This window comes from Lycium barbarum, chromosome 10 (genome assembly GCF_019175385.1).
Source record: "Lycium barbarum isolate Lr01 chromosome 10, ASM1917538v2, whole genome shotgun sequence".
NCBI classification, from domain to species: domain Eukaryota; kingdom Viridiplantae; phylum Streptophyta; class Magnoliopsida; order Solanales; family Solanaceae; genus Lycium; species Lycium barbarum.
The window spans coordinates 92,292,244-92,364,332 of NC_083346.1; the positions used below are offsets into that span (position 1 = coordinate 92,292,244).

Consider the following 72,089-nt stretch of genomic DNA (forward strand, 5'->3'; position numbering starts at 1 on the left):
TTTCATATTAAGAAATTTTTAAACGATTATTTTTACTACTGTACTATTAGTCGAAATGAATGTTTTCTTTTGCTTAGTTTGAGATGCTTCTACCACCTCTAATATTCTAGTGATATCTTGATTTCACTGAAGCACTAGACTATGCTAGAGGAGTACTGGGTCCAAACTACTATATTTCTCCAGCTCTCAGACAAAACTCAGACAAAATCCCTCAGTACAATGTACAAAAAGACACAGACAAAATAATTTTTTGTGATCACTGCTCTACTATGACTGACGTGGTCAAACGATTAAACCAGCAGAAAGAGACATTGGTTAAAAAAAAAATGAAACTCTTGGATCAAGTGAAGACATTAGAACAAAGACTACAAGCTGTTAAGTTCGAATTGATGCAATCTCAGAGTTCTCCATCTCAGAGAAAAATGGATGAGACGGGTGTGCATTCCCCAATGAATGCAGTCAGACCCACTGTATCAGGTAAGGATACAGCTAGTCTGGTTCAAACGGTAGCCGGTAAAGATTTATCAAATCCGTTGATGGTTGTCACTTTGCCAAAAAGTGAAGATGAGGGATGTTCAAGACGGAGATTACCAAAGACACTTACGCAAGGAGCAACTTCTACAAAGAAAAGCACACTTGCAAAAAAAAAAAAAAAAATATATATATATTATATCATCATCATCATCATGGTGTTGGTTTATTTTTATGCTTAATTTTTGGTTAAGCTCTAGCCTGAATGATATTTTTATTTTGGTTAAGTTTGTTTCCAGTGGCTAAGATCTCTAGGATTAACAATATGTGAATAATAATGCTTAACTCAATATGTGACTTGACTGTATTTTTAAGGTCACTTGTCGTTTTATAAGGTTTTAGTATTAAAATTTAGTCATACCTAACCTTCAGGACTAGCTATAATACGCGTTTGGTGTTTCTTAGAAATGTTTTGGAAATCAAATGTTCCTATTGTCAATGGTATTATGCTACAGAAAGCATTCAAGTTCATCAAATCATAAGTTCAATCAGTAGTAGAGGCTCAAAATAAAAATGAAAAAAGAAGAAGTTGATTGTGCACTTTCTGGGAATCGTACTGCTGAAAGGCTAGGCTTCAAGCCTATCAATGCTGGTGGCGGCAGGTGGTTTATGATAGTTTACGTCGTAAAATGTAGAGATTTGATTTTATGAATATACCAATCAAGGAAAATGACTTTTGTAACAATCCTTTCTTTTATTGACATAACAAAGTATGATATTATTAAACAAGATATCCGCACTATGTCCCTCACTTGATCTGGATTGGACTACCTAGGTGAAGAGGCCTCCTCAAATGTACCCTTGTTTGTCGAATTAGGTTTGCAAATCAGATGATGTAGACGTTGGAGTAAGAGTTGACATTAGATAGGAAAGGTTAACAATGCCACAGTGTTTAGATGAATTTGCAGAAACGTAAGATAAAAGTTAACAAGCATATACGAATTGAATTTTGGCGTTCGCAGTTCTTTGGTGAGCGCAATGATGGACTTGATTTTTTTTTTTTAATTATTTATGCAGTAGTGGTTATTGAAGAGGAAAACAACTTGTTCTTTCCATTCAGTGTGTCTTTGGCAACATCAAGTTATTGCTGCTTGATTTATTTGAAGTTTCTTGATATGGACCAGCTTTCTTTTAGCTATGGTTTTCTCAAGTACATGTGTCAATATGTCGATAATTATAACTGAATTGTTGCAATCCATTTTGGTTATTGAGAGGTTGCTGGAAAATACTGTATGGTTTTTGAAGAGATATAAGGAAAACTACTTGGATTAGTTGTAACTTTCTGTTTAAAAGAATTAGTTACAATTTCTTGATGTGAAGTGTTTTTTTTTTCCGCTCTCGTTAATCTTTGTGCATCTTTTTCTCCTGCAAGGATATAATATATGTATTTTGTCTACTAAGTTTTCTTTTTGGTTTGGTTTACAGATGATAAAGAAACTGATTGTTTTGTTTTAATAGGATTGCCAATATATTCAAAGCCGGCAGGATTAGTTTGTGGACCTTGTATCATTGCACTGTTAGCTGCGTTTTTCCACATATTAAGGTATTTGTTTTATTGAATTACATTCTACCCATGCCTTTGTAGTTGCTTCTATTTTAATAGATTAAATTATGCATTATGCTATAACAATTTCAATTTTTTTTCATCTTTTTAAATAAGTTGCTGATTTTAAAGTGAGAAGTCATAAAAATTTCATTCTGTGATAAAGTTTGTTATATTGTATAACTGATGAGATATATCAGTATCCTTGGAGAAAATATAGTGGTTTAGAGAAAAGATTTAAGAATCAAAGAATGAAATGAATAGCAAAATATAGAGAATATAGTGCATACTGCTTCTGTTCTATCGAAGCGATTACTGGTTCTGCTTGAGATTGAGCTGCTACTGTTGTAATTCTTTTGTTTTTCCCCCAGAATTTGACTTTTGCAAGGAATGCTTCTATTTCTGCCTTCCCCAACCCCCACCCCCCCCCCCCCCCCCCCCCACATCCATATTTGGATACTTACAGTTTTCGTAGTTTGAGTGTGTGTCATAGTTAATATTCTGAATATTTGTTTTCTATCTAATCAGGGGAACTAATATTTTTTTCTCTTCATATTCTGAAAGGTTTATCGTCACACTTAAAAGTTAATACTTTCCGATGGATAAATCCTGGATTGAAAAGCCAAGGAATTCCGCTGAATACATGCTTGGTTTAAATCGATTTTTGGATTTTGCATTTACGAATGCTGTTATTGGAAATAGAATAAAATGTCCTTGTCCTATATGTGGATATGCAAAATGGTAGACTAGAGAAATAGTGTTTAATCATTTGATCATTGACAAACCATTCCCTCAAAATTATGACACTTGGGCTATTCACGGTGAATGCAATGTACTGCATAGTTCTAGAAACTTTGAGGTTACACAAGATACACCGCCTGTAGAACTTTTGATCAATGAAGCATATGGGGGATTAAGGAACGAGGGCATTGATGAAGGTTCGTCACAACAAGTGGAGGGAGAAGAAATATTAAATGATGAGCCATCTACAAATAACAAAGATTTTTTTTTGAGTTGCTTAGAGATGGAAATCAAGAATTATATGAAGGGTCCAAGTACTCAAAGCTAGAATTTTTATTAAAATTGTATCACATAAAGTTTTTGTCTGGGCTAAGTAACAAGGGAATGACCATGATACTAGATTTGTTAAGGGATGCATTTAAATTTTCCCGGATCCCTGATTCTTTTTATGAGGCCAAAAAACCATTAGTAAGCTTTGTCTTGATTATCAAAAGATAGATGCTTGTCCAAAAGATTGTATGTTATATTGGAGGGATGATGATAACGAGCAAACATGCAAGTATTGTCACATTTCTAGATGGAATCCTAATAAGAAGAGAAATGAACATCTTGTGACTGCTACGGGCAAGAAGAAAACCAAGAAGCCCGCAAAAAATTTGCGTTACTTTCCATTAAAACCAAGGTTGCAGAGATTGTTCATGTGCTCTAAGACAGCTGGATATATGAGATGGCATGTTGAGAACAATAACAAGGATAGGATTATGAGGCATCCTAGAGATGGTGAGGCATAGAAGAGGTTTGATATAACTTTTCCTGAATTTGCATCTGATCCCTGAAATGTTCGATTAGGCTTAGCTAGTGATGGCTTCAACCCTTTTGGCAAGATGAGTACTACTCATAGCATTTGGCCAGTTGTTTTGGTTCCATATAACCTTCCTCCTTGGTTGTGCATTAAACAAGCTAATTTCATCCTATCAATGATCATTCCAGGTCCACATACGGCAGGAAATAACATAGATGTTTACCTACAGCCCCTTATTAATGAGTTGTGGACTGAGGATGTTGAAACTTTTGATTCATCAAAAAGTATGGTGTTTAGAATGAGAGCAGTTCTTATGAGGACAATTAGTGACCTTCCCGAACTCGATGTCTTATCTGGTTGGAATTCACATACTGGTTTAGCATGTCCCAGTTGTAATTTTGATGCAGAACCTTGTCGACTTCGTCACAGTAGAAAGTGGTGCTTTATTGGTCATCATCGATTTTTAGCAAAAACTCATATATTTAGATTGATGAGAATGTGGAGGAAAGAAACCCGCCAAGAAAGTTATCCGGGACTGATATTTTACAGCAAGTCAAAGATATTGATATTACATTTGGAAAACCGGCAGAGTTGAACGAAAGAAGGAAACGACCTAGACAAAGAAATGTTGGGGAAAGTGCAACACAACAATGGAGGGAAAAAAAGAGCATATTCTTTAATCTTCCATATTGGGAATTCAACTCGTTGAGCCATAATTTAGATGTCATGCACATTGTAAAGAATGTATTTGACAATGTAATATATTCTTTGCTTAATGATAAAGACAAGTCAAAGGATAACATTAAGGCACGAAGAGATCTACAAGATATGGGTTGAAGGCGTGAATTTTGGCCTAATGAGAATGAAAATTATCAGCTTGGTGTGTTTACAATTCCAAAAAACAAGAAAGAGGCATTCCTCAGAACTTTAAAAAATGTCTCAGTGTCGGATGGTTACTCAAGTAATATTTCTCATTGTATTGATCTTGATCACAAGAAGAATTTTGGATTAAAAAGTCATGATTGTCACACCATTATGCAACAATGGCTACCAATAGCAATTCGCAATGTGCTACCAAATGAGGTTGTTGCAGTCTTAGTAGAGCTTTCTTCTTTTTTCAGACAACTTTGTCTTAAAAGTTTGAGTCTTGCCGACCTGGAAAAGCTACAAGATCGTATTGTGCTTACACTTTGCCACATGGAGATTTTATTCCCTCCATCTTTCTTTACTGTAATGGTTCATTTAATTGTCCATCTAGTGGATGAAGCAATGCAAGGTGGTCCGGTACATACAGGTGGATGTATTTTGTTGGAAGGTAAAATATTTCTTATTTAGACTTACTTGTGAATTAATTTGTGATACTACTACAAGTGGTTGTTCTAAAACTTCTTCATTTTTGTCATAGGTTGTTAGGCCATTTTAAGTCCCTTGTAGGCAATAAGGGACAACCAGAAGGTTCCATAGCTGAAAGTTACATTGTTGAAGAAGCTCTAACCTTTTGTTCTCGTTACTTTGAGGGGATTGAGTCAAGGGTGAATAGGCCTAGACGTGTAAATGATGAACCTAATTTGAATGAGGCTTCTGAAATATCCTCTATGTTCCCTCCACAAGGTAAATCAGTCGGAGGCTCCTCTACGTTCCCCTTGAAACCTTTGGAGAAGACTCAAGCTCATCGATATGTGCTATTTAATTGTGAAGCAGTGAAGCCATTTATTGAGTAAGTAAATAAAATTAATATGATTTTTGGCAAAAAAGTGTAGAGTTAAAGTGATTAAAATTAATACAGTTAGCTTTTTTGAAGTGAATTTAGGGATTACATAAGAAAAAGTGCAAGAGGATGAACACCTTCACCAATAGTTATTTATTGATTGGTTACCAAAGCGGGTGAGTGAATGATATAATAGTGTTTGCTTCGTATAGTTTTTTATTCCTTTTTAATATACTTAACTAAAATAATTTTATTATTTTTAGATTATGAATCCAGAAATTGTACACACAATCTCCACCGATATGAAGTTCCTAGCACGAGGTCCAGGGCCAGAAGCTAGAAGGTTCACGGCTTATAACATTAATGGATACAAATTTCGGGTTTTGTCAAGAGAACAAGGATCGCAAACTCAAAATAGTGGAATTTTTCTTACCTCTAACACCTCTTGTGTTGCATCTAGTTCTGATAGAAATGCAAGGCAAGCAAACTTGCCATATTATGGGAAGTTAGAAGACATTATTGAGCTTAATTATTATGGGCGATTCACAGTTGTGCTCTTTAAATGTCAGTGGGCTGAAACAACTCGGGATAGAGGCTTCAAAAGAGATGTTTAGAATTTCAATCGTGTCAATTTTTGTAGATTGATTCACACCAGAGATCGTGAGGATGATGATCCTTACATTGAAGCATCTAGAGGCTTCAAAAGAGATGTTTAGAATTTCAATTGTGTCAATTTTTCTAGATTGATTCACACCAGAGATCGTGAGGATGATGATCCTTACATTGAAGCATCTCAAGCAACTATGGTTTACTATGTTGATGATGAAACTGATGAAGGGTGGAGTGTGGCTATACATGTAAAGCCGAGAGATTTGTTTGATATGGGAGAAGTCGATGAAGAAGAAATATATGAGAATCAACCTTACCAACAACAAGAACTTGAACAATTTTTTGATGTTGAATATCAAAATATCCAAATTGCAATAGACGAGCATGTGTCTGAATAGGCTTCCTGTTACTTCTTTATTATTAGCTTCCTTTTCTTTTTGTCATTTTCTGTTTTTGTTCAAAATTTATTGCCAAGCTTGATTGATTTTGCTATGTTGATGGTTGAATTGGTATGTATATGGAATGAAGTATGTGAATCTTAGTGTATTTCACTGGAGATTACGTAGTGGAAGTTGATTTCTGGTTTTTATTGTTTCCTATAACTCTACATATGTGCCATAATGACAAGCTTTTCGATCTGTAATGTACTAGACTACTAGTTCATACCATCATTTAGTGTGTGTGTGTGTGTGTGTGTGAGAAAAGATAGAGATAGAAATCTTGTAATTATTGTAACTTGAATGTACTGTCTATCCATTTAGGTAATTTTGCAAGATAATGTTCATAAATCTTGTCCTTTTTTGTTGGCTACTGTTCGTAAAGTTTAGTTCTGGTTGCAAAATGTAATACTGAATTTTAGAAATTAGTGCATTCTCTTGACGTTTGTATATTGTCATAACACGTGGAGCTATGCCGAAAAGCGTTTCAAGAACTTGCAAAAGTCTATTCAGTCATTGCCTCCTTCACAACATGTAGTGCAACCTGTACCAACAACCGGATCATCTTCACCTCCTGATACTACACCGGAAGTGACGTCACGACTAGCTCCTTCATGTCAGGGTACAAGATATCAAGCTCCTTCATTTCAGGCCATATCACAGTCAACTCCTTCATTTTCGGCCACAAGACAGCGAACTCCTTCATTTCAGTTCACAAGGCAGCAAGTTCCTTCATTTCAAGCTCCATCAGTTCCAACTCCTTCATTTCAAGCCACATCACTGCCAACTCCTTTATTTCAGAGTACAAGATGTCAGGCTCCTTCATTTCAGGCCACATCACAGCCATCTGCTTCACAGGCAACTTCTGTTAGTCTCGCACCACCACAAGAGACATTCAATAAGCGCAAACGCGAGTCTACACATCATTGGACTGTGGATGCAGTAGGTAATGGTTTTCTTCTCGCTTACAATTATTTTTATTCTCTATCCCTCGGTCTCCTCTTTATATGTGTATTGTGTTTTATCTGATTAATCATTAAAAGAGTAGAATTGTTCTTTTGCACTATAGTTCTAAGAGTTGTTTATCGTGCCATTTTCTATCCAAAGCAGTTGGCTGGACAACAAGAGAGGTGTATCCCATGATATTACTAACAGGAACTTGCTCGTGGTCCTTGATGAAAACTCTGAACAAGTTGTGCATGTTCAGTTCTTTTAATGCAAGCACTCTGCCATCACATTTCCTTATTCTCTCTGCTTCAGCTGCATGCATCAAACAGTTATTAGCAAGTGAATTTGGAACTGAATTGTGCCAAGTATAATGTACTAATGTCAATTTTGGTCATAGCTTCAGTTTCCTGTTTTTAATGTAAACTTTTTTTTCTTTTTAATTAAAGATTCACAAGAAAATACCAAAAAGCTCAAAGTGAAGAAAACATAAGTGTTAAATTTACCTCGGGGGGAACATATTGTGGTTCCATTTGATTTCCTGGATCCAATAGACGAAGCACAAGGCGTTCTCGCAGGCTTTTGTGGTATTTTAGCAGCTGATTGTTCCCTATTTCCAATTAGCTTTGATAAATGGCCGGATATGCCTGAATCATATTTCAATGACTGCTTTGATAACATTATAAAGGTATAAGCTCTATAATTTTACAACCATATCTTTATTTTATATCTTTCGACTTTATATTTGCATGTAAAAGATAAACTAACCAATTTATTTATTTTTGAAGCCCCATTTTCATTTTATGACAACTGAGGATGTTGCATGGTTATCGGTTTATCGCTCTATTGAAAAGAAATGGGCTGGAAATAGGCAGGCCTTGTGGAACGAGTTCAATGACCCACTTAACACCAAAGATGAGATTATGAATAATGTTCCAGAAGGTATAGTGAAAGTGCAAGAGGGGGGGGGGGGGGGGGGGTGAATTGTTAAAATTTTCGATCTGTTAGTCGACTGGGTTAAACCAGTAGTCGACTACCTACTCAGTGAATACTAAAGTAATGCAGAAAATAAATGACACACGTATTTTATACTGGTTCAGATTCAATGTGAATCCTAGTCCAGTCCCCTTGGGTTGCAAGGGTGATCTCTGCAGCTCTTTAATAAGGTTTGGTACAATGAATATTTTGAATGGAGCTCCTACGTCTACACTCAAAACACTCTTATTCTTTTGATACAAAGCCTCACAAACTATAACTCTCCTTTCTCTCTTATTACACTATGAATCACTCAGACTAACAATGTTTATTTGAAAGTAAAGCAAAGCAATGGAGGTAATGAGACAGTTGCATAAATCTTGTGTTTGTCAAGCAGCCCTTTTTTATAGTGTTTTAGGCTCTTCACGCAGAGAGATCAACCCAAGGGATTTGATCCTTGGAAATAAAATCAGAGATCCTATTTCCAAGAATAAGACTGAGCTTTTTACTACTTTCCTTGTGCGTTGAGGCAACAGCAGATTTATTAACCTTCATGAGATATGCCTTTGATGCTTTTCCTTCTTGAAACGATTTGATGCTGCTGGCAGATATTCTTTTCCTTTCTTGAAGGATTTTATACAGCTGAAGATTACAGCTGTTTGCACGTTAGGGCTGGGAAACAATTTGTCGAGTGAGCCCTAGCTCGTTGGGGTTGTTCTGTGGGCTTCCAATTTGTTGGGCTGTTTTGTGGGCTCACATATATTCCTTGTGTGATTTAATTACTATACCTGCACAAATAAAATTGTCATCATAAAAACTTGACACTAACAATCTCCCCCTTTTTGAGGATGACAATTTTAGACAAAGTGTAGTCAACTTCCCTGTAACGGATGCTCCCCCTAAATAGGTGGATGCTCCCCCTGAATAGGTGGAGGCTCCCCCTGACTAGTTGACTAGTCCTTGTAGGCTCCCCCTGAGCAGTTGACTGTCCTTCTCCCCCTTTGGCATCACTCAAAAAAAAACAACACAACAATACAACACAACAAAAGAAAAATAGCAAAGTATTCACAATAGCATCAAACAACAAATAGCATCAACACAACAAAACTGGCTAAACCAAGGAACACATAGCAAAGAACAAAAGGCAACTAGCAGCACAACCAAGCACAAGTCTCACAAAAACATTGTTTAAACAGTTCAAAAAAAAACTAAAAACTATTCTTGACGGCGGAAGACTGGATGATGAAGAAAGTAGGCTAATGTATTCACAATAGCATTCTTCATTTCCGTCAACGGGGTAGTAAGACGTTCAGGCATGGCGGCAACACTGGCTTGAAGCTTGGTGGACAGTTTGACCGCTTCCTTAATAACAGCATCCAGTTTCAGCCTCAGCTTAGAGACATCAGCACCTGTTTCCTTAGTCACATCACGAATCTTCTCTACTTGAAACAATGTGGATGCCATTAAGTCCTTGATGGACTCAATTTTTTCATCCATAGAAGAAAGTTTGGCGAGAAGTTCTTCATAGCATTCAGTGGAAACAGCAGACGGATCTGATTTTTTCCCTTTGGTGGAGGGACCAGGCTGAGATGCCTCATAGACGTCCTTTAACAACCAGGAATCATTGCTCAAAACATATCCCATGCTACCAAACGCCCTAGAGTTGTAGCATTGCTTAACAGGAGTGACGGGATAGTCGACTAAGTCGATTTTGTGGACTTCTAGGATGTGGGAGATAAGCATACCATAGGGAAGACTAGAAGGATTAGAAGCACACTCAATCATGTAATTAATGATGATGGAGGACAAATTTATTTTTTTCTTGGACAGAAGGCAAAATGCAAAAATAGCATCACGCTGGGAGATAGTAGAGTAAGACCCAGCACGAGGAACAATGGTAGTTGCAACCATATGAGCAAGCACACGAGCCTCAAATGAGATATTGGTCGGACCAATTTGAGCAGGAACAGAGGTGGAATTTGAAAGAGTTTTCTTAACATCGTCAAAAGACACTTCAAGAGATTCAGGCCAAAAGTTTTTTGGTAATTCCGAAAAACCAGAGCAGGTGCAACTAAAAATAGAGTCAAGAACAGAACAATTTAGCACAATGTGAGTACCAAGAACCAATGTTTCAAGCTCATTAGCTTTAGAAGACCTAAGATTGGCATAGAACATACGAACAGGAATTTCATAGACATGAGGAGGGGTTTTAAAAAAGTTTTCCCATCCTTGATAGACAAATAATTGTTTGACTTTAAAACTTAGAGAGAGCATAAGATCAAGATCGACATTCCTACCAGAAACGATGGTTTTATCCTCAAGAGACGAGAACAGTGCTTGATGATGGTCATCCCAAAATTTCTTCCGAAGATCAAGAGGTTTATCACAAATTGTTTTGAGTTTCTTGGAGGAGGTGGAGCATGCAGCCTCAGAAAGGGCTCGCTTTCCAAGATTACAAATGGGAACACAGTCGGAGTCGTCGGATGAAGCAGGGTCATCGGAGATGACGGGGTCATTAGGAATAGAGGGGAGATTCTTACTCATTTCCTGAAGCCGTGAGCTTTGACGAGTGGAGGGAATAGGGGTTTTCGCGTTTTTCGCCATTGAAGAGATGAGAGGATGGGCAGAAGGTTTGGAAGGGAAAGGTGAAGATGAAGATGAAAAGGGTTTATGGGGATACGGAAAAACAAAAGGTTTTATGGAAAGGGTAAAAAGTAAATATGGGAAGATGGGAATGTCATAAATATGATGGGAAAACAATTATGGCAAAGATTTAAGTAGCCGAAAATCTGGGCACGGATTGTTAGGAATTTAGACAGATTTATCAATAATTCCCAAAGAGCTTCTTAGCATGCAGAAACGTTCCTCAAGAAGGGGTTTAGTAAAAATATCAGCCAACTGGTTTTCACTGTTAACAAAAATTATTTCAAAATCTCCCTGAGCAACATGATTTCTGATAAAATGATGCTTAATATCTATATGCTTGGCCCTAGAATGATGCACAGGATTTTTGGATAGACAGATAGCACTCGAATTATCACAGAAAATTTTCACAGGTTTAAAAACAAGTCATAATCACTTAGTTGATAAGACATCCAAATTAGCTGTGTGCAGCATTGACCAACGGCTATATATTCAGCCTCAGTAGTAGATAGAGAGACTGATCCCTATTTTTTGCTATTCTAGGAAATAAGAGATTTTCCTAGAAGCTGGCAAGTACCACTGGTACTTTTTCTATCATCCTTATCACCTGCAAAGTTTGCATCTGAAAAACCTTCAAGCGTAAAATCAGTGGTGTTAGGATACCATAAACCATAGTTAGTTGTTCCATGAAGATATCTAATGATACGTTTAACAGCAGTAAGATGAGATTCCTTTGGAGCAGCTTGGAATCTAGCACACCTGCACACACTAAACATAATATCTGGTCGACTAGCAGTTAGATAAAGTAGTGATCCAATCATACCGCGATACTTGGTTTCATCTACAGGTTTTCCTTTTTCATCCTTATCAAGAGAGCAAGTAGGACTCATGGGAGTTCCCATAGCTTTAGAGTCAGACATTCCAAATTTTTGGACGAGTTCTTTAGCATACTTAGCTTGACATATAAATATTCCAGTGTCAGTTTGATGGATTTGTAGTCCCAAGAAGAATTTTAATTCTCCCATCATACTCATTTCGAACTCGCTTTGCATAAGATCAAAAAACTCCTTGCACATAGAGGGGTTAGAGCTTCCAAAAATAATATCATCAACATATATTTGTATAATAAGATTTCCTAAAGAGGATCGTTTAATAAAAAGAGTTGTATCGATCTTTCCTCGAAAAAATCCATGACTTACCAAGAAGGAGTTTAAGCGATCATACCATGCCCTAGATGCTTGTTTAAGACCATATAAGGCTTTACTTAATTTAAAAACGTGATAGGGAAATTTTAAGTTTTCAAAACCTGGCGGCTGTTTGACGTACACTTCTTCTTCAATGAACCCATTTAAGAAGGCGCTTTTGACATCCATTTGAAAAAGTTTGAATTTTTTAAAAGAAGAATATGCAAGCAAAATTCTAATGGGTTCCAACCTGGCAACAGGAGCAAAAGTTTCATCATAGTCAACACCTTCCTGTTGTGAATATCCTTGAGCAACGAGTCGGGCTTTGTTTCTAACTACTTCTCCAGCCTCATTTAGCTTGTTTCTATATACCCATTTTGTGCCAATGATTGAAGCATTCTAAGGTTTGGGAACTAGATTCCAAACTTTGTTCTTTTCAAATTGATCAAGTTCCTCTTCCATAGCCTTGACCCAGTATTCATCTTTTAAGGCATCACCAACTTTCTTTGGTTCGTATTGAGAAATAAGAGCAAGATTTACATTATTTTTAGTAGATGCTCTAGTTTTCCTTCCTTCATGGATGTATCCAATAACAAATTTCTTTGGATAGTCAGGTTCACTTCTCCATTCGTTTGGAACTGTTCCAATAGTAGCATCAGTCGACTGAGGTTCATCAGAAGTCGACTCACAGGATGCCTTTTCTTCAGTGGTTTTTGTAACCACTGTAGTAAGTATTTGACTGTCTTCTTCATCTGCAATTTTCCTTTTCTCGGCCAGGTGATTAGTATCATCAAAAACAACATGAATAGACTCTTCAATAGATAAAGTGCGTTTGTTATAAATTCTATAAGATCTACTAGTAGGAGAGTAACCAAGAAATATACCTTCATCACTTCGAGGATCAAACTTACCAAGATTTTCTTTCCCATTATTGTGAACAAAACACTTACATCCAAACGGATGAAAGTAGCTAATATTCGGTTTCTTACCCGTCCATAGCTCATACGGAGTTTTCTTAAGAATTGGTCTAATTAGGCATCTATTCAAAATATGACAAGTTGTACTTACCGCTTCTGCCCAAAAGTGATGTGGTAGGCTTGTTTCTACGATCATTGTTCTTGCCATATCTTGAAGGGTTCTGTTCTTTCGTTCAACTACACCATTTTGTTGCGGAGATCGAGGTGAGGAGAAGTTGTGTGTGTATCCTTGATCATTACAGAATTCCTCAAAAGCTTTATTTTCAAATTCTCCTCCATGATCACTTCTAATGGAAGTGATGTCATATCCTTTCTCACATTGAATTTTCTCACAAAAAAACTTAAAATTCTTTAAAGTATCATCTTAATGAGCAAGAAATATTACCCAAGTAAAACGAGAGAAGTCATCAATTATAACAAATGCGTACCTTTTTCCTCCAATGCTAGCAGTTCTAGTAGGACCGACTAAATCCATATGAAGTAATTGCAAGGGCTTTGATGTAGATACAATATCTTTAGAACTAAAGGAGTTTCTAGTTTGTTTACCTTTTTGACACGAATCGCATAAGTGGTCTTTTGTGTAGTTGAGTTTTGGCAATCCTATTACAAGATCAAGTCTTGCTAGTTTTTCAATTAATCGCATACTAGCATGCCCAAGCTTCTTGTGCCACATCCACGGATCTTCTCCCATTGAAGCCAGGCATATATGACCTTTAGAATTTCTGACAGAGTCCAGAGTGTACACATTTTTATTTCTGCTTCCAGGAAGAATCTTTGTTCCAGAGGAGTCTTCTATGACACAACCTGATTTACTAAACCTTATCTCAAGATCTGAATCACACAGCTGACTTACACTTAACAAGTTATACTTAAGTCCCTTCACCAACCAAACATTTGAAATGTCACAGGAATTATTAAAAGCAATAGTACCAATACCAATTACCGTTCCAGTTGAATTTTCTCCAAAAGTTACCAATCCTCCATCAAAGTCAGCGACTGATTTGAATAGATTTTTGTCACCTGTCATATGTCTTGAACACGCACTGTCTAGATACCATTTTCCCTTTTTCTTTTTCTTGTGGTGTTCCTGCAAGACAAAAAATTTATTCTTGTTTAGGTACCCAAGAGTTCTTGGGTCCTTGATGGTTAGTTTCAAAATACTTAATTTTCTTGGGTTTCCATATCCAACCAGGTGCAGTTGAAAAACGAAATCTACAGTTATAATAGTTATGCCCGAGTTTTCCACAGCAAAAACATGTTTGAAAAGGTTTTCTTTCCACAATATAGGAATCGGCTGAACTGTGCATTCCAGATTTCCTTTCAGTTCTTTTAGGAGTTCTAGTCGACTTATCAGTGTTCAAAGAACCAGTTTTCTTTCCTTCAAAATTTCTAGTTATTTGCACAACCTTTTTTCCAGTGAACTTATGTGTACAAGTTGATTGGTTTGACTTGACATGGTTATGGTTGGAAGGTTTCAATAAAATATCTAATCTAGATTGTAGATTGTAAACTTCATTTTGAATAGAATTTTTTTCTTTTTCACAAATTTATAATCTTGATTCCCATTCTTTTTTCTCTCTCTTCAGTTTTCTATATTCATCAAAGACGTTATTTAGATCTATAAGAGTTTGATCTAGTAATTCTTGAGTTTCTTCACATTTAGCACAGGAATGAGAACTTACCTTACTGCCTTCTTCGAGAGCCATGAAACACATATTTTCACCTTCTTCAGATTCTTCATCTGAGATCTCATCTTCACTCCAACTGCTGAAGGCTCTTTGTTTTTGATATCCTCTGGTTGGTTTTTTTCTTATCTCAGGACATTCAGACGCAATATGGCCATATTTTCCACATTCATAACATTTTCCGTCATTCTTTTGCTGTCCAGTGGGGGTCTTGCCTTTTCTAAAGTTTGAGCTTCCTTTTCTGTTACTCCTTGATCTTCTCATGGCTTCTATCACATGCCTTGAAATCATAGCTACTTCTTCTTCTTTAAAATCATCATCAGATTCTTCAACTTGAGCCTTGAAAGCGACCACTTTCTTCTTCTCGTCCTTCTGGTATCTTTGAATATGATTCTTTTCAAAAGCTATAAGATTTCCTCTTAATTCATCATAGGTGAACTTATCCATATTTCCATCTTCAAGAACAATGGCTTTGGTTTCCCAAGTCTTTGGCAGACTTCTAACAAGCTTTCTAACTTGTTGTGAGTTGGTATAGGTTACTCCAAGCGATTTAAGTTCTCCTATAATCTTGCTGAATCTTGTGAACATTGATTCGATGTTCTCATCGTCTTTCATCATGAAAGCTTCATAATCGTGTCTTAGAGCATCAATCTTTGTTTCTCTAACTTTTGATGTTCCTTCATAAGTGACCTCAAGTTTATCCCACATTTCTTTGGCAGTATCATAATTTGAAATTTTTGCATACTCTTCCCCACTCACTGCACAGTAGAGCAAAGCTATTGCCCTTGCATTTATTTGCAGTGTCTCTTGTTGTTCTTTAGTAATGTCGTGTGACTCTAGATCAATTGTTGAAGTTTCTGCATCTTCTTTGTTTTCAGTGTCCACTCTGGGAATGGGTTTAGGTCCTTTTTTAATCACGACCCAGGCTTGATAATCAGTTGATTGCACGAATATTTTAAACCTTTCCTTCCAGTGGCCATAGTGTTCACCATTAAAGTATGGTGGTCTTGTTGTGGAGTGCCCATCTTGCAATATTGCTCCAGGAATTTGATATCCAGCCATTTGATCTTTTCTCACGTGCGGTTAAGCACTGAAGGTGAGACCTTTCACTGATACCAATTGAAAGTGCAAGAGGGGGTGTGAATTGTTAAAATTTTCGATCTGTTAGTCCACTACCTACTCAGTGAATACTAAAGTAATGCAGAAAATAAATGACACACGTATTTTATACTGGTTCAGATTCAATGTGAATCCTAGTCTAGTCCCCTTAGGTTGCAAGGGTGATCTCTGCAGCTCTTTAATAAGGTTTGGTACAATGAATATTTTGAATGGAGCTCCTACGTCTACACTCAAAACACTCTTATTCTTTTGATACAAAGCCTCACAAACTATAACTCTCCTTTCTCTCTTATTACACTATGAATCACTCAGACTAACAATGTTTATTTGAAAGTAAAGCAAAGCAATGGAGGTAATGAGACAGTTGCATATATCTTGTGTTTGTCAAGCAGCCCTTTTTTATAGTGTTTTAGGCTCTTCACGCAGAGAGATCAACCCAAGGGATTTGATCCTTGGAAATAAAATCAGAGATCCTATTTCCAAGAATAAGACTGAGCTTTTTACTACTTTCCTTGTGCGTTGAGGCAGCAGCAGATTGCGTTGAGGCAACAGCAGATTTATTAACCTTCATGAGATATGCCTTTGATGCTTTTCCTTCTTGAAACGATTTGATGCTGCTGGCAGATATTCTTTTCCTTTCTTGAAGGATTTTATACAGCTGAAGATTACAGCTGTTTGCACGTTAGGGCTGGGAAACAATTTGTCGAGTGAGCCCTAGCTCGTTGGGGTTGTTCTGTGGGCTTCCAATTTGTTGGGCTGTTTTGTGGGCTCACATATATTCCTTGTGTGATTTAATTACTATACCTGCACAAGTAAAATTGTCATCATAAAAACTTGACACTAACATATAGCTCGGGATCAGTGGGCTTCTTTTGTGAACTACCGTTTGAGAGACGAAACTCAGGTATTTTTCTGACAACTCACATTGAAGTGAATAATATATGATTATTCCTCTTCTAATTTACTTTAATGCATCTTGTTGTTAGAAAATGTGTAAAACAAATGCCGAAAATCAATAAAAGCAAACAATTCCCCACACTGGTGGCTCAAAGCCGAACTCTAGAAGAAGGGCTGAAATGGTAAAAAATGTCACCTTGTTTATCTTACTTCACTAATTGAACTTGTTATTTATCTGTTCGTTCTATATTAATTAAGTTACTCCTATTTATCTTTTTTCATATATAGTTTGCTGAGACGGGGAGAAGGCCCGGACGAGCACAACTCCATCCTGCTACACACACAAAAAAAAAAGATGGATCATATATAAACGAGGAGGCAAAATAAATATGTGTAAGTTGCACTCATGATTAAAATCAGGACGTTCCACTTAGAACAAATCTATTTTAACTAAGTGCTTTCCTTTTTGAGTTGATGTGGTTTGAGGAAGTCCAGTTTATTGAGAAACGAGTTGTTCTCCTAGCTTGTTGTGTTTCTCTGGTTGGATACATTTTATATTTCATTATCACAAGTTGTTAAAGAGTTGTATGTCAAACCTAAAATGGTAAAGTTTAACTGGAGTTGAATAATAGTTACAAATTCTCTCTTGTTTGGGGTCTGATTGAAGGTCTCGGGAATTCTAGCTGCACTATCTGTATATGGTTGTGATGGTTAATCACCCTAATGTTCTTTGCAGGTGTAATTAGTTTAAGATCTTTAATGCATTTGATGGATATTTTCTTGTTGGTATACTGTTGACCCAAATTTTTTCGATTATGTACGTTTTATTTATTTATTTAGGAAAAAATTCAGCTAGCAGTGAGTCAAAGTACTGTGGATGAGTCTGAAATTTCTCCCAACGATGTTGTGGGTAAGGTGCTAGGAAAAGAGCATTCTGGGAGGGTAAGATGTTTGGGATTAGGAGCTACTCCAAGCATTCATTTTAAACAAACAAAACCCCGTGTTGGTGGTATTAGAATTCCAAGTAATGATGTTGGATGTTCTTCTTTCTGATGTCAAGACAAGTACAATAAATTGTTGAATACTCTCAAAGCCTACATGATAATGAAGGAAGGGTCAATACCGGAACAATTTGCTGGGATATTTGGTTCACCTCCTACAATGGTAAAACAATTTGCTCATTTTAATTTTCTGCTTGATTTACTGGGCTCTTCACTTCCCTACAATTTGCTTGATTGCCCACTTACGAGATTTTAGTTTTCTACTTGATTTTAGGAAGGGTTTTTAAATGTGCATAACTTTTTGTTCCTGCTATTAATTACTTTTGCTGTGTCCTGAGGGTTGACCAGAAATTTAACATCTGTTTAGCAAAAACAACAATTGTTTCTTTATCTTCTGTTTTGACATAAAAGAGATGCATTTAAATCATCTGTTTCTTTTAGTGCATAAATAGTATATTTGAGTATGAAAATATGAGTTTTGTCCAGTGTTTAAGAATCTGAATTCATTTTAATCTTGCTATATTAGGGCATACTGCTATTCCTTCTTATTTTTATTCCTCGTAAGACAGTAGCACGTACTATCATTCATGGTATTGCTAAAAATTTCAGGAAGTAGGAATTATGAAACCATTAGTGATTCCATCAAAGTGGCAGAATTTCAGAACATGTGTGTTGATAATTGCATGTTTGGTTTGTATTGCCATGAAGAGTTTTTTAGAAACTAATTTACGTAAACGACAATGTTGTAGCATGATCTTAACGTATTATACTATAATTATTATACTAATTAACAACTAACTGATGTTTTATTTTGAATCTTCTTAATGGAGACCAAGCAGAAAAAGCCTTCAGGTCTTTAAAGTCTTGAATTATGATAGCTTTTGGATAAGTGTATAGCAATATAGTAACATATATAGTTGAGCCTGAGATCATGAAAGAGAGGAATTAGAAATCAATGAAACAATTTGTGCTAATATTTTGTATTTGTGTTTTTCAGTTTATATAGATACAATGTTGACCTCTAATCAAGTTCATATGGATTCTTCATAAGAAATGAAGCTGGTGATTTGATAGTTGATATAATTCAAACCTAGGGAGATTCACATAGCTCTACTAATATAATGGCATTGCTTATTTGCTTGTGGGCTACTGGAAAAGGAGTTTGTTGCTTAAAAATGTGGTGACTGATTATTTGTACTGTCCTTAGTTGTGTCCTTTACTGTGGATTAGTTTCTTGTTTCCATATTCTCTGTATTTGTGGTACTGTTATATACCAAAATTCATATTTTGGTTTGAATTTGCATGATTTAATTAAGTTGGCAGCTACTTCATTTCAGCTACAATAATCCAATTGTATACCAAGCTCTGAATTTTGTTGAATCGGTGAAAAAAGTTTTATCATCCTTGTTTTTCTTAATTATCCATTCTAGCTACTTCACAAATCTCTCTTTCTTTGTAGTCGAGTGACGCAGGTAGCAGCTAGCGGATCCATGGATTCAAGATTTTCTAGCTCTAGTAATCATGTAATATGATTAGTTGACTAAAGTGGATTTGTGACGATTTCAGTTGATGACATTTACTTGTCTTAGTATTTTGTATGCTTTAATGGAATGTTGATATTTCTCAATTTTGATATTCTGGTTTTATTGTGAAAATATTCAGATTTGTATTAAAAAAAAAGTTTGAAATTTTGTTTTTTGTAATAAATATATCTATTCTAGAATATATATAAACATGTGGGGGTTTAAACCCAAATAGTTATAGTAAATTCCGGGGGTTTGTAACCTCCCTTGTACCCAAAATGTACCATAGGAAGAAAGTGCAATTTGCGGATGTTTATAACCTCCGCTATTTGCTGTCACAGAGGTTGGGCAAACCCCCGCAGTAAGCTGCCGCAAATTGTTTGTGGCGGCGTTAATTGTAGGGGTTTGGTGAACCTCCGTGACAGCAAATAGTGGATGTTATAAACCTCCGCAAATTGCATTTTTGACCTCCGCTAATTGCACCTTTTTTTGTAGTATATACCAAACTATTATTTTCTATTGAAATCTAATTTCTTCTTCATGGGTATAAAACAAAATCTATGTCTTCTGAATAACTGAATTCAGTCATATGGAGTTCTCATTGTTGTATTTTGAAGTTTGAACTGGCCGTGGGTGATGATGTGAACTGAGAGAAAGAGCATAAATCACATAATGGGGAGGTGCGTATGAAGTTACTGGGCTCGATGGAATTCGAAACTGACTGACGCTCCTCCCCCTGCTTGGAACGTAACGTATGGTATAATTTTGCATGTGTTTATTCTGGTACTTGTCTGAATACAGCTACCTAGGATGTACGTAATTGGTACGTGGAAATGGTCTATTTCTTGAAATTGCAGCAATATTGGTGCATGTGCAATTGTTCATATCATCTACGTATGCAATTGACATCATCTTGGAAGGGAAAAATTCTAGTTCATATCTCATGCAAGCATGATCCATAAAGGTCGGTAAAGAAAAAAAAGTATTGTGTATGTGAACCGAGTATTGCACCGACAGTATATCAAATTTCCAGCATGCCCACAGGTAGGTAGCTTAAGTTTCACTTACAACAATAACAACGGTAAATATAATTTGCAATTGAAATATGACTTATTTTCTAGAAAATATCTTCCTGAAGAAATATTTTCCAGTGTTTGGTAGAAGAATGAAAAATACTTTTCGGAGAAACGTTTGTTAAAGACTGATAGCAAATAGGACTGTGTTTTAAGGAATTTTTTAGTATATATGTCGATGATAATGTTTTAGAATTGGTTAAAGCATCGACATTAGAAGTTGAGATATATAGAGAGGAAAATGACTTTCGTCAAAAAGTTAGGGAAGTTACTTCCCTTTGGTAGAAAATGCACTCCTCGGAAAATATATTCTGACGACCAAACACCTGAAGATAACTTATTTTTTGGAAAACATTTTAAAAAATTATTTTCTTCATTTCAAACACCCCAATATGACATAATAACTTTAGTATGAAATGATTAATTTACTGAAGCTATCCATTGATAGATTGATAGGTTGTAATCAGTGTTTTAAGAGGCAGTTTTGGGACTCGTTTTGGGACTCGTTCCGAGGCAGAGCACTAGCAAAAAGCCTCGACGCTAACGTGTGGGCTTAGTTTTGTGAGGCTTATGCCCTAAGCGTCTGACTGACGCCCTAAACACGCCTAACGCCAACACTCGGGGCTCACCCAGTTCTTACACAAATTATGTGTCAAATTCCTTAATTAACATTGTTGACCCTTATAATTCTTTAATAAATAAATGATGCTCAATACTTTTTAATATACAGAAATAAGAAGATTGAGAATAACTCAATTACAAGCCGTAGTATTACATATTTGCTATTTGAGAACACCGTGAGGGTGAGTATCGCTTAACATTTCTTTTAAAAATACATAGCCGAATTTTACATCTTAAGTCATTGGTCTTCATGTTTTTGTTCTATGTCTCAAAGTTATCATATTCTATTATTTCACTATTTGAAAGTAATTTTGTTTTTTACTTATGAAGGAGTGACTTTTAAATTATAATATTGATAAGGTTTATTGATTATTTTCTTTTAGGGAGGAAATTGCATAGCATGATTATATTTTTAGAGATTGTGATTCTTTTATTGTTTGAAAGTTAAAATGTTAGAGTTGATTTGAAGCTTTTATATCATAGCATTATTTATACTTGTAAAATCATGTTTAGTTTAATTTTTTATGAGTTTTTCTATTCATGTTTTTTTATTTTTGTAAAGTATTAATTATTTTTTTTGGTTATAATTTTTATGCTATTATACTATTTTACTACATCATAAATTAAAGGCAGAACTCGGGGAGCCCCCTGAGGTGGACACGATCTTTCATAACGGAATAACCGAATCAGAAGCAGACGTAATCAAAAGAAAGCTTGGGTCGAATGGAAGGGACTTGCAACGATGGAAGGCTCACGTGATAGGGGCATACTCATATAAAAAATTTCCTAACAAAAGTAATTGGGGTGATAGACCCGCCAAGCAAAAGCTTTTTTCGTAGCATTGAACTTTACTTCAAAGACTGGAAAGCTTACAACACAGGTAACAGAGCGAAGCCTTAGGAACTAAACCTTGTTCCATTTAGACACCTGAGGTGGGCCCCGACCGTGTCATTTAGATAGTTTTCGCTCAATCAGCCAAATATGTAATGTGTGTGTAACACACTCATCGATGACGTGGCAAAATGACAAATTAAATTAGGACATGTGTCATTTGATTCCACAATAATATATAAAAAAAAAATTAGTAAAAACTAATGTTTCAAAAAAAGAAATGGAAAGTCTATTTTCTGAACCCTTCACATTATTAACACACTAAAAAAAAGCATTTACTAACAAAAGAAAAATCTGAAAATCATGGACTTGATGTTCTTTATTATCTTCATGTGTGTTTTTGTTCCAACCACGAATTTAATCCAAAATTTCAAGAAAAACTCCACCAAATTTGTTATAACTTCAGCTAAAGATTCCCCACGAAGTCCCGAAGAAAACCCCAACATTAATTTTTCAAAATTTTCATCAAATAAAGTAACCAATTTTAAAACTTCAAGCTTTCTAAAGAAGTGTTTCGATGAGCTCTTTTGATTTTCTTTTCTTTATTACTAGGAGTGAGAGCAAGAAATTGAGTTGATTAAAAATGTAATTGACGTTTTTTTTTTCCGATAATGATACCGGCGGCAATGATATTGGTGTGGTAGGAAGATGGTAGAAACAAGAGAATGAAGAAGAAGAAATAAAAAATAAAAAAATAAAAATGAAGAAGGAAATAAAGAAAAAAAAAATGATTTTTAGGCTATCAACGCGCCTGTTTGGTGTGAAATCCACACAACTTGCCAAGTCAGTGAAAAGTGTATAAATGACACAGTCGGGGCCCACCTTACGTGTCTAAATAGAACAAGGTTTAGTCGGATTGTTTAAGTGAAAGATCGTGTCCAACTCAGGGAGCTCCCGATGGGTTCTACCTAAATTAAAATTGTAAGGATCTATGGGGCTTAAGCCCCATGTCCATGCTAAGTAAAACGCTCCGCTTCACGCCCCCACCTTTTAAAACACCGGTTGTAACAACACATCGGATTCTGCACTACGACTGACCAACTTGTAGTTCAAAGGCAGTAGCAATTTAAAACCTAAGGGGTCGTTTGGTAGCTGGTTAAGAGCTAAATTATTCATGTATTAAATCATGCATAACTAATGCATACCATGTTATGTGACATTCTTTTGCTATGTATAAAATTCAACACACCTACTACGATGTTTGATTTGTAATTTAGAAATCAGCATAACGAACACATATAAGTTACGATGGAATCTACATATTATTTTATGCAGGATAGAAAATTGAATAACTAATTATATAAATAATTAAACCCTACGTAACTAACCCCTGCATAAAATAACACATAGATTCTCTCATATGCTAATTATGTATTACTAATACCTGCATAACTCTAAGCAACTGCCAAACAAAAGTTCGTGAAAAGTCTCAGGTTCAAGTTGCATGTACATGCAAGCTAGGAGTCTGAAAATGAGAAATCATACCAAACTAATTAGAGATCAAGAAGAGTACACTTAACCAATTTATGGACCTTGATGTTCCTTCGTTAGAGTTAGTAAAGAAACTTGGTAGTTTTAAAATTTAATGGCTATTTTTGTATATTGCATAATAGTTTTATATATGTGATGGTATTGACAATGGAGTTGGATAAAGTTTGATTTGTGAGGTGGTGGCTATAGCTTTAGACGTGGTATAGACTTAATTTTATGGACTTGCATTATTTCAAATTGACATTGTAATATATACTCTAGGGATATTCGCTGTAGGGGAAACTCTGCCAAGATTTTAAGATCGATAGGATTCAACCTTCCTATGCGCCTTGGTCATGACATCCTAGTTTGGATCGTTACAACATGACATCGGCTCCTTGTATTGTATTGAACCCAATCACGAGTGCCCCAACGGTTTTATCAATACAGGGGAAAATTAGAAGGGCTTCTCATTATCAAGTATATAAGCTTCTTAATACGCTTGAAAATAAGCACAGCATATACATATTCATGAAACTTCCTCAACAACCTGGAAACTCTAGGCTCACGAGTCACGAACAATGTCACTCCTCAGACACAATATTCCAATTTACATGGTTCGTCTTTCATTTATATGGTTATAGGTTTTTGAGTTATATAGACTGTAGTGTAAAGATTTTCTTACACTATCAATGTATTTTTACTCATTGTACAACATTGTCTTTTTAAGTTTACCAATGAACATTTGCAATAAAGATTACCTGCAGTTGCAGTGCATTAGATTTATATTTGTAGAGTATATCAGAATTCCGCTGCTTTTCTAACTAGCAACTTCTTTTACCCTCCAAAATAAAGGGGAAATCGAGAAGTAGTAGAGAAATCAAAGATTTCAAATTTTCAATATTTTGATTAGATAGGAAAACTTCAACTCATCCTCACCCCCAAATCTGGGCTTCTACTTGAAGACACCATTCCTTCAAGTTATCAACCTTTGATTCCTCGTAAACATATTATGGCACATTAAAATTTACCTCATGGAGACAAGCAAATGAAAAAAAAAAAAAATCGGTGTTTTCTTTGGGATGGGGGAGAGTAAAATTACCAAGTTCAAATCCCTTACAGGTGTAGAGACACAATACATCTTCGCTCAAGTAGGATGTTACTCGTATGGCCATTTTTGGTAAAGCCTTTGGTATTAGTTTCCTCAGCAAAGAATACCTCAGACCAACGCAAAGGTCCTCACTGTCCAGTATTACGGGATTGCAGCCTCTTCCTCTCCAATTCAAGCTGAATGGAGAAACCAGGATGAACAAATCAAGTAACAGCAAAAATAGGATTAGTTTCTATTTGTTTTCAGAATATACTATCTTACCACTTTCCGCACTCTTTCATTAGCAGCAGGAGTGCCTCCAATAACAGATTCGGGAAGGTATGGACTGCTAACACGCACCTCGTTCATCACAACTATCACCGTCTTGTCCCAGCGCACAGGCAACCTGGTTGGTTACATCAACAATGACATCAAAATTCACACAAGATATCCTAAGGGATCCTACATATGCGCAGCATGGTTCACATAACTCGTATAAACAAAACAGGAGACTGATACTGCAATCAAAATCTGTATGGGACACTAGATAAGCCAGCACTGATGCAGATTTATCTGAAAGCACCTAAATTTGGCTACTCAATTTCTTACCTCATCAGAAAAAAAAAAATCGCTACTCAATTTTAAATGTGTATTATATGACAATGCCATTTATACATGCTTTTCTTGATAGGTGCCTCGCTTATACGTGTTTTTTTTTTTTTTAATACGTGCTTATTGTCATACCTCTACATTGTTTCAAAATAATAGGAATTGTATATGAAAATTTGGATATTCACTAGACAAGGACAGAAATCCATATCAATTACCTCGTAGGATGAATAATACCATGCCCTATGGGTTGCTACAATATATGTATCGTATGAAACCTAATCTCAACTGTTATCTTTGCATCAGATTAAGCTTCCCTCTATATCTCATCTTTGGTCAGTGGAATTCCATCAATAAAATTTAAGAGGGTCTAATGTCGACTTCCTTATAGTTCGATGAATCAGCAAGCGTATGACATGATCCAGAAGCTCTAATTTAGCCACTAAAAGTCTGAAATTGTCATTAGAATCTAAAAACACACCTTTTTTTAGAATGCTAAAACAAACACTTTTATAATGAGAAGAACCAAAATGAATCAACAATTATATTAATCTTCAGCCAAATAATATCCTAACTTTCTTCTCTATCAAAAAATATATATCAACTTCTTAATTTATCATGGAATATTCGCAGGCCCTTTAACTTAGTATTTTGGGCCCCGAAAGCCAAAACGTTATTCTTGTCATGCCCCAATGACACATGCAGACACACTAACAAGAGACCATGGTTTTCTTACTACTCAATCCAGGAATCTGTGCCTAAGCTAAAACTCACACCTTGACACCACCTAGTGACAAGCTCAAACTACTTCAATGGAAACACTCTTTATCACAATATATAAATAAAAAAAAGGGAGGAGCTACCAATCCGTAGGCTTACCTAAGTCGTCGTACTATTGTAGTTGTAAGGCTCACACTGATACCATAATCTCAAACAGTAAATTCAATTAGTGCCAGCTGGCAACCGGTATAGTGGGGGATTAAGTCATAGGCTATTTAGGCCTAAACTAGTTAACACGGTCACTGATACTACCTTACAAGGAGTTGAAACTACCTGTTCCTTACCAAGGAGGGACAATATTTAGACTCAGAATTCTTTTATAATTGCTTCTTCAGCGTTCTTCATTAGTAATTGCATAGACCCACAAGGAACCTGTTGCCATACTTACGCTGTCAAGCCCACAACTTCATTCTCAAAACTAATCGAAGGTATATGAGGCGTTGCATGTGAGCTCTTGTGCCTAATACATCTAATATTATTAATGCCCTTCCCCTTCTTTCAAAAATTATTATAGAACTTCCAACGACGGAAAACTCAAGATTTTCCCTATCCTGCTCAGCAGAAGAATAAAAATTCATTAGCACTTAGCGAAAAAGAAAGATGGAGATTTTAAGATTCCAGGCCTTGAATAGTCATGGGAACAGCAGTACCAAAATTTGCTTCTTCCAGAAAGGAACTGGCTATTTGTATGTTTGCTGAGATTTCAAGCTGATGAGTTGATTTGATAGCGCGAAAACAACAACAACATACCCAGTGAGTCCCACAATGTGGGGTCTGGGGAGGGTAGATTGTACGCAGACCTTACCACTACCTTAGGTAGGGAGGCTGTTTCCGGAAGACCCTCGGGTCAAGAAAAAGCATAGGAAAGGTTAGATACGGGTAAACAATTCAAAGCAATTATGAAAATGAAAACAACGAAAGTGAATAAGCCATGATAAACCATTCTGTGCAAATAGATACTCGCAGAAATCAAGAGACAAGAAACTAAAGATCAATGCAACTACTCGCAAGAAAGGATAAACGCGACTACCTACTAGTAGGGGTGTACAAAGTAAACCGACAAACCGCACCAAACCGATAAACCAAATCAAATCGAGAAAAAAATCCGATTAGTGGTTTGGTTTGACTTGGTTTGGTGTTGAAAAAAAAAACCCGACCATAATTGGTTTGGTTTGGTTTTAGCTAAAAAAAGTCAAACCGAACCAAACCAACCCGACATTACATGTATTCAATTTTTAAAATATTTTATACATAAAAATATTTATTTGTAATGTAATTTATAAATATTTCTTAAATTTGTTTTTGTAGTTTTTTATCTATTATCATATTATTCAAGCTTGAAATTAGAATTTTGAATGTGAATAGGTTTTATATCCTATGGATGTTATTAACTCATATAAAGTCAAAAGCAAAACCAACTCAACACTAATACTAACAAAAGAAATTCAATTTACCACTAAGAATGACAATAATGTAGGATATATCTCCTTTAGTTTTGCATAATTGGTTTAGAGAGTGAAAATACATTACTCAAGTTTTTTTTTTCTTGTCATGTAATTAATACTTATTAGACGTACTTATTTTAGGATGACTTAGTATTTTTAGATTATGGTCATTTTCTTTATGGCTTATTAATTAGCAATATTTATTTTAACCGATTTTATTATCTTTTGTTGAATATTTTAATACAATGTCATCACTCTTCTCACATTTTGTGTTATTTTCTTATGAAACACTTTAATTGCATAGTTGTATCTTACTAGGACTAAAGAAATATTTAAAGTAAAAGTTATATATTTTGTATCAAGACTATTCCGAAAACAACCCGAATAACCCGAGAAAACCGAATAACCCGAGAAAACCCGAGGTTGAAAAACCCGAATTTTATTGGTTTGATTTGGTATATAAATTTAAAAACCCGACGCAATTGGTTTGGTTTGATGTTTAAGAAATCCGAACCAACCCGGTCCATGTACACCCCTACCTACTAGCCTTCTACCCTGATAGTGCAAAAAATAGGTATGAAAAGAAAGGAAGAAGAAAGAGATCACAAAAGCTTTTCGAAGGTCACCAGTACTTAGAATGATTAAACACCCAACATATTTCTTCGCGTGCAATTTGAAGAAGCTACCACATTTCCTAGCAGTCAAACATAAACAAATACAACATTGCTTCACTGCATATGACTTCGCTGGTAAGACCAGAAAAACTTACTTAACAATCAATAGAACATACCATCGGCAAATTAAACAATTCAAGTAACCTTACTTCCTAAAGTCAATCAGTGAAGTAGAAAGCGGCAGCTTGAAGTAGAAAACAAAGTCGACCACTTCATAATTGGGGAAATTTTTCTGTATAACCTAAAATTCCAAATCCACATTCATCTATTGCAACCTCGAGGCGAGTACCAAAATTTAAAATGATCAACAAGGCTTTTCTTCAAGGTGACATCATCTACCCGAGCAACAAAAACAACATACCCAGTATATTCCCACAAGTGGGGTCCGGGGAGGCTAGAGTGTACGCACACCTTACCTCTACCTTGGGATGTAGAGAGGTTGTTTCCGATAGACCCTACCCTAGCATACTTCCATAATATTATCTTTCTCCTATCACCAGCTTTTCATTTCACCAAGTTCTGGAATTCCTCCCCCAAGCTGCCACACCTTGAGACAGGCAGATGGAGTTTATAACTACGGGTTCAACTGAATGTAACATTTTTGACACGGAGCAAAAATGTTACATTCATGCAAAGAATACATATATTCTTTGTTTTTGGAATTCCTCCCATAATTTTTTTTTTTTTTTTTTTTTTTAAGAATCTTAAAAGTTGAACCCATAAAGTTCAAAATCATGCATCCGCATCTACCTTAGAGAGGATGATATCAATTTTGCACACCTTGGGCAACTTTTCAATACTTAGCCATGATTACCTTTTTCCCCCAATTCTTCTTGTTCACCGTTGAATCTCCCAACTATTCGAAGAGTATGCTTTTTTTGTGTAGTTGAGATTCTTGACTGCCGAACTACCTTTTTTGTGTGTTGTAAAGGTGGCCAAATTCACAAGATGAACTCTAAAGAAAGCAAACAAGTCTAGTGGGTTAAGGGAAACCTTGTCTTTTAGCACACTTTCTAGGGGATTATAACGTAGAAACCTTGGCTCATTTAGCATTAATTTTGGATGCTCTTTGATATCATTTTGACGGAGGAAAAACCTTCATTGAACAACTCTTGATCTTCGCAAGGTAAATCGATCACTTGTTAAGATTTCTTTATTCTAGATAAACTTGATTGGTTTTCTATTCTAATGCCAAGGTTCTTGGTTTTCTATTCTAAGGATCAGTCTTAGATGTCTAAATAGTCCAACCTTACCCTCACAAAAAAATTAGAGTCATCAGCATAAGGAGGTGAATGGTTCCAGATTATTTGCTTCATTGTTGGACACTTTAATCCCCTAATCCAACCATTCTAATTTGCTGTCTTAAACCATTGTGCTGAAACGTTCAATAGCTAAAATAAAGAGAAAAAGTGATGGAGAGCCGCCTTGTCTCAATCCTCCGTAAAATGGATCCAACTATCAAAATTGAAAATCTAACATTATCGATGCATTAAAAAAAATCCATTTGATCCATTTTCGAACAAATCCCATATCATTTATCATCTTAATTAAGAAATTAGATGATCATATACCTTCTCAAAATCAAATTTGCAAAAAATCCCAAGTCTCTTCTCCTTAATTCTCGAGACCACACTCATTTGCTATCAAAATTCCATTCATTATTAGTCTGCCCTTAAAGAATGTCATCTAATGAGTATCAACCAACTTATACACCATTTTCTTAAGCCTCTCTGTCAGCACTTTTGAAATGATCTCTCAAAAGCTGATAGGCCTAAAATCTCTCAATTCTTTAGTGCCATTCTCTTTTAGGATTAAAGCCACATACGTTGATAATTTTGCAAAAAAAATCCTAAGAAAGAAAGTTCTACATAGTCAGCATAATATCCTCCTTGGTTATATTCCAACAAGAGGAAAGAAACCCATGGTAAATGTAACGACCCGTTTGGTCGTTTAGGCATTTTACCCCGTCTACCCATGTTGACCCTTTCCCTAGTTTCGTTAGAGTGTACTTGACTTGTGGGGATGGGTAGCGCGGTTCCCAAAGTGATCGGGTTGGTTTTGAGAAATTTAGAAGCCTTTAAGTTGAATAAGCGAAAAAGTGTTGACCAATAGTTGACTTTTGGGTTAACGAGTATGTTTGGGATTTTCATCGGTTCCATTAGTTCCAGAGGGTTGATTCTAACTTGGTAGGGTGTTTGGTTCGGTTCCGGAGGCACTCGGGGGCGTTTTGGTCTTTGGGTTGGAAAGGTTTAGGGGGTTAACCGGGTCAAGATGACCTCGTTTGGAAATTCTGAGGGCGCGAATGCGATCATAGCGTGTTTTTATAGTGGGTTGCATGCTTGGTTTGTATCCGGGAGGTCTCGGATGAGTGTCGGGTTTCGAGTTGAAGTTAGTGAAAAAAATAGAAAATTCTGGTTTCTGGTGTCCGCATATGCGGACTTGGGGTCACATCTGCGGGCTCGCCTATGCGGGACTTGGCCCCACAGATGCGAGGTAGTGAGCTGTTTAATGAGTCCGCATCTGCGGACATTTCTCCGCAAATGCGAGATTGCTGGGTTCAGAACCTTAAATTCCCAAATTTCAAATCATTTCTTCCCATTCACAAACTTGAGACCTAAAGAGAGATTAAGGGGCGATTTTGTGGATATTTCTTGGGATCCATCATTGGGGTAAGCTTCCTACTTTCCTTTTATGTTATATTATCTTTATACAAGGGAGCCTCTGGTAGAAATCATGTGTTAGATTGGGGGTTTTGGGTTATGAACCCTAGAATGATTTTGAAAACTTGCTTTAAACTTTTATGGCTTTTGTTGAGGAATTTCCTAGATTCTAAGTATTTAATCAATGGGTAATTAGTCCCTAAGCTTGAATCTTCCTTTTTCTCAAGAATCATGATATGGAAATTGAGGGTTTTCTCCAAATTGGGGGTTTTTTATTATTGATGAAATCAAGGCCCAATTGGGGTTAGAATTGCATGAAACTTGAGGTATTGATTATTTAGACTTTGGGTAACCTAATTTTCCGCTGAAATTCCTATTTTACCCTTGTGGGACCGGGGGTCCCCTTTTAAGGGTCGTTTTTTATTTTGGTTGGTTTTATGGCTTTATGGGTATCATTAGCCTCGTAATCTAATGTGGTATAATAATTTGCTAGACTTTGATCGTTCGGAAGATCTTCGAAAGGGGAAGGCTCTAGCGGACTAGTTCGTGGCACTTGCTCGGCTTCGAGATAGGTTACGGTTTACTCATGTCCAGACTTCGATTAGTGAATCATAATGTATAGTAATGATTGACGGGGAAAGCATGATAGACCTTCGAGCATGGTGTGGAGTTATATTCCGACTAGGTTGGTATTGTCAACCGTCATGTTTGTGTTTTCCTTGTAATTGATGTGGGTTGTCGCCATACTTGTGATTTTCATGCATTGATGTGACTCTCTATGGTGCTTGATTCATCACTTATCTCTTGATCTTATGAAATGGGGAAGGGTTGATACTGATAACTCAGATTATGATTTGCATTCATGGCAATTATTATGGCTTCTATACATGTGTTGTTGAGGTTGAATTATGAATAGCATACATTCCACATTCATGTGTTATTGACTTGTCATGATTACATTGAAATGATGATAAGTGAGAGAGTGGAGCCTCTCACGTCTTTGCCGGAGAGCGTAAAAGAGAAAGAGAGTGCTCGTGATCCGAGGTAACATCCGGGAGTGGAAGAGAGTGCTCGTGATCCGAGGTACATACCCGAGCAAGCGTGGTACATGGACTTCGCGGGTCCCCATAGGTCATGACTATTGTGACATTGTTCTTAGCATATGTGTGCGGTACGGAGAGGAGGCCTGCGGGACATTGCATTGCATATTATATCATCGCATGGCACATTATTTATTGATTGCGGTTGTTGATGTATTGAGCTATTGTTGTTGTGAGGACTTAATTAATGACTTGACAATACTTGTGGATTAGAGGCTCCACCTAAGCTTAAGACTTGAGTTGTGAGATTCATTATGTCTATCATTATGGTGTGACATTCCTGATTGTTATTGTTGTGTGTTGTGTCGACTGCTTATCTGTTCTATCTGTTAATTTATGTCTGTGTATGCGCGAACTAATCATTGTCGGCCTATGATACCTACGAGTACGTGTGTTTGTACTCATACTACACTTGTTGCACTTTTTCTTGAGTGCAGAGTTTGTTGTTGGCTCCAGTTCCCGTCACCGCGAGTGATTCTGAGGTTACCTGACAGAGATTCCGGGGTGAGCTACTTGCCAGATCTGCCACCCGGGAACATTTCCTTTACATATCTGTCTATTCATACCCTTGAGATAGTATTTCTAGTTTTGAGCCTTGTATTATCCATCAGGCTATGTATTTATGTATTAGTGGCTCTTGTACTGGTTCAAACTAGATTTTGGGGCATTTATGTATTCATGTTCCGTAAAAGCTCTTTGTTCGGAGTGCATCCACTCTCCACAAATTATTTACCCAGATGTTTGGTCTAAGAGAGTTCTTGGGAGTGCACTTTGCCTTATAATTCAAATGGTGCTCATCTCACTAATATCAAAGCTCGTCAATTCTTAGATATAAAGCCATCATTTTTCCATCTGTGTGTGAATTTATCACCATTGAATTAAAGGTCAGTCAATTTCACTTTGTGAATGAAATCTACACTCTTTCATGAACCGAAAAACCTCAATTCTCTCAGTATGTTTCCGATGAAACTAGCACTGTGAAGTCCCGTCCTACTGCCCTAGTCCCTAGTCCCCTTATGGCAGCTATATCAAGCTATAGTTCCTTCATTTCAATCCACTTTTGGTTCAAAAAACACCTAGTCCCTAGTCCCCTTATGGCAGCTATATCAAGCTATAGTTCCTTCATTTCAATCCACTTTTGGTTCAAAAAACACCGGTGAAGAACCAACAAAGTTTGGAGCACACTATCTAAGATAACTAAAACATGATGTTTTTCATTCTCCTTGCACAGTTCCACATTTTTTGGCTCAACATAATTACATGCCTCCACTATTTCCACTAGCTTTTGATTCTGCCCAACATCATACCTATTACCCCATACTACTGTTCGATCTACATCAACTTCCTGAATAAATTGTCTTTCTTCCACTTTGTGCAATAGATTTGTCGTCCAATTTTTTTTTCCAATTTTTTTTTTTTTTTTGGCAGAAACAATAAAAGTTAGCTATTCATTTATATGTAAGCACATAGAAAACACAAAAATGTATCGATGTCTATTTTGTATAGATTCTAATAAATCTCTTGTGCCTTCAGCATAACCCCCACCTTAGTCAGATAAGCCAACAATTGTTGACCTATCTCAGATACTCAAGTCATAATTTCTCATAGGGAATGGTGCCTTTAGAACCTAATTTTGGGCATAAATCCTGGGCCTCTATCCTCTTTAGGATAACGTAAATTTCTTCATAATCAAAAACCACATCATCCCTGCTAGGAGTACCAGATTGCACCAAGTTACACAAACATCTAAACTTCAAGATATGAATAGATAAAACTTTGCTATCCAAAAATCTAAGGTTCCTTGCTCTCCAAATAGTAGAGGGGGAAAAAAAACAGAAATAAACCACAAATCTTTTCAGCTCATTACTACCTCCATAGAAATGGCTATTAAAAAAATCCTTAACCCAACAATGTTTGAAAAAAAAAAAAAAAACTATCGAAGTTGCCCTGTGACTTCACATAACAAAAACAAATGCTTTCAGATGCCAAAACGTCAAAAGTGTGCCAATGCTGGCGAGGTTAAGAACCCCTTTATGACACGATTGCCGATAAAGAGGCCACCTTGGTTGGCTAATTCCAAGGATAACTCAATTACTTCTTAAGAGGAAACATAGTCTTTCAAAAGAAGCAAACTAAAGCACAAAGCTTTATATGATAAGTTTATAACTCAGAACAAGATGGTTTACATTAAGGATACAAACCTATTTTATAAGCTACCAAATCTAAGAGGTTGGGGTTTCTAATCGATGTGGGACAACATGTCCTAAAGGATAAGGATAACAATTAAAAAATAAGAACAACAAAAGATTGATGTGGTTAAGACAAGAAAAGATACGGACACTAAAAGATAAGCTTGCATCATTATAACATAAGCGTCTACATCAATATGGAATAAACGTCTGCATCATCATGAGGTAAGCGCCTGCATCAGCATGTGATAAGCGTTCTTCTGGGGTTGGAAGAGGTTTGCCTTCAAACACCAAGTCTTTTTTATGTTCCCCATAGTAAGGCGATAGATCAGCAACATTAAAAGTGGTAGATATAATCTGATCTTATAGGCATTATCATTGATACGCTCAAATTTACGAAAAGGGTAATCTGCTGGAGGTGATAACTTCTTTCGAAACTTTAGGAAAACATTCTTTCCTTGAGTGAATCCATACTAAATCTCCTTCTTTGAAAATAACTTTCTTCTTGTGCTTGTTGTCTTGCTTTTCAGAGTGAGCAATCTGCCAAACAATATTATCTCAAACTCCCTCGTGAAGCTTCTTGATCTCCTTGGCTCATTCTTTAGCATCAGCACTGAACTCACAAATGGTTGGCAATGGGAGAAGATCCAAAGGACTTATTGGTCATTTGCCTATAAACACCTCAACTAGACATTTACCAGTTGGAAACAACTGACAGAGTTATTGTAAGGGAACTCTGCTTGAGGCAACATAAGATCCCATTAACAGAAATGCTTCCCAACAAAGTTGCGAAATAAATTTTTCAAACTTTTGTTTGCTGAGCTAAACTGCAAATGAGTTCCCATCTTTCTCCACATAGTACACCAGAAATGACTCATGAACTTCACATCTAGATCGAAAGTGATAGTTTTTGGAATTCCATGAAGGCGCATGCTCTCTTTGAAGTACAAATCAGCAATACGAGAAGCATTATCAGACTTGTGACATGGCACAAAGTGAGCCATTTTGGAAAATATATCAACAATCACCATTATTGAGTCATGCCTTTGTGAGTCTCTGACAATCCTAAGACAAAATCCATGCTCACATCTTCCCAAGGAGCTTCAGGAATAGGTAATGGCTTATACATACCTGTGTTTTGACTGTCAACTTTTGCTAAGTGACAAATACGACACCTTTGGATATGTCAAATGACATCTCGTTCTATCTTGGGCCAATAAAAGTTTTCTTTTATCAGAGCTAAAGTCTTATTTCTTCCACAGTGTTTGGCCAATCCTCCATTATGAGCTTCCTCGATAATAGAATGACGTAATGAACTTTGCGGAAGACATAAGTTGTTACCCTTGAAAAGATATCCTTCTTGTTGATGGAACTGCTTACAGGTACTTTGAGAGCCAGACTTCCATATTTCACCAAAATCGAGATCTTCGTTATACAACTCTTTCACAATTTCAAATCCAACAACCTTCACTTGTAAGGTAGAAAGCAAAGCAGAAGCTGACTTAAGGCATCAGTACACCCCGCTTATGCTTGAGAAGAAATGAGAATGCTTGAATAAACTCACTCCAAGCTGCATGACGACGATTGAGCTTATGTTGTGAATTGAGATGCTTGAGGGCTTCATGATCAGAATACAAATAAACTCTTTTAGTAATAAGTAATGGCTCCAATGGGTCAAGGCTCCAATATTTCAACTTTGAACAATTGGCTTTTTCACTGATGTAGGAGCTTACCTCATGATGATGCAAGCGTTTATTCCATGTTGATGCAAGCGCTTACGTTACGATGTTGCAAGCTTATCTTTTAGCATCCTTATATTTTCTTATCTTAACTAGATAAACTTTTTGTTGTTCTTATCTTTTAATATTAATAGTTATCCTTATCCTTTAGGACATGTTGTCTCACACCGATTAGAAACTATAACCCTTTATATTTGATAGCCTATAAAATAGGGCTAGTATCCTTAATAAAAACCATCTTATTTTGAGTAATAAACTTTTCATACAAATTTGCTTTTTTTAAGAGAGTAAGTTTCCTTTTTCCTTGGTATTAGCCAACAAAGGTGGCCTCTTTATCGGTTCTCGCGTCATAGTGGGGTTCTTAACCTCGCCAACATTGGCACAACCCCGACGTTCCGGCGTCAGCTTGTCTTCAACATCTCTTCAAAATGCTTGTTGCACATATGAAAGCCTTTTTCTGCATGTTTTCTTGAGTTAAATAGTCATCATGAACCAAAACCCAAAAAACGTATTCCACTTGGAACGGAACCTTCGACCCTAAAATAACCTTCCAAGGCCAAGAGGCTAGAGGAGTATCAACATGCTACTGCAACCAAGACGACGTAACAAGATTTGAATTGAAAAAGCCATTTTTCTGCACAGTCCCGACCAAATGATCATCTTCTTCATTTTCAAATGATGCCAAACTAGAATCATGTCGTCATATCATCAACTTCCCAATCAAAGCAATTCTTCTTGCTAGTCAAATATCAATTATTTCCACTTCTCAAAAGAGAAACAATAGATTCTCCATTTTCATTTAACGCTCGAATAAATTCCCAACCCAATCATTTCTTACAACATAGTTAAATTTCTAGATTTCACCTTAAATGGCCTGTTATAAAATAAACCACCTTACCGTAATCCTCCTCCTTTATCTTAACTTGAGATCAAGTATGTGAAACTCATATAGGTGAACTCACATGTGGGTAAGCATGTACCATTCATATTAAATTTTGCACAATCTTGCATTTTATGTGCTCTATCGTCTCTATCTTCAACACAAATTTCCAATTCCTTGTGATATGAATCCCACCACCTGTATAACTATCATAGGATGCTAAAGTAGACTTTAACCCTTTTTTATAAAAAGTTTCTCTTCCTCTGAATAGCTCATACCACATTTGTGAGCTGCTTCCTGGCTCTCTTAGCTCAAAGGACTTCTCGTCTATGAAGAGCCAATGAGCTACCTCTAATCTCTCTAAGCTCAAATGATTTTGCTTAACTATGATGAACGCGCTTCAGGTCTATTTGTCCTTGCTAATGGGGTTCCATCTACATCTTGTGTCCTTTTAATACTAGACTCAAGTTATCAAACTCTAAAACTTGTGGAGCTTTGGGGAGCGAGTTAAAGGATTCATCATGAACAACTTTAAATAGATCTTTTGCAGTTGCAAAATATTGCTCAGCAGAATGTTCTGGAAAAATCAAATTCAGGACCGCAGAATTATTACCTGAGTGGAACGTCAACAAATGCAATTGTAATCAACACATCTCTTACTTTGGTAAAACCAATGCCACATTAATGTGACTTTTATGCCTTCATCCTCTAGTTGAAAAACTTATCTTGAGAACCCATTAAACTTACAGGAGAGTCATTTGAAAAGTAAGCTATCTTTTACTTTTGGAGTAATGAATGATAAACCTATGGCTTATATTAGCATCATAGACTTTATTTTGTGTTTTAACAAACGTAAGACTTCCAGTGCTTCTTTTACACACAATCTTGCAGCTTGATCTCTTGTAGAGAAATCTGTTTCCATTGGCTTTCTCTCCGTATTCTAATATTATTCTCCTATGACACATTTCCCTAAAAGAAAATTTACTTTTCTCTTTGAAACTATAAACTAAATATGAGTATACACCTATACATAAATTTTCTTCTTGAGTGAACACCAAAAAGCAAAGAAAAGCTTTCTCGTCACCTGTACCTATTTTTTTTTAGTGACATGGGAACTCGCAACCGCTACCCTTCGGGTGCGCACAGGGTAAACCCAGCTCCTGGGCAATAGCTCGCAAACCACAGAAGAGAGGTTACCCACAATAGGCAAGCCCTGTGCGACGAGCTCGACCCAGAAGGCAAATCCCCTGCTGTCGTAGGCATGGGGTTTCGAACCTGAGACCTCCATTATGAAAGCCTCATGCTCAACCAACTGAGCCACCCTTGTTGGTTCGTCACCTATACGTATACATACAGCTAAACCATCTTATATTTTTGAATATACACAGGAAAGAAAGAATAGCTATTTGATGTTAACAGGGAACTGAATACATTTGGTGCTAATTTAATGCAATCATTAAATAAAAATCCAACTTGAGAAAGGTTTTTCTAGTGGCAAGAGTACTCTACTTCCAGCCCAGGGATTGAAGTTCGAGTCGCTAAGAAGCAAAGTGGGAAAGGGCCACTGTTGACTCCTAGGCACGGGGATTTGGGTGCAAGATTTACCATTCAGTTTACTTTAAAATCTATTAGGGGTTGTTTGGTAGGATGTATTAGAGAAAATAATACATGTATTAACTTTGATATTATTAATCTCTTGTTTGGTAGTGTTTTTCAACCTATGTATAACTAATACACCCTATTCAGTACTATTCTTATACATAGCAAACATTAGCAATCGGGGTACTAATACATGGATAAGCATGGTTAAAGACATAACTGCCCATACTAAACCAAACCAAACAGCGGATAAGAAATGATCCAGCATAACTAATCCCAGCATTACTAGTACACCCTATCAGTAATATTCTTATACACTCTACCAAACGACCCCTTGGTATTTCATTACTTCTAACAGCAACAAGTAAAATTACTGATTTTAGAATTAAAATATACAAAAATCTATGGAAAATCTGAGGGTGAAAGTTAACACATACGTTTTAGACAAAGCATCAAATATATTCTGAGCTTCAGCAGTAACCCCAATCCCAAATCTCTCAGCATCTATCTCTGCTTGTCTGCAAAAAATTCAATTAAAACACAACCCCACTAAATCCCAACTCAAATAGCATAATCTTTCCATATTCCAAAAGAAAAATTCATAAATAAATTCACCTTAAAGCAGAATCTTCTTTAGCTTGAAGGCTACTAAGATCAAGAAAACATTTAGTGGTATCAATTGGGTCTTGGCCTTGGCCAAGAAAACTGAATTCTTTTATGTAATTAGCTTTCAATAGCCTTATATCTCTCTTTGGCCCTGATGCAGTAACCCCTTCTTGTAATTTCAAGAAAGCAGTCAAGGAAAACAATTAACAGATTAAAATTACAAAAAAAAAGATATGGGAAATCAAGAAAACATTAAACTGAACTCTTTTATGTAATATCAAACCAATAGTCAAGAAAATCAACAATTAAGAGATAAAATTACACAAAAGAAAAGAATAAGGGAACTGTGTTATTAAAGGATATGAAGAAGGAGGATGTTGGAGGGCTTGTCAAAGGCGATAACTTGAGCATCAAACTCATCACCTAAAGTTGTTTTGATTGATAAAATGCATCCAACAGCAAACTCTTCATTGCTGTAAGCTTCCATAGCAGGTAACTCTGCAAACTGAGATGAATGAATGGGAAAACAGGCTATTCAATTCAATGGGGGAGTTTGTGAAGTTGCCTCGAAAATGAGTTGAAAGCCCAAAGTAAGTATTGAAGTGGCAAAAGGCTGGACCACGGCCCAAATAAAGTTCCAAGCCTTACTATTAGTCTGCGGCAAGTGTACACATAAGATTACAAAATATTTACTACCGCCCGTGTTTCGATTTGTTTGTCTTACTTTCCTTTGTAGTTCGTTTCAAAAAAAAAAAAATCCTTTTTTGGAAATTCTTTAATTCCAATTTTCAACATGGCATGTTTAAGATTATAAGATTAAAGGATTGCTACATTTTATATATCTTTAAACAGCATTTTTTTGCAAGGATTGCCCTTCTTTTGGGGTGGTCTTTAAATTTTGCCCCTCATATTTGTGTTTTTTAAGTTTTGCCCTTCGCTTGGATACCTGAGGTTCTGGGTTCGAACCCCCGCTCAAGCATAAAATAAAAAAATAATTTCGCAAGGCAGGGCTGGGGGGAGTGTATGCCGGATCCGGCATACAATCCTTAAGGAAAAACTAAAGTTATGCCGGAGGGGGCAGACTTTGCCTTGAGACATATTTTTTTTTTTTTACTTTTCAAGACAAACTTTTAATTATGCCTTAAGGAAAAGTTCCGTCTTATGGGGCATATTTTTAGCTATGCCTTAACTAGAAGTGTGCCCCATAAAATATAACTAAAAGTATGCCCCATAAGGCGGAACTTTTCCTTAAGGCATAACTAAAGGTTTGCCTTAAGGAAAAGTTCTGCCTTATGAGGCATACTTTTGGTTATGCCTTAATTAAAAGTCTGTCCCATAAGGCATAGTTCCTTAAGGAAAAGTTTTACCCCATAAGGCATAACTAAACTATGCCTTGAGGAAAAGTTATGCCCCCTCCGGCATAACTTTAGTTTTTCCTTAAGGACTTTATGCCGGATCCGGCATACAATCCTTAAGGAAAAACTAAAGTTATGCCGGAGGGGGCAGACTTTGCCTTGAGACATATTTTTTTTTTTTACTTTTCAAGGCAAACTTTTAATTATGCCTTAAGGAAAAGTTCCGCCTTATGGGGCATATTTTTAGCTATGCCTTAACTAGAAGTGTGCCCCATAAAATATAACTAAAAGTATGTCCCATAAGGCGGAACGTTTTCCTTAAAGCATAACTAAAAGTTTGCCTTAAGGAAAAGTTCTGCCTTATGAGGCATACTTTTGGTTATGCCTTAATTAAAAGTCTGCCCCATAAGGCATAGTTCCTTAAGGAAAAGTTTTGCCCCATAAGGCATAACTAAACTATGCCTTGAGGAAAAGTTATGTCCCCTCCAGCATAACTTTAGTTTTTCCTTAAGGACTTTATGTAGGATCCGGCATACACTCCCTCCAGCCCTGACTTGCGAAATTATTTTTTATTTTATGCCTGAGCGGGGGTTCGAACTCAGAACCTCAGGTATCCAAGCTAAGGGCAAAACTTAAAGACCACAAATATGAGGGGCAAAATTTAAAGACCGCAAATATGAGGGGAAAAATTTAAAGACCACCCCAAAAGATGCGAATTGCCCTTTAAACAGACCACAAGATTCAAAAGTCTTCTTTACTTTCTTAAATTCTATAGCAAATCAAAACCAGGAAAACAAATTCAAATTTTAAACGGAGGGAGTAATAGCTAGACTGCTTTAGAGTTAATTTTAGATTAGTAGGACTGAACTTTGAAAATTCAAATTTCAAGTTACAAACTTCAAATATACGGATCTAAAGTTGGGCCTGTCAAATGCTAACACGTCATTTGCACTTGTCCCCCCTATTTTCTCTTTAGTTTTTGCTCTCGTAACGAACAACTTTTTCGCGTGGCATTAATTTATACTCGTTGGGCATAAGTTATACTTTCGCATTATAAATATCCCATGAATTATGTTTCACACCCTTAAACAACTTATGCCCCGCTAGGCATAAGTTCGATTTTGAAGGAAAAATATTATAGACCAGCCCGTTTAAAGGACAAATGCAATTTTTTCCTTCTGAATTGTATATCTGAAATTGGCATATTGTTTGTATAGTTTGAACTTCAGACCTGTATGTCTAAAGTTTGAACTACCAACCTAACTTGAGACCCAAATATCTAAAACTGGCATAGACTAGGTCTGAAGTCGATTTGAAAGAGGATTGACCAAACTAATGTTTGCGGGCAATCCATGAATTTTTATTTTAATCATAGTCGATTCAAACAAACCCCACAACCTTAAGGGGTCGTTTGGTTGGGAAATAAGTTATCCCAGGATTACTTATCTTGGGATTAGTTATCCCATCCTCCCACAAGGATAAAATACACTGTAATCCCAGGATTAGTTATACGGCAATTTTATCCCAACCAAACGTGGGATAAACTCATTTCAATATAATCCCGATATTATTTAACCCTTATCCTCGTACCAAACGAGCCCTAAGTATAAAGCAAATCATTAAGGCTAACTTACTTAAACAACTGTAATTTGGACGCTTCTAACAAGGTATAGCTATAGTTTAGCTAATTACGGCTCCTAACTACTAATTCCTTGCCATAGGGTGTATTCCGTTGTATTTAATTCGGTTGTATTCATTTGTACCTACTTTTACACTATATTCAATATACTGTATTCAATTCGGCTATATTCAAACAACAAAAATTCAAAAAACAAAAATACAGAGATATTCGACTGTATTCAAATCACTGTATTCATTCGTAAGTAATTTTACACTATATTCAATTTGGTTGTATTCAAACAACAAAAATTCAAAAAATACATGCGAAAGCACAAAAAAAAAAAAAGAATCTCATTCGAAATACAGAAATACATGCAAAAACACCAAAAGATATGTTGTATTTACACTTAAAAATGAAGAATAAGAATCTCATTCGAAATACAGAAATACATGCAAAAACACCAAAAGATATGTTGTATTTACACTTAAAAATGAAGAATACACTCAAATCCGCCCAGATATGATAAATACAAGAAATAAATTACACTCAGATCTGGAAAAAATACACTCAGATCTAAAAAAATCGGTCGGTTGACCATGAATTCCAGCCAGAGATGACGACTCCCTCGTCGCCGGCGGTACTCAGCCATCCATACATCCTTCTAGGGTTCTATCATCCCCACAACCCTCTCTCAACCACGATGCAACCAGAAAATTCCATGGTTCCACCACCACATCGTCGGTACTCAACCATTCATACATCCTTCTAGGGTTCTTCCGTCCCCACAACCCTCTCTCAACCGCGATGCAACCAGCGAATTCCATGGTTCCACCACCATAGTAGCAGCAATTGGGATATTATTACCAGCAACCACCACAGCAGGGTAGAGTTCCTGAGGCCTTCAAGTTTTAATTTGAACAATTGACTCTCATTGCTTCTTCAGATTATTATGGGTTGTTCGTGGTGGAGTTGACCGGACTTGGAATTTCGTTAGAGTAGCTCGGGCATGCTTGGAAAATGAGATGGTCAGATCTAGAATAAGGGAGAACAAGGAGACTTACTGTATTTTTCTCTCTAGTGTAGTAATCTTCTTTAAATATATAGTATAACTATGGTTGGTAATTAAATACATAGTATAGCTACGGTAGGTAATTAATTTAAATTATAGTTATTGTAGGTAAATACCTTTTCACGACCAAGTTTGACTAGTCGTGAAGGCACTAGCTCCCCCCGAGTCAGTAAGCCATCTGATAGTTCAATTTAAAAGAATAGAGAATAATAATAAAACGGAATGAGCATACAAGTCATTTTTAAGTCTTGAAATCTTTATATATCATAAGTGCGAAATTAAAGGTACATCAAACCCCCAAATCTGGTGTCACAGTACAGGAACCCACTAAGATAGAATAATACAAGTCTGAAATGTAGTTGGAATGGTTAGAAATGAATAGACAATAAAACAGGATTGAAGAGAATCCGTTTATAGCCTTTTCGGTGCTTTTGACCCTTTCCCGAGCTTGTTTAGCTTACATTTGACTCGAAGGGACTGTTGACATGCTTCCCAAAGTCCTTGGTTATGTTTTGGGTGACTTTGTGGGAAATTTGAGCTTAAAACGAAAAAGAGTTGACTCAAAGTTGACTTTTGGGTAAACGGATCTTTTTCGAAAATCAGTCGATTTTGAGAGGTTCGGATGGTCTTTTAAAACTTGTGTGTATATTTGTTTCATTTTTCAATGCACTCGGGTGCATTTTAGGACTTGGGTTGGGAAGTTGGTTTTGAGGTATCGGGGGTTGACTCGGTCAATGAGAACTCAGTTGGGAATTTCGAGGCCATAAGTGCGTTCGTAGCGTGTTTTTATGTATGTCTGCATATTTGGTATGAGAGCAGATGGCCTCGGGTGATAGTCGGGATTTTAGGTTGGATTTGTGATACTTGACAATTTCTGGTGTCTAGTGCCCGCTATGGCGGCACTAGGACCGCAGCAGCGGTACCGCTTTAGCGGTGACCCTACTGCTGTAGCGGTTTGTGTATTTTGGGTAAGACCGCAGAAGCGGTGCCGCTCAAGCGCTAAAGGGGGCGCGGAAGCAGGTGACGGGCAGTTAGATTCATTAAATGAGTGTTAAAAGCCCTAAGTCCCTCATTCATTACCATTCCGAAAATAGAGCTATTGGGAGCATTTCAAGGCATTTCTTGGGGAAAAATCATTGTGGTAAGTCCTTCCATCTTCTTTGATATTCCATATTCCATTAATCACCTTAGAAATCCATTATCACGCTAGTTTCATTGAGAGCTTGAGGATTGAAAGAGGGTCCAATGGGTTCTTCATTCTAGGCTATTAAATCTTTATTTATTGATTGGGTTAGCTTCATTAAGCATGTAATTAATGATTAGAATTTATTATTGCATGATTCCTTCCTAATTAGTGTCTAAATTATGGAATTGGAAGTTAGGGTTTATTCCCAAATTTGGGGGCTTTGCCTAGAATCAGAATTTAAGTGATTTTTTGGTTCTTCTAGCTTATAATTGATGGGAATTGATCACCTAGAACATTAATTTCATGTTGAGACCTATAGATTCCTTATTCCCTCCTTCTAGTTCATAAACCTCATTTTATAGGTTGGGATTTGGGTCTTGAATAGAAGTAATGTTTGAATGATGTTTCTTCTTGATTCTAATTTCATGATTCGGATATGTTTAGACTTCCATTATTTCGAGTCTCAAAGGAAGGGAAAGATTAAGGTTTGATTATTGGAGACTTTGATGTTCGGCTTCAGGTAGGTTACGATTTACCTTATCGTAAGACTTCGATTAGCGAAGCGTATGTTTAGATGATATTGTCGGAGAATGCATGTAAACCTTTGGGTATGAAGTTGGGTTGGGTATTGTCTTAGGTTGGGCCTTGTCGTATGATTTGGGGGCTAGCCACCCCGTTGTGTTATTGACTTATCTTGATCTAATTACTCATTGGCTCGTTGCCACGTTGAGACATTGGGTATTTGTGACTAGGGATATATCATGACTACGATATTGCGGTACTTTACTTGATTGATATTGAGATGAGAATTGTGATTCCATTGTGGCTTATTGTGTAGCCTTATTATTGATATCACTTGTGTGCCCTGTGTGGTACTGTTTGGGATTGAATTGGTTGTTGATATTACATTGCATTGTGTTCATATTCATTTCCATGATACATTGATATTACATGGTTATGGTACTGATGATGATAAGTGAGAGAGTGTAACCTCTGAGGTCTTTGCCGGAGAGCGTAAGAGAGAGATGAAAGTCCGTGATCTGAGGTCATTTTCAGAGCAGAATGAGTGTATGTTTCCCGAGGTCTCTTGCTGGGAACGAATGAGTGCTCGATGCCCGAGGTCTCTTGTCGGGATCAAGAGAGTGCTCGTGATTCGAGGTCATTTTTCGGAGCGAGTGGTACATTGACTTCGCGAGTCCCCCATGGGTTGTGCTGCCGAGATGTGATGTTCCATTATCGGAGTACAAGTGTACGGTGCATATGCATTGCATTCATCATACATACATTATTGCATTGCATTGTACCTTTCCTGTGATATGTTGTGATACATATACTAGTTCGGAATGATTATATTGAGACTTGGCACAGTTAGGCTTAGATGCTATAATATATGAGATGACTTATTGTGATACGATTGTGATATATTGGTTCAGATTGATTATACTGAGACTTGGCACAGTTGGACGTAGATGCTATAACATAGGTGATGACTTGTACCATGGATATGGATTCATGTTGACTTGTACTTTGTTGGTTTACATGTTTATCTCGCTTTGTTGTCTTTATATACGTTAGATAGTCTTAGTCGGCCTATGATACCTACCAGTACTTGTTGTTTGTACTGACCTCCACTTGCTGCATTCTTTTATGAATGCAGATTACTAGGTGGGATCTTGTTTTACACCTCGTGGCTGATATTCGAGGATTGCTGATTCGAGTCTCTTCAGGGTGACCATGAGGACGTTCGTTGCCCGAAGACTCCTCCATTTATTATGTCTTACTTTCCATTCTGAGACATGCTTTTGACACTATTATGTATTATTACTCAGACTTGTAGTATTTGGATTTAGATGCTCTTGTATGACAAGACCAGATACTGGGGTGGATTTCATTTAGTTCTACACTTATTTATATGATTATCGTGAGACTTACATTATTACTTTCTTCAGATATTTTCTTCTATTAATTGTGAATGTTGAGTTAAGGGTTCGCCTACCGAGGTGGGAAAGGTAGGTACCCGCACAACAACAACAACAACAACAACAAAAAGCCCTGTATAATCCCACCATGTGGGGTCTGGGGAGGGTAGAGTGTACGCAGACCTAACCCCCACCTTGAAAGGTACGTACCCGCACGACTTAGTGAAATTAGGTCGTGACAATCCGGTGCTACAAATCCCATGGTGGCTCACCCTGAACTCTTGATGGTAATCTCTTCAGCGTCCAGCAAACTCTCTAACAGCACTGGTACCCGGCACAGAATCTGCACACAAAAAGGTGCAGCAAGTGTAGCGTAAGTACAAAAACAACGGGTACTCAGCAACATCGTCGACCGACCCTAGATAAAATGGAGACGAGGGCTGGTCTTCGAATACTACTACTACACTTAGCCGCCATTAGTCCGAGATACATAATAACACGAAAGATCAAGTATTTAGCCCACAAAGATAATAAACAATCCAAAACAGCCCAATCAACAAGAATCATCGATAACAGTTAAAGTATGAATGCAATGCAAGGCTTTTATTTCCATACCCGGTACACACACGTTCTAACATTAACGAATCGTGACTCATGGGGGACTCGCGAGGTGCATATACCACCCGGAATATTACATCTCCCAGATCACTTCGATCCTTAGTCACATTCGGCTCCAAATCTCATAACTTAGCCCTGTAGTCTCCATATACCTATCTCTTAGCCAATCGACTAAAAAATCATCATCACTCCGTCCGGAACCACAATTGTATCCTCAATAATAATAGACATAAGATACAAAATAAGTATGAATATGACATGCAACATAATAAGAAGCAGGAGTATACAACAAAGATTCCATTGAGATTAGCATAAGTCATAAAGGTCCCACCTTAGCTTCTTATTCACTTTTAATGAGTATTTGGGAGTGATGTACCGTACACATATCACATAATACAGACATATAATCAAAAGACAGAAAGTATGGCATTCAGACCAACTATAGAATTTAAGTACACAATTTCCCATATCATGGCACTGGTACCCGATACAAGTGCTCGTCACCTCACGAGTATCGAGACCCCCTTAGTAACCCCATTATCCCTCTTAATTAGGTTCATTTAGACCAACCGTGACGCTTTATATAAGGTACGAGGTCTCAACTTTCCTGAAAATAGGAGTTCGAATCACAAAGCCTGCTTGCCTTTACGTACGGCCTCCGAATGGTTCCAATCTAGTCAAATATGGACTATACATTAGAACACGAGTCTATCGGTACCCATAATGACATAGAATAAATCCAGACCCAAAACGATACCAAAATAGGATTCCGAGTAAAAAAGGGCAAAATAGGAAATTTAGTCCAAATTTGGTCTACATGTGATCTATAGAACCTAGACACCAAAAATAAATCAAATCCATCCACTAAATCATGCTTAATTGAAGAATCTCCTAATTTAAGCCTAGGGTTTCAAATCCCTAATTCACCTATCTTAAATCAAGAATCTTAGCATGAAAAGCTTTACTAAACTATGGATTAATCATAAATAGATGGTTAGAATCTTACCTACAAGATGATCCTTGCACAATCTCTCCAAGTCTCCCAAAACCGAGCTTCTAAGTGAAAATATGAGAATGAAAGGTGTAGGTTCGAAGTTAGAATTTAATATCTGATTTATGCCCAATGATCTCGCAGATGCGGCCAAGGGCTCGCAAATGTGGCCTCACTCCTGTGCCTTTTCCTTTGCATCTGCGGACCAAACGCCGCAGAAGCGACCACGCATCAGACACCATCAAAATCTGGTGTTTCACGCATTCACCTTGAAATCCCGAGACTCATCCTGAACCTCCCGGATATAAACCAAGTATGCAAACCACTCTAAATAAACGCTACAAACTCATCCGCGCCCTCGGACTTTCGAAAAAAGATCATCTTGGCCCGGTCAACCCCAACGCCCAAAATCAACTTTCCAACCAAAAGACCAAAATGCCCCCGAGCCCCTCAGGAATCGAACTAACTACTCTACCAAGTTATAATCGACATTCTAGACCTAATGGAATCGATGGAATCCCCAAAAAGTCTCACTTAAGAATTCTCAAAAACTACAGTTTCTCCTTTCAAATACATCCGAACACCTCAGGAGTCTTGCCACCCATCCCCACAAGTCAAATACACTCTAGAGAAGCTAGGGGGAGGGTCCACAGGGGTAAAATAGGCAAAATAGCAAAACAGTCAAAACGACCTAACGGGTCGTTACATACCTCTTAGATGTTATTTCCACCATGTAAAATTTCCAATCACTAACGAACTACCAAACACCTTTAGAATTCCTTCTCCAAAAATATTAGGCTTCATTTTATCATGACCCAGATTCCTAAAGCCCAACAACACCCTTGTCGAGCGAAACACAATTAGAGAATGAAAAGCGACAAAAAAATGCCTCTAGAGTCAAGACTATCTTAAAAGGTTTAAATATACCCTTCATACACCTATTTTGCTAAACATATCTCCTCGCTCACCTTTTTGGTTCATTTGCCCTTAAAACTAACAGACCTCTTATTTATTTATTTATTTCTTAATTATTATTTTTTTAAAAATTCTCTTTTTCTTTTTAAAGTGCCAATTGAGGCTAAGATTTGTCTTACGCTCAGGTATAAATTCTTTTTAATTATTATTTATTACATGTCATATTCCTATTACACGAAATTAAAACCAAATATACCCAACTTTGTCAGAAAACATACAAATTATTTTATTTGCTCACAACAAATTATTTTAATTTGTTCACCACAAAAATAACAAAAAATAAAATTGTTATTATAGTTGTTCACCCAACTTTGTCATAAAACATACAATTATTTTATTTGATTAACACAAAAACAAAAAAAATAAATTTAATTTGATATGAACAAAAACAACAAAAAATAAACTTAAGGTTCATAAAATTAATTTGTTATGAATGAAAACAACAAAAATTTAATCATTTTTCTTGCTGTTTTTGTGGTGAACAAATCAAATAATTTGTTAAGAACAAATAAAATAATTTGTATGTTTTATTAGAAAGTTGAGTATGTTGGGTTTTAATTTCATTCAATAGGAATATTACACGTAATAAATATTATACTTGAGCATAAGACAGATCTGAGCCCTAATTGTCACTTTAAAAAGAGACGAGAAAAAAACAAAGAAATAAAAAAAATTAAAATAATAATAAAAGGAGGTCTGCTAAGTTTTAAGGGAAAAAATGAGCCAAAAAGGTGAGTGGAGGGGTATTTTAAGCAAAATAGGTGGATGAAGGGTAGATTTAGACCTTTTGAGATAGTCTAACTAACCGTAATGTGAAAGACTTAAGTCTATTTATATTAGTCTTTCAAAAAAAAAAAAAAAAAAGCCTAATTACAAGAATGACCAAATTATAGAAAATAACCACTTGAGCATATTGGTAGTCTTGAGGTCTTCTTTCCATGCTTCATTTAAATTCTCTAAGCACATAATGGTTGGAAGTATGCTCCAAAGCCATTGATGACCTCTTTGGTTGTCATCACTTTCCTTATAAATCCACTTAAGCATGTTATGGACTTTAAAGTCTTCTTTAATGAATCTTCCATGGAACTTAAGATCTTTGAAGGTGATTGAAAGCTTTCATATCCATGATTGTCCACAACCCTTACACTTTATATTGACCTTAGTACCTCGATTTGCATGACAAATTGAAAAATAATAATCTATTAAGATCAAATATAATGACCTGTTTGGTCGTTTTAGGCATTTTCCTGTTTCGTTCCCAAATTACCCTTCTCGTAGTCTGTTTTCTGTATTTATGACTTGCGGGAATGGGTGACGCAGTTCCCGAGGCAATCGACCAGGTTTTTTTGTTGTTTTTGAGGATTTTAGAGATTTCTATGTTGAAGATGTGAAAAGAGTTAACCAAAATCAACACCGGGGGTATTTTTGTCAGTTTCATAGTTTCGTCGATTCCATTAGGTCTAGAATGTTAGTCGAGCCCTTGGTTCGGGTCCAGAGGCGCTTGGGTATGATTTAGGTTTTTGGTTGGAAAGTTGAGTTTTTGGAGTTAACCTTGGTCAACCCTGGGTTAAGATGACCTATTTTGGAAAATCTGAGTGCACGAGCGAGTTCGTAGCATCATTTACACTCAGTCTTCATATTTGGTTTATATTCGAGGGGGGGGGGGATTCCGAGTGAGTTTCAGATACCCATTCCAAGTTTGGGGGACGCCAGATTTTTCTGGACTCCAGTCATCTAGTTTCCTTCTTCGCGTGGCCCTCCTTGCGTTCGCAAAGAGAAGTGGAATTAGGCTTGCCAGGCTTGAAGTCTCGAGTTCGCGAAGGCCAAAATTTGTAGGTCAGGTCGCGTGTCACCGTTATCGCGATGAGGCTCCACGATCGCGATGAAGGAAATCACTGAACAATTATTTAATTCTGAAGAGCTCGATTTTAGTAATTCCAAGCTCCAAAGTCAAGATTCTTCATTGGGGTAAGATTATAACTCCCTTCTAGACTTTATTTTATGATTTCATCATAAAGTTTCATTTCTAATCCATGAACCCACTTAGTAAAATAAGGGTTTTCAATAAATTAGGGTTTTTAGCTAATTAGTGAAATTAAAGGCCAAATTGTGGTTTGATTCTCATGAAATTTAGGCTACTGACTATCTAGATTATGGGTAACATGATTTTGCACTCAATTTCCAGTTTTGCCCTTGGGGCTCAGGGTTGGTTATTTTGGGCTCATATTTGAGTTTGTTTCCAAGTATAGCAATAGGGGTATGGTTGGGTTCGTATGACCATATAGGTTACTAATTTGATCAGGTTGAGTTCAATTTATCGATAAATTACCGTTTTAACCTTCAGCTTAGATTTATTTTTTGAGGTGACTTTTTGGACCCAAATCCCTTTACGATTTATTGAGTATCCTTAGATCAATATTTTGACATAGAATTTATGCTTGTTAGAATTCGATCATTCAGAAGCACTTTGAAAGGGCAAAGCTTTGGCATGAGGGTTCGTGGCACTCGCTCGGCTTTGAGGCAGGCTATGGTTTATGTTTAGACTCCGATTGGAGAGCATATATCCTTTATATATATTGAAGGGGGTATTGGGCGTGATGGGGGATCCCACCTTAGTTACTATGATGAGAACTTGGATGGGTATCGATGTATTTTTGTGGACTGCTATTATATTTAGTCATTGAGACGGGGAATGCATATTAGGGCCGTCGGGCATGGTTGTGGTGATAAATCCACCAGTTTGGTATGATTGTTGTTTGTGTGAGCCATGAGAGCCATGAATGATTAAATATTTGCACTTATTTGTTGTTGTTACCTCATCACTCCATCACTTATACGAATTATGAAAGAATGATCTGTGCTAGTGCTTGAGCGGGAATATTTGAGTTGTCCATGACATACTTATCCTAATCCATCTCATCATATATGATTTATGAAACTTCTTATTATTGCACATATGCATTCATTCAACACACATATATATTTGGGATCGGGTTGCATGCCGCAACAGTTATATCTGGGATCAGATTGCATGCCGCAACAAACTTATTTGGGATCGAGTTGCATGCCGCAACAAGGTTCATAGACCTAGCGAGTCCGCCATGGGTCATGACTACGAGGCATAGCCCGTGTCGCGTGTGTCCCAGGTTTGAAATATGTCCATTTCATTGCATTGCATTGTATTCATGCCATCGTATTTCTATTGTTTCTCTACCTGTCCTACGTGCTATGTACTTATGTGTGTAGTGTGTTGTTGGTCTATGGGCATAGTTGGTGAAGTTAGGTTGGATTGTTGTGATGAGTATTTAGCTTCAATCTTTATATCCTATATATGTGTTTTCCTTTCGTTGTCGGCCTATGATGCCTATGATTACTAGTGGTTGTACTCATACTACACTTGTTACATCTTTTTGGGTGCAGATACCGCTCTGAGTTCTAGTTCTGGGCCTCGCTTTTGATCCGGAGGCAGTTGATTTTGGAGTTTCAGGGTGAGCCTTCAGATTCCATCCGCAACCCTGTATCTCCTTCTATCTCATTTCCTGGCTTTACTTCCTTTAGAGTTAGTTGTTACTTTTTAGTATTCCAGACTTGTAATAATATTTAGATGCTCTTGTACCAGTTTAGACCAGATTTTGGGATTGTAATTTATAAGTAACTTTCACACTTATTTATATATTCTAAGTATGTTAAGGAGTAGTTTATTGTATTCAAATTTCACATTTTCTCTTAAAAATTGATTAATGAATTGGGGATAGTTAGCCTACTGGGAGGGGACAGTGTAAGTGCCATCACGATCCGTGAATTGGGTCGCAAAAAGTTGGTATCAAAGCCCTAAGTTAATCGGTCCAATGAGTACAAGAGCAATGTCTAGTAGAGTTTTGCGGAATGGTACGTATTCGTCTGTATCTATCCTCGAGAAGCTATATGACATTTAAGAAACTTCCATTCTTTCACTCCTTTTGTGCTACTTCATTCAAATTGGTATCTAGATGACTCAAATTGGTATCTGATTTTATATTTTATTCTCTCATAGATGGTGAAGACACGTGCGACAGTTGCCAGGGATGAGACACCAACTCCTATAACTGAGGCCATGACATGTGGTCAAGGCAGAGGCCATGGTAGGTGTTGGGCCCTTGGAGCAGCACCGACCAGGGGTAGAGCACTAGTGGCTAGCCATGCCCGTGTTAGATCACCATATCTTGAGCCGGAGGTAGAGAGAGCATCATGATAAGCCATTTAAGGAGGAGATAGGGCCAGCCCAGGCTCCGCCAGAAATTATTGCTACACCTGTGCTTTAGGAGGCCATGGTGCGCATTCTAGGTCTTCTTGAGGGTTTGACCCAGGTGGCCACATTCTAGGCTACACCAGATGGGTCATATACCAGAACCATAGGACAGACTCCCGAGTAGTTTCAGACTTCTAGGGCACACCAGCTGCTGTTGTGGCTCCCCGTATTGATGAGATTCCATCACCTGATTTTGCTCGTCGACCATTCCCTGGGCCAGCTATGACCCGAGGTGAGTAGAAATTGTTCAACCACTTCATTAGGATGATGCCTCCCAGTTTCCATGGTACTCCCAGGAGGATGCTTATGAGTTTATCGTCAGTTTTCATGAGGGGCTTCATAAGTTGGGGATAGTGGAGTTGCACGGAGTTGATTACGTCTTTTTTCAGTTGATGGGGGAAGTTATGTTGTGGTGGAGGTCTTACATTGATTGTCGACCAGCCGAGTCACCTCCTTTGACATGGACTCGGTTCTATCAGGTCTTTCTGCAGAAGTATGTCCCTCACAGTTTGAGAGATCGGAGGAGGGATAAGTTTTCGACCTTAGAGCAGTGAGGATTATCCGTCGCAGAGTATGAGTCTTGATTTCACGCTTTGGCCCGTTTACAGTACTATTACTTCCCACTGAGGCAGAGAGGGTGATACGATTTGTGAAGGATTGATCCTTCCCCTTTGGTTGGCGAATTTACAGCTAGTAGCTTCTGGGGCTACGTTCCAGACAGTAGTAGATCATGCGAAGGATGTTGAGTCGGTGCGAGGACAGGCACAGGGGAGTAGTGGCGACAAGAGGGCTCACAAGTTTGGTAGTTTCAGTGGCTCTTCTTCTAGAGGTTGGAGACATTATGACAGAGGCCCCCAGCATCATTTCAGTCATCCTATCCAGTCAGCACTCTAGACTTCAGCAGGTGGTTCTTGTGGACATAGTGGGTACAGTGCCGGGTACAGTGGTTTTAGTTCGGGACAAACATCCCCAGGTTCTTATTCCCACATTCACACCGTGGATGGCACACGGGATCTTCTATGACAGTTCAGTAGCCTATGGCTGGTAGGGCATGTTTTGAGTGTGGTGAGATAGGTATACTAGGAGCGATTGTCCTAGGTATAGACAAAGTGGGGCCCAACAGAGTTCCCAAATTTAAGCACCTAGGCCTCCAGCACCTCCAGCTAGAGGAAGAAGATATTCTGGTAGAGGGGGTTCACATGTTGGTAGAGGTGGAGCTCAGTCTGGTAGAGGCGGTTCTCAGTTTGTGAGGGGTGGAGCTCAGGCAGGCCGTGGTGGTACTCTGTCTGAGGGCGGACGTGCCCATTTCTATGCTTTTCCTGGTAGACCAGAGGCCTAGTATTTTGATGCGGTTATCACAGGTATTATTTCAGTTTTTCACTGGTCAGCTTCCGTCTTATTTGATCCGGGTTCTTCCTTCTCTTATGTGTCCACTTATTTCTCTATGGGTTTAGATATGTTTTGTGATTTGGTTGATGTACCTATTTGAATCTCTACCCCTATTGGTGATTCTGTGATAGTAGATCGGGTCTATAGGTCTTGTGTTGTTACATTTATGGGATACAACACTTAGGTGGATTTAGCTATTCTGGATATGGTACATTTTGACATCATTCTGGGTATGGACTGGTTATCTCCTTATCATGCGATTTTGGACTATTAACGCCAACACAATCACGTTGGCCATGCCTAGTATTCCTAGATTAGAAGTGGAAGGGTACTCCTAGCCCTGCACCCAAGAAGATTATATCGTTCCTTCGGGCGAAGAAGTTGGTGGATAAAGGATGTTTAGCATACTTGGCTCATATCCATGATACTAGCATGGATACTCCTTCCCTTGAGTCGGTACCAGCAGTTAGTGAATTTTCAGAGGTATTCCCCACAGATTTGCCTAGCATGCCACCTGACTGAGATATTGACTTTTGCATTGACTTGGAGCCAGACACTCGGCCTATTTTTATTCCACCCTACCGTATGGTTCCAGCAGAGTTGAGGGATTTGAAGGAACAGTTGCAGGATTATTTGAGCAAGGGATTCATTAGACGTAGTGTTTCCCTTTAGGGTGCTCCTGTTCTGTTTGTGAAGAAATATAGTACTATGCGGATGTGAATCAACTATCAACAGTTGAAAAAGGTTACAATCAGGAACAAGTATCAGATACCCCGCATAGATGACTTGTTTGACCAGCTTCAGGGTGCGTCGGTCTTCTCGAAGATCGACTTGAGATCGGGTTATCATCAGTTAAAGAATAAAGAGAAGGATATTCCGAAGACAGCCTTCAGGACTCGCTATGGTCACTATTAGTTCTTGGTCATGTATTTTGGGCTTACCAATGCCTCCGCAACTTTTACGGATTTGATGAATGGGGTTTTCAAGACCTATTTGGATTCCTTTGCGATTTTCTTCATCGATGACATCTTAGTTTATTCTCGTAGCAAAAAGGATCATGAGAAGCATTTGAGGATCGTGCTTGGTTTGTTGAAGGAGAAAAAGTTATATGCTAAATTTTTGAAGTGCGAGTTTTGACTTAGCTTTGTGGCTTCTTGGGGCATGTAGAGTCTAAGGATGGCATCACGGTGGATCCTAAAAAGATTGAGGCAGTTAGAGATTGGGCTAGGCCCAGTTCAATGACTGAGGTTAGGATTTCGTGGGTCTTGTGAGTTATTATCGGTGATTCATGAAGGGGTTCTTATCTATTGCTTCCCATTTGACTCGGTTGAGTTAGAATAATATAGTTTTTCAGTGGTCTGATGAGTGTGAGGAGAGCTTTCAAAAGCCCAAGGCTTTATTGACTTCGGCTCCGATCTTAGCTTTACTGATTAAGGGAAAGGATTTTATGGTTTATTGTGATGTTTACAGATTGGTTTGGATTGTGTGTTGATGTAAGATGGAAAAGTGATAGCTTATGCTTCGAGGCAGTTGAAGGTGCATGGGAAGAACTACCCCACTCATGACTTAGAGTTGGCAACGGTAGTTTTTGCCTTGAAGATTTGGAGACACTACCTATATGGAGTTCATTGTGAGATGTTCATGGATCATCGTAGTCTTCAACATGTGTTCAATCAGCGAGATCTAAATTTGAGGCAGTGTAGGTGAATGGAGTTGCTCAAGGATTATGACATTACCATTCTTTATCATCCAAGCAAGGCTAATGTGGTAGCGGATGCGTTGAGCCGGAAGGCGGTGAGTATGGGTATTTTGGCGCGTTTGATTCTTGAGGAGTGTCCCTTGGCTATAATGATCAGTCTTTGGCTAATAGTGTAATGAGGCTGGATATTTCGAAATTGGACAAGGTTCTGGCTTGTGTAGAGGCGAGGTCGTCACTTTTGGAGCAGATTAAGACGCAACAATTTGAGGATGTGAACTTGTGTAAAATTCGGGATAAGATGTTGAGAGGGGAGGCTAAGGAAGCGATTCTTGATGGCGAAGGGGTTTTGAGAATAAAGGGGAGTGCTTGTGTTCCTCGTGTGGATGGTTTTATTAGGTTGATGATGGGGGAGGCTTACAGTTCTAGATATTTCATCCATCCTGGCACTACAAAGATGTCTTGTTATTTGAAGCAACATTATTGGTGGGGTAGGATGAAGAGGGATATAGTGGAGTTCGTATCCTAGTGTTTGAATTGCCAGCAGGTAAGTATGAATATCAGAAACCGGGTGGTATGACTTAGAGGATGTCTATTCCAGAGTGGAAGTGGGTAAGGATAGCTATGGAATTTGTGGTAGGGCTACCGAAGACTTTGGGCAAGTTTGATGCTATTTGGGTTATTGTGGATAGATTGACCAAATCTGCGCATTTCGTTCCGGTTCAGACTACCTACAAATCGGAGAAGTTGGCGAAAATCTACATTAGGGAAATTGTTCGGTTGCATGGGATGCCCATTTCTATCATTTCAGACATAGGCACTCAGTTCGCTTCCCATGTATGGAGGACTTCGCAGAAATAATTGGTGACTAGTTGGATCTTAGTATAACATTTCACTTGCAGACGGACGGTCAGTCCGAGCAAACTATTCAGGTGTTAGAGGATATGTTGTGGGCTTGCGTGATTAATTTTGATGGTCATTGGGACCAGTTCTTGCCCTTGGCAAAGTTCGCTTACAACAACAGTTATCACTTGAGTATTGAAATGGCTCCATTTGAGTCTTTGTATGGTAGGAGATATCGCTCCCCGATTGGTTGGTTCGGTGCATTCGAGGTGAGACCTTAGGGTACTGATTTGTTGAAGGATTCCTTGGATAAGGTGAAGTTGATTCTGGAAAAGCTTCTTGGATAAACACGCGGTCGGAAGGTTCGCGATATGGAGTTCATGGTTGGTGATCAGGTTCTATTGAAGATGATGTGATTCTTCGAGTTAACAAAGAACCAATCGACCAGGATCTTATTCTTGAAGCGATTGATGGGCAGAATTCAAGAAACAGACGTAAATCAGGCTATACCTCTCGAAATTATGTGATTTCAAGACGAGGAGAAAGATGACGATTTGAACTATAAAAATAACTATTGAATGGTTTAAATCAAGTAAGTATTAAAGGCGGAATGATGGAAAGAAAATTAGGGTTCTGGATATGAACTAGAATGAATTTTAATCAAGAAACGCGTTCTTGAATGATCAAGAACAAATAAAGTTCCTAAGTCACCACTTGAAATCAACTTACGTGATAAAGAAACATCACACGCTATTGAAAACAAGATAAAGACTATCACCACCTTGCTTGGAACCAAAAACAAGGATAAAGAACAAGAAATAGAGAAAATAACTCTATTACAAAACTTAGGTTTATGCTAAAAATGTGAATAGTGTTTAACAAAGAATAAGAACCCTTTATATAGGCCTAGGGTCTTTTCTTTGATGACTACAAATCCCTATTCTACTCTAGAAAGGAAATAGCTAAAAACAAGGAAAGTAAAATCCCTATTCTACAAGGAAAAGAATAAAGAAAGCTGAATCCTACTAGATCTAGGATAAAAGTCCTACTAATGATAGGAAATTAAATCCTACTAAAATATAAATCAAGAAACAAGAAACCTATTTAGAAAAGGATTCAAGAAACAAGAATTGGAAATAATCTTCAAACTTGAGCTTCTTGGACTTTTCTTTTTCTTGAATTTCAGTCTTGTGTTTCTTGATTTTCTTGAATTTCTTGATATTCTTCATCTTTCATCAGAAGATTTCGCCTATGAAGGGTGTGATGAGATTTGGGAAAAAGGGTAAGTTAAGTCCGAGGTTCATTGGTCTTTTTGAGATCCTTCGGCGTGTTGGTAAGGTAGCCTATGAGTTGCCATTGCCACCAGGATTAGCGGGTGTTCACCATGTTTTTCATGTTTCCATGTTGAAGAAGTACCATTAAGACGGGTCTTATATAATTCATTTAGACTCAATGTTATTTGATCAGAATCTGTCCTTTGAGGAAGAGCTGGTGGCAATCTTGGATAGACAGGTTAGAAAGTTGAGGTCAAAGGAGATAGCTTCAGTAAAGATACAGTGAAAGCACTACCCAGTTGAGGAGGCTAATGGGAGACCGAGGAGGATATGCATAGTAAATACCCCCAACTCTTTATTGATTCAAGTACTTTCCCTTCCTTTTGTTTTTCATTCGAGCACAAACGTTTGTTTAATTGGTATCTGATGTAACGACCCGTTTGGTCATTTTAGGCACTTTACCATTTCTTTCCCAAATTACCCTTCTCGTAGTCTCTTTTCGATATTTATGACTTGTGAGGATGGGTGATGTGGTTCCACAGGCAATCCGGTGGGTTTTTGGTTGGTTTTTAGGATTTTAGAGTTTTCTAAGTTGAAAAAGTGAAAAGAGTTGATCAAAGTCAGCACCGGGGCTATTTTTATCATTTTCGTAGTTTCGTCGATTCCATAAGGTCCGAAATGTCATTTATGACTTAGTTGAGCCCTTGGTTTGGGTCCCGAGGTGCTTGGGTATGATTTGGGTCCTTCTTTGGAAAGTTAGAGTTTTGAAAGATTTGGAGTTGACTTGGTCAACCTCGGGTCAAGATGACCTCTTTTGGAAAATCCGAGTGCGCGAGCTGGTTCGTAGCGTCGTTTACACTTAGTTTACATGTTTGTTTTGTGTCCGGGGGGGGGGGGGGGACACCAAATTATGGTGTCTAGTCATCTGGTTTCCTTCTTCGCGTTTGCGAGGAAGGGGCCGCGTTCGCGAGGTCGCGATCGTGTGGCCCTCCTCGCTTTTGTGAAGATGAGTGGCATTGGCGGCCCAGGCTTGAAGCCTCGCGTTCGCGAAGGCCAAAATTCTTGGGCCGGATCGTGTGTCATCGAGATCGCGGAGCCTCCGCGATCTCGATGAAGGAAATCACTGAACAATGATTTAATTCCAATTTTTCTATGGGAGACTTCATTCTCAAATATTTTAAGTTATAGAGCTTGGTTTTGTGTAAATCCAAGCTCCAAAGTTAAGATTCTTCATTGGGATATGCTTATGACTCCCTTCTAGACTTTATTTTATGATTTCATCATAAAGTTTCATTTCTAATCCATGAACCCACTAAGTAAAGTAAGGGTTTTTCAATAAATTAGGGTTTTTAGCTAATTAGTGAAATTGAAGGCCAAATTGTGGTTTGATTCTCATGAAATTTAGGCTATTGACTATCTAGATTATGGGTAACATGATTTTGCACTCAATTTCCAGTTTTGCCCTTAGGGCTCGGGGTTGGTTATTTTGGGTTCATATTTGAGTTTCTTTCCAAGTATAGCAATAGGGGTATGGTTGGGTTCGTATGACCGTATAGGTTACTAATTTGATCGGGTTGAGTTCAATTTATTGATAAATTACCGTTTTAACCTTCGGCTTAGATTTGATTTTTTGAGGTGACTTTTTGGACCCGAATCCCTTTACAATTTATTGAATATCCTTAGATCAATATTTTGACATAGAATTTATACTTATTAGAAGTCAATCATTCAGAAGCACTTCGAAAGGGCAAAGCTTTGGCGTGAGGGTTCGTGGTGCCCGCTCGGCTTTGAGGCAGGGTACATTTTATGTTTAGACTCCGATAGGAGAGCATATATCGTTTTTAAATATTGAAGGGGTATTGGGCGTGATGGGGGATCCCACATCAGTTACTGTGATGAGCACTTGGGTGGGTACCTGTGTATTTGTGTGGGTTGTTGTTATATTTAGTGATTGAGATGGGAATGCATATTAGGGCCTTTGGGCATGGTTGTGGTGATAAATCCACTGATTTGGTATGATTGTTGTTTTTGTGGGCCATGAATGATAAAACGAATTGTGAAAGAATGATCCATGCTAGTGCTTGAGTGAGAATATTTGAGTTGTCCGTGATATACTTATGCTAATCCTTCTCCTCATATATGATTTATGAAACTTGATATTGTTGTACGCATGCATTCATTCAACACATGTATATTTGGGATCGGGTTGCACACCTCAACAGTTATATTTGGGATCGGGTTGCATGCCGCAACATACATATTTGAGATCGGGTTGCATATATATATATATATATATATATTAGGATCCGGTTGCATGCCGCAACAAGGTATATGGACCTCGCGAGTCCCTCATGGGTCATGACTACGAGGCATAGCCCGTAGCTTGTGTGTACCAGGTTTGACATATGGCCATTGCATTGCATCGCATTGTATTCATACCATCGTATTTCTATTGTTTCTCTACCTGTCCTACGTGCAATGTACTTATGTGTGTTGTTGGTCTATGGGCATAGTTGGTGAAGTTGGCTGAATTGCTGTGACGAGTATTTAACTTCAACCTTTATATCCTGTATATGTGTTTTCCTTTCGTTGTCGGCCTATGATGCCTACGAGTACTAGTGGTTGCACTCATACTACACTTGCTGCATCTTTTTGGGTACAAATACCACTCCGAGTTCTAGTTTTGGGCCTCACTTTTGATCCCGAGGCAATTGATTTTGGAGTTTCAGGGTGAGCCTTCAGATTCCATCCGGAACCCTGGATCTCCTTCTATTTCATTTCCTGGCTTTACTTCCTTTTGAGACAGTTGTTACATTTAAGTATTCCAAACTTGTAATAATACGTAGATGTTCTTGTACAAGTTCAGACCAGATTTTGGATTGTAATGTTTAAGTAACTTCCTCACTTATCTATCTATTCTAAGTATGTTAAGGAGTAGTTTATTGTGTTTAACTTTCATATTTTCTCTTAAAAATTGATTAATGAGCGATAGTGTATGTGCCATCATGATCTGCGAATTGGGTCGTGACATCAAAGTCCTAACTTAGCTCAGTTCAAACAACGTTTTAACCCTCCAACACGACTTTTCCATGTTCGGAATCCACCAAACGGCCAAAATTAATTCAATTCAAACGACCACTTCATGATGTCAAATAAAGTCATTGGACTCAATTTCATTATTTAATACCTGATTAGTCAAAGTCACCCTGGCCCCACATCATCAAATCCCAAAATAAAATTTAAATATGAGATAACCATATCCAAAACTATGCTTAGATTTCCATTTACGGTGCAATGAGTTTCCCAAATATCAGATTTAAGGATTCTAGGTTACGCATAAAATCCCCAATTTCCACCATTAAATTTCACATTTTAATGGCTAATCATCAAGTAAATCCACGGTATAAACTCAAGGAGATATTTAGAACACTTACCTCAATCAAGTAGATGAAATCCCAGTCCAAAATCTCCCTAACCTGAGCTTACCCAGTCCAAAACTGTGTTTTGAAAGGCGGGGGCGTGAGCCAGGGCGTTTTACTTAGTATGAGATGAGGCGCAAGCCCCGAGGTCATGAATCTTTAAATTTTTAATTTATAATATAGTAAAATAGTATAATGACACAAAAATTAAAATATATATAAATAGTACTTTTAAAAAATTAATAACATGATTAAAGAAACTCATAGAAAGCAAAGCTGCTACCATGATTTTACAAGTATAAATAATTGCAATGATTTAAAAGTTATTATGAGATACAAATCATTTTAACCCCTTAACTTTCAAACAATAAAAAAATCACAATTTCTAAAGCATACTACTATCATATATACTCTACAATTTACCTCCTTAAAAGAAAATAATCAATAAGCTTTATCAAATTATAATTAAAACATCACTCCTTCATGAATAAAAATAAAACTATTTTCAAATAGCAAAATAATAAACTATGATAATTTTGAGACACATGACAAAAACGTGAAGACTAATGGCAAGTGAAGATGTAAAATTCGGATATATATTTTAAAAGAAATGTTAAGTGATGTTCACCCTTGCAGTGTTCTCAAATAGTAAATATGCAATACTACAGTTGATTATTTGAGTTATTCTCAATCGTCTTATTTCTATAGAAGAAGCAAACTATTAAGTATCATTCATTTAATAAAGAATTTTTCAGGGTCAAATAATGTTAACCGGGGGGAATTTGACACATAATTTGTGTAAGAACTCTTAGGCGAACCCCGAGCGTTGGGCGTTAGGCGAGTTTAGGGCGTACAATTGGGCGCTTAGGGCGTAAGCCCCACATGTAAGCCTCGAGGTGTTTTGCCTTTGCCCCGCCCGGAAGCTAGCCCCAATACGAGTCCTGGAACTGCCTTTTAAAACACTGATCCAAAATAGCAGAAAACAATGTTGGCACACGTACCTAGGTATTTATACCTCGTCTTGGATGGACACGCGACTTTAATCTAGACTCCTATTGACAAATACTGGAGGGGCAAGTACTACAGGGATCCAGACCCGAAAGAACGACGTAGTTGAAAAATAACTCATTAGATCCTTCCATCACCATCTATTAATAGAAGTGGTCATTTACTATCAATCTTTAATATACATTTTTCATTCTCCTACCAAAGACCGAAAAATAATATTTTGGAAAATATTTTGTAAAAATAAGTCATTTTTGAAAAATGATTTCCATCATACAAAAAACACTTATTAAAGAACAATTTCAATTGCAAATTGTATTTGCCGTTTGTCATTATGTAAGCTACATGCCTGTGTGCATGCTTGAAATTTTCAGACGATACACTACGTATAGAAATTAAATTCAATGCACATGAACATGTCATCGCATACGTAGATGATATGAACATTTAATAGTAACAGCCAAAAATTTCTATGTTATCAATCTGTTCATTCTTTAAGAGCCCGTTTGTTTTGTATGTAGTTGATAAGTATTACGTTTACTTGTACATTATACAAAGAATAAATTTTCACTTTTATTTGTTCTCTGTAGCATATCAAGAGAAAGATAATTTTGTTTTACTCTTAACATTAATTATTCATTTCTAAATTATTTTTCAAGTTTGTGCACTAATTAATATGAGTATTATGATAAAATATATAATTCATTTTTTTTGAAACTGGTAACTGTAAAATATAAAATTCATTTATTCATCCTTAAAGGACGTGCAAAGTTAAAAAATGGACAAGTAAAAGTGAACGGAGCGAGTACGTTCTAAAAGTACTTTAAGTTGTAAATTCCTATTTAAGATATGATATACTAGTTAAGATATGATATACTAATAATTCTAAGAAGAAACACCACACTTGTATCTAAAAATCAGCCTGAGAATATCTGACTTCGTAAGTCATAGTAAATTCTCATTCTTTTTCTAATTTTAACTATTCATAAATTTTTGACTTTTGAGATGAGAATTGACCGAATGGGATGAAACACGGCTTCAACAGGCAATTCAAAGTTTTGGTGACGTCCATTTGATTCAACTAGCTCCTTGCCTTAGCTCTATATATATTGTTGAACGCCAGGTATTCAAGTGGTATTGCATTTTAATTCTCTGGTAAAACTTTCTTGGAAAACAAGAACTAGGAGTAATATTATATTGAAAATGAAGACCCTCAACAAATTTCATCTATCTAATGCTATTGTAATACTTCTCGGTTATATAATTTGTGAATTATTAACAGGCCAGTTAGTAATCATATTTCAGAGCAGTATGATCACGATCTATCTACAGGCTTGACCAATATTCAAATATGATTATTCCCTTAAGAACTCAAGTACTGTATTATAAAATTGATTTTTAAGAGACAATGTGTATATTCAAAACATTGCCGTACACACCAATGTTATAGCATGAAGAAAATTTGATTAGAGGGCTGGGTTACAAAACTTAGCGTCCAAATTAATATTATACCAAACAATCAATTCTAGCATATAGCAAAAAATGTTATCATACTATAACCAATCTGGTTAATAAATACACATATTAGTATGTTGCAAAAGCAAATTTGAAGAGCTGTCTCGAACCTTTTTCCACATGTTACTTTACAATAGCTTAAAACGGCGTCCATGTCAGCAATATTTGTATACTCGCTAGGCAATTAGACATTTCTTACTCTCTTCATTCCAATATAAATAAATTTCTAGCACTTTTTTTTATGGTTCAAAATAAATAAATTTTTCAAAATCTAAAAATAAATTAGCGAAATTATCCTTCTCTCTTTTAAGAATCTCAACATTGACTGTCTTTTATTTTAAGAAAAGTTTGATAACAATCAAAAAGATAATATTGACAAATTATCTTTAATTAATGTCTTTAATTAACTTTATTAAGGGATGTGCCACGTCCCAAAAATTTATTTATTTTGAAATAGGGGAGTATATGTATATCTTAAGAAAGCGCCAACACGATTTAGACCAACCGACAGTCTATGGGTGCCAGTAATGAAATAAATTTGAATTCTTTATTACACACCTTGGGAAGCTAATTATTAATTCATCATCAGAAGATAGATAGCCTCTTCTCGACATTATAACCGCGATTTTATATTCCTGTGCAAGTGCAAGTATTGCGTATTACCACATGCCGCATGTGCTTGATTCAATGTACTTTGGAACTTAAATACAATATATTTTAAGAGCTTAACGTTTTGCGACAGTTCCAAATAGGTTTTAACGAAACATAGTGTCCCAGAATGTAAAAGGAAAAACTAAATCGAACAAGTATTTTAAAAAAATCTTAGTACAACTTTTTTTTCAACAAAAAGTTTCATGGCCAAACGGGTGTTAGATTATTCATTATTGTATCCAATGATGTCACGCCTGTTATCATGTTGTCGTGCATAGATATGAATAATTTAGGTTTGTGGTCTAAACTTTTTGTTTGCTGAGGAATATAATTCAACACTTTCTTGGAAAACAATACATTTTCTTTACTAACTCCAATTAATGGTCTTACTTAAGAAACCACTTCTATTTATATACTCATATAGATCAAAGCACTCACTACCTATCCAAAAGTCAATAAAATCATACATATCATTGAGTGAGTGAAAAGAGAGAAAAAAGATGGAGTCAACTGGTTGTGAAGAAATGCACGAAATAGTCATAGTGGGTGGTGGCCTTTGCGGCCTTGCCACAGCTCTTGCTTTGCACAAGTACTTTTCTCTCTACCTTTTTTTCCCCATTCTTCTACTACTTTCTATAGCATTAGTATTAATCTTGTAATTTTTTGTCCTTCAATTTCTGTTACTATCTGTTGTTTTTTTTTGCTTCGATTATGGTATTATTTTGCTATTGTTACTGTTCCTTTTTCTAAATGATATGTAATGATTTCTCTATTATTTGTTATGTTTTCTTTACTGTTGTATTAAATTTTTTGAAAACTGCTTTGATATGGGTTATTTGAGCGATGGTCTTTCAGAAACAACTCTCTATCTCCAGAGATAGGGGTAAGGTCCATGTACACTGTATCCTCCACAAACCCCACCTGTGAAAATACACCGGATATGTTGTTATTATTGTTCTTCTTCTCTACTTTCTTTGGACAAGTTATAGTTAATATTAGTGTATTTTACTGAAGAAAGAATTTTTATTTTAGTGTATTTTACTGAAGAAAGAACTTTTATATACATAAAATAAAATGCAGAAAAGGGGTAAAGAGTGTGGTATTAGAGAAATCAGGAACATTAAGAGCAGCAGGAGCGGCTATAGGTGTCTTGCCTAATGGATGGAGGGCACTTGATCAGCTTGGTGTTGCTTCTCACCTTAGAACTACGGCTCTTCCTCTTCAAGGGTAAGATAGCTTTTTCCTCATTCTTTTTTACCCACTACAAAAAGAACTCGAATTAGATGTGAATTTTATCGCTAATCTATCGCTAAATTGCTAACAGATTTTTTTGATAATCAATGGCTAAACTTATCACTAATCCGTCGTTAAATAGGATTAGCGATGGATCTTGTTATTTAGCTACAGAACTTGTCCGTCGCTGATTTTTAAATTTTTTTCTACTCTACAGGACACGAATGACATGGACCGATAAGGGCAAAGAACAATACACACCAAACAAGTAAGTGAGATCTCCCTTTTTTTTTTCTGCACTTGAAAGAACAGAAAGTAATTAACATTAATCACTGTATAATTAAGGAATATTGGGGAGGTTCGGTGTCTGAAAAGGAGCGATATAGTTGAAACATTTGCTGACGCTTTGCCTCCGAAGACTATATGTTTTGGATGTGACATTGTGTCCATAGAAATGGATCCTCTAACTTCATTACCGTGTCTTCTACTTTCTAATGGAAAGCGTATTCGTGCTCAGGCACTCTTTCTTTATTCACTCTTTCCTCTTTATGTATAAAGTACCCTTTGGGATATCTTGCAAACTTAATTCTTGTGCCACAGGTGTTGTATTAGTATATGATGCGAAGTTGGTTCAAATGAATCTCTTTGGGCGAATATTTTTTTATTTTGCATATAGGTTAAAGAGTTTCATGTATATACAATTTGATGAATCTCCTCGACACTGGAAATTTCTGATATAGTGGTGGTAAGGATGGCTCAAAAGTATGCTTTAGGTTGTTGGTTCAAATCTCACTTGTGACACTCTAACACTCTTTTGAATCGGCTTGTTAGAATTCTTGGCTCGTTATCATAAATTTGGGTTACAGATTTTCATGAATTATGCATATGAATAATTCATATGTTAGGGTGTCATCAATTTTATGGACAGAGTAGCATTATGGAAGTCTCTGATTCACTTGATTATTACTTTAAGTAAAAGCTTACAATTATTTTTGTTCTTGACAAAAGACAGTTTAGAATTTGTTGTTAGAAACTTGCATGACAATAAGCTGAATTAAATTTACTTCTTTCACTTGCATATAGTTGGCTGCTGCTTATGAGGCACTAGTTTGCAGCATTTGATTCTATTATGTTTAAGTGATCGTTGCAGATTTTGATCGGATGTGATGGATCGAGGTCAATAGTGGCAAGTTACCTTGGGTTAAAGTCTGCAAAAACATTTCGAACTTCTGCAATCCGGGGTTTAACCAGTTATCCCAATGGTCACTCGTTTCCTCTAGAATTTGTCCGCCTCATAACTGGCAAAACCGCAGTTGGGAGACTACCAATCACTGATAAGTTGGTCCACTGGTTTATTGGTGTTCAACAGGGAACAGGTAATTCTATCCACTAAAACATTAATTAGTTGATGACACAGTCAATCCAATTGATGCAACATGTTAATGTGACTTCAATTTCGATACTTTCCATGAGCCCACAGATGATTTTTCTCTCTATCTTGTTTGGAATTTTAGGCGTATTTGTCATACCTCATAAATCTTAGTCCATCTTTCTTCTTTTCTATATCGGAAAATGGTTTAAAAATGTCATTCACATATTAGAGAAGTCTCAAAAATGTCCTCCTTCGACCTATCGAATTAAAATTTCTCTCTTTCCACCTTTCGGATAAAAAATGCCCTTCTTTCACCTATTGGATCAAATTTTCCCGTAGCATTCTTTTCAAGGCTAAAAATTGACCCGTCATTAACAACGCAATTATATGACATTTAAATAAATTTTAATTAAACACTTGACATGTGAAACAACTAAGAGTCATTTCTAATACGTTATGAACATTTTTTATGGCCAGTAGGTGAAAGAAGGGGTAAATTTGATCCAATAGGTGAAAGGAGGGTATTTTTGAGTCATTTCTAATACGTTAAGGACGACATTTTGACCCTTTTCATTTTTATATTGTCTAATTGATTGTGTGCCTTTTATTGCGGGTGATTAATTCATAATTCAACACTAGTTACAAATGTTTACAATTTGCACATTCAGATGCCAAGTTCCCACAAGATCCAGAACTTATCAAACAAAGAGCTCTTGAGGCAGCAAGTGGTCATCCAGCTGATGTACAAGAAATGATAGAAAGATGTGACCTGGATTCTCTATCTTTCACTCACTTGAGATATCGCGCACCATGGGACTTGATCCTTGGAAATTTTCGCGAAAAAACAGTAACGGTTGCTGGGGATGCAATGCATGTAATGGGTCCATTTATTGGGCAGGGAGGTTCAGCAGGAATAGAAGATGCAGTGGTTCTTGGAAGAAACTTGGCAAAGACATTAATGAATGGAAGTGGAAAAGTTGAAGAGGCACTGGATCAGTATGTAAAAGAGAGGAGAATGAGGGTGGTAAAACTGGCAACACAATCTTATCTAACTGCCCTTCTTGTTGAGAATAGACCAATGCTGATAAAATTTGTTGTCATAGCTGTTATGGCAGTTTTCTTCAGAAACCCAAGTGCTCATACTGGATATGATTGTGGTCTCCTTTGATAGCAAGTGTTTAGCCTGAATTTTTATTTTATTTTTTTGATTATAGAATCTGCATTTGTATCCATCTTTTGACATCATTTGTCGATGTACAGATAGATATATATGTTGATTTTTGTATATCCTCATAGTGTAGAAAATCTTCTGAAAGATTTGATCTTTGTTATCTATTCTTTTCCAGTCAATCTATTTTATGCAACTTTAGCCTAAATAATTGATTATCTTCCTCTAGCTGACATGGTGAATGATCAAATTTCCAAAAAGACATGCTCAATATACAATAGAAACATATTCAATATAAAATTTCCCAACAAAATAATACTTGACGTGGGATATTCTAAGTAAGAAGGTCAAACATCTATTAAGAGCCTTATAATGTTTCACACTACGTACTCATATATAGTTAATCAAGTTTCTAATAAGTTTTAGAGTACTGATAACTTTGCTGCCATATGTAAATTCAACAACATCTTGGCCTAAAGCTATCAAGCACTTTGTGCTAGTTCACGGACTATGGTCTTTGTCACGATCCAACCAGAGGGCCATGACGGGCACCCGGAGCTAACCTACCGAGTACCTCTAAGCATACATCTCATAATCATTTTTGGGTGGACCCCAAAGGCAGCTCATGGTTGTAATAACCTGTAAGGACATATACCATAACTTAATGGTGCATCTCTATATAATCATCAACAATTATGCTCGTCATCACCAACCGACAAGGCTACCGATATATTATACAATACTATAAACTGGTGGAGCTATAAAACATCTAATTGTACACACACGTCTACGAGCCTCTACATAAAATACAAATGATCATAAGGTCCAATACCAAATAGACTGCAGCTCCGAAGTAAGTGGAGTGCTCCTGAGAATCCGCTGATAGAACACCTACGGGTTTGATCCGTCTCCTTGCCTACCTGCGGGCATGAGCGCAGCGTCCACAAGAAGGGATGTCAGTACGAATAATGTACTGAGTATGTAAGGCATGAATAACAGCATAATATAGATATGAAAGGTAACATGGACTAAGAGAGATAACCTGTACATCTGGATGCCTCATAAGGCGAACATCATGCCTGCTTGGCTTTTCTTAGAAAAACGTTTCTCATATATATATATATAGAAACATAAAATAGTAGTGCTGCGGAACGTGCAACCCGATCCATAAATATATTATATTGCCACGGAACGAACGGCTAGATCCATAAATATATTATATTGCCGCGGAACGAACGACCCGATCCATAAATATATTATATTGCCGCGGAATGAACGGCCCGATCCATAAATATATTATATTGCCGCGGAACGAACGGCCCGATCCATTTATCCCATATATCCTGCGTCCGGGACGATATCTAACTGATCAGGTGGTTATGCGTATATAACGCCTACCCTTTTTCCCCATATCCCCATACATATGTATAAACATATATACATCATATGCATATATAATACAAATAGCATGCATGAGAGCCCAAATAAAAGCTACAACTTTATCGGAGTGACGTAAGGTCGGTAACCTCCGATTTATATTATGGAACAATCATCATCGCTATATCTCACCTTGAAGGAACAATAAGGTGAGATCAATAATAATAACGAAATCAAGGAATTCATGAAATAAACTCAATAATCTCATAAGAGCATTAAAATCATAAGCTTTGGAATTTCTAGAATTAAAATCATCATCATCATGTTCACCATAGAAAACATCTCATCTTTAGTATCATAAGAAGCTTTTAAGAATTATGAACTTCTATTCTAACTTTTGGAAGTAAGAAGGTTATGGAAGTATATATGAAATCATAGCATAGAAATCATGCCTTTTGAAAGAAGGGGACTAGCCTTAACATACCTGGACGCCTATTTCTCGACTTTCCAACTTACTTCCTGTCTTGCAATTTACTTAAGATCATTCGTAGTCTCGTAATCTACATATAAAATAATTCACACTACTGTTAGGCTCATCCTCATATGCTCGTCTTAAGCCTTCAATTTAAATCCATTTAGAATCTGCCAAAATTCGGGCAGCATCTCCCCTTTTTATATGCCTAGCCCGAAATCACAATCCAATCACCACTACCAATAACAACAATACCAACATCACAACAACATTATCAAAACCAATAGGCTCCATAAAATATCCCACACGATGTTTTCCAAGTTTCTTAACTAACCAACTTGTTATACGACTATTTAATAAATCTATCTCCATAAATAAACTGAAATTAATATTAATAAGGAGAGATTCATACCTTATTCTTGCTAGAGCAGCAATATCTTCAATATTTACTTTGAATCCAAGCTAATTCCAACGCAACAGGTATCTGATGCTAAGGAACCACACCAGAAGCATCTTATAACGATAATAATAACAAACAATGCCCCCATTCTTATTAATTAATCTAGTTATGAGGATTTAGATTAAGACTACCTTTAGCATGATAAGTAAGTGATATAAATAATAAACTGCAATATTCGCCATGCGTGGCAAAACCCACAAGCCAAGTAACGAATTGCACAACACTACCCACAATATAACACTTGTCTATGGAGCTTCTAAGAACAATGAGAATATTCTAGACATCGGGACGCAGTTTGAAACTGTCACGACCCAACTCGTGAGTCATGCAGACACCTATACTATCCTCCCTGGTGGGCGAACCCTTCCCTTAAACTACCTCATTTAACATTCAACAATGCGGAAGTAAACAAATACTAAACTAACAGTATTAATTTATAGATAAAATCAGTGCGGAAGTACTAAATACATAATAACCCAAGCATGGTCTGAACTCGTACAATAGCTCCTAAAACTCAATACATAGTCTGATAGAGAAAATACAGTCTCAGAGTAAGGAAAAGAAGACATGTATGTAAGAGTAGTCTCTATGCTGCAGATCTGGCAAGTAGCTCACCCTGGAATCTCCGGCCAGTGGCCTCGGGATCACTCGCGAGGTCGAGAACTGGAACCCTGAACGAACTCTGCACTCAGCAAAAAGTGCAATAGTAGTATAAGTACAACACAAGTACTCGTAGGCATTATAGGCCGACAACGATTATGTCACACATATAAATAGAAGAAATTAACAAGTAGAGTAGATAAGCATTCACATAAAGTCATGAAACATGTTCAAATATATATAGGATCAGATGAAGTGTATGAACTGCCAAGTAAACAACCAAAAGTAGATGAATGAATGTAAATGCAATGCAATGCATTGGCCAACTTTCCATAACCGTACACACATGCTAAGGGCAATGCCTCAAAGCCATGACCCATGGGGGACCCGCAAAGTCCATGTACCCTCGTTCCGGCAAATGACCTCGGACACGAGCACTCTCTCGCTCCGGTAAATGACTTCGGATCACGAACACTCATCTCGCTCAGGTAAAGACCTCGGATCACGAGCTTTTATTTCTTTTTTACGCTTTCCAGCAGAGACCTCGGAGGCTACACTCTCTAACTCATCATCAATACCAATCACAATCATATCAAATCAACCATATGAAATGTGAAATGCAGGCCATGCATGATGTCAACCTTAGCAACAAAACATGTTGTAATCTCAACAGTTAATTGCCATGAATTGCATATCAAGACTCAATTCGTCAACATTATTCTTCCTTTCCATGAGATAAGTGAGATATCAGGAGACAGGGATGAATATAAATAATTCACAAGTCTAACAAACATGTCGGCAAGCCCACATAACAATATCCATACCAAACCAGTGGATTTATCACCAC

The 72,089-nt window shown here is 37.0% G+C and overlaps 3 protein-coding genes and 2 long non-coding RNA genes across 5 annotated transcripts; 3 read left to right on the forward strand and 2 right to left on the reverse strand.

The window, feature by feature from the left end:
• Window positions 1-1,044: 1,044 nt before the first annotated feature.
• Window positions 1,045-8,258, forward strand: LOC132613125 (uncharacterized). Its single transcript, XM_060327176.1, has 5 exons — window positions 1,045-1,162; window positions 1,933-2,074; window positions 6,842-7,317; window positions 7,482-8,004; window positions 8,105-8,258. The coding sequence occupies exons 1-4, from the start codon at window positions 1,045-1,047 to the stop codon at window positions 7,688-7,690; spliced, it is 945 nt and encodes a 314-aa protein (XP_060183159.1). The 3' UTR covers window positions 7,691-8,004; window positions 8,105-8,258.
• An 8,288-nt stretch (window positions 8,259-16,546) lies between these two features.
• On the forward strand, window positions 16,547-19,430 carry LOC132615586 (uncharacterized). Its single transcript, XR_009572753.1, has 3 exons — window positions 16,547-16,803; window positions 16,886-16,978; window positions 17,637-19,430. It is a non-coding gene; the product is annotated as an uncharacterized LOC132615586 (long non-coding RNA).
• A 4,830-nt stretch (window positions 19,431-24,260) lies between these two features.
• Window positions 24,261-39,338, reverse strand: LOC132613621 (uncharacterized). Its single transcript, XM_060327721.1, has 5 exons — window positions 39,109-39,338; window positions 38,756-38,917; window positions 38,578-38,658; window positions 24,748-24,871; window positions 24,261-24,662 (listed from the first exon to the last, which is right to left on the reverse strand). Exons 1-5 carry the CDS (start codon window positions 39,231-39,233, stop codon window positions 24,615-24,617), a joined length of 540 nt encoding a protein of 179 aa, XP_060183704.1. The 5' UTR covers window positions 39,234-39,338; the 3' UTR covers window positions 24,261-24,614.
• Window positions 25,158-38,565, reverse strand: LOC132613622 (uncharacterized). Its single transcript, XR_009572039.1, has 2 exons — window positions 32,810-38,565; window positions 25,158-32,731 (listed from the first exon to the last, which is right to left on the reverse strand). It is a non-coding gene; the product is annotated as an uncharacterized LOC132613622 (long non-coding RNA).
• Window positions 39,339-64,679: 25,341 nt separating the features above from the next.
• On the forward strand, window positions 64,680-68,496 carry LOC132615372 (monooxygenase 1-like). Its single transcript, XM_060329976.1, has 6 exons — window positions 64,680-65,149; window positions 65,641-65,787; window positions 66,011-66,061; window positions 66,139-66,310; window positions 66,944-67,169; window positions 67,834-68,496. Exons 1-6 carry the CDS (start codon window positions 65,061-65,063, stop codon window positions 68,331-68,333), a joined length of 1,185 nt encoding a protein of 394 aa, XP_060185959.1. The 5' UTR covers window positions 64,680-65,060; the 3' UTR covers window positions 68,334-68,496.
• The last annotated feature ends 3,593 nt before the right edge of the window (window positions 68,497-72,089 follow it).

Coding starts and splice junctions, on each gene's coding strand:
- LOC132613621 (XM_060327721.1), bottom strand. CDS start 39,233: ATGGAAGCTTACAGCAATGAAGAGTTTGCTGTTGGATGCATTTTATCA. Junction 24,872..38,577: donor TTTGATGCTTTGTCTAAAAC/GTATGTGTTAAC, acceptor GTAACCAACCAG/GTTGCCTGTGCGCTGGGACA. Junction 24,663..24,747: donor ATGAAAGAGTGCGGAAAGTG/GTAAGATAGTAT, acceptor TTCTCCATTCAG/CTTGAATTGGAGAGGAAGAG.
- LOC132613125 (XM_060327176.1), top strand. CDS start 1,045: ATGAAAAAAGAAGAAGTTGATTGTGCACTTTCTGGGAATCGTACTGCT. Junction 1,163..1,932: donor GATAGTTTACGTCGTAAAAT/GTAGAGATTTGA, acceptor TTGTCTACTAAG/TTTTCTTTTTGGTTTGGTTT. Junction 2,075..6,841: donor GCGTTTTTCCACATATTAAG/GTATTTGTTTTA, acceptor TAACACGTGGAG/CTATGCCGAAAAGCGTTTCA.
- LOC132615372 (XM_060329976.1), top strand. CDS start 65,061: ATGGAGTCAACTGGTTGTGAAGAAATGCACGAAATAGTCATAGTGGGT. Junction 65,788..66,010: donor ACGGCTCTTCCTCTTCAAGG/GTAAGATAGCTT, acceptor TCTACTCTACAG/GACACGAATGACATGGACCG. Junction 66,311..66,943: donor GAAAGCGTATTCGTGCTCAG/GCACTCTTTCTT, acceptor TGATCGTTGCAG/ATTTTGATCGGATGTGATGG.